This window comes from Malus sylvestris, chromosome 8 (assembly GCF_916048215.2).
Source record: "Malus sylvestris chromosome 8, drMalSylv7.2, whole genome shotgun sequence".
Taxonomy (NCBI): Eukaryota; Viridiplantae; Streptophyta; class Magnoliopsida; order Rosales; family Rosaceae; genus Malus; species Malus sylvestris.
This window is the reverse complement of record NC_062267.1, coordinates 26,067,090-26,139,178: the sequence shown is the minus strand read 5'-3', so window position 1 is coordinate 26,139,178 and position 72,089 is coordinate 26,067,090. Positions and strand designations below refer to the sequence as shown.

The 72,089-nt window shown below is 39.2% G+C and overlaps 4 protein-coding genes, 2 long non-coding RNA genes and 1 pseudogene across 7 annotated transcripts in view; 2 read left to right on the top strand and 5 right to left on the bottom strand.

Moving 5' to 3' along the window:
- Positions 1 to 1,967, bottom strand: part of LOC126632287 (uncharacterized) — a 2,350-nt gene extending 383 nt beyond the window's left edge. The window contains exons 1-2 of the mRNA XM_050302640.1: positions 1,634 to 1,967; positions 1 to 793 (exon numbers count right to left, since the gene is read on the bottom strand). The exon at positions 1 to 793 is cut by the window's left edge and continues 383 nt beyond it. Of these exons, the coding sequence (XP_050158597.1) occupies positions 1 to 789 (789 nt within the window). The 5' untranslated portion in view covers positions 790 to 793; positions 1,634 to 1,967. The remainder of the gene's footprint in view (positions 794 to 1,633) is intronic.
- Positions 1,968 to 3,551: 1,584 nt separating this feature from the next.
- Positions 3,552 to 5,836, top strand: LOC126632285 (glycine-rich domain-containing protein 2-like). The gene is made up of 5 exons (XM_050302637.1): positions 3,552 to 3,788; positions 3,950 to 4,067; positions 4,157 to 4,411; positions 4,490 to 4,951; positions 5,104 to 5,836. The coding sequence occupies exons 1-5, from the start codon at positions 3,631 to 3,633 to the stop codon at positions 5,701 to 5,703; spliced, it is 1,593 nt and encodes a 530-aa protein (XP_050158594.1). The 5' UTR covers positions 3,552 to 3,630; the 3' UTR covers positions 5,704 to 5,836.
- Positions 5,837 to 9,653: 3,817 nt separating this feature from the next.
- On the bottom strand, positions 9,654 to 11,558 carry LOC126632286 (chromatin modification-related protein eaf-1-like). Its single transcript, XM_050302638.1, has one exon. The coding sequence runs from the start codon at positions 11,385 to 11,387 to the stop codon at positions 9,837 to 9,839; it is 1,551 nt and encodes a 516-aa protein (XP_050158595.1). The 5' UTR covers positions 11,388 to 11,558; the 3' UTR covers positions 9,654 to 9,836.
- A 21,423-nt stretch (positions 11,559 to 32,981) lies between these two features.
- Positions 32,982 to 37,320, top strand: LOC126633547 (uncharacterized). The gene is made up of 11 exons (XM_050304197.1): positions 32,982 to 33,260; positions 33,332 to 33,547; positions 33,715 to 33,810; positions 34,400 to 34,488; positions 34,579 to 34,707; positions 35,118 to 35,238; positions 35,732 to 35,810; positions 35,920 to 36,029; positions 36,280 to 36,458; positions 36,552 to 36,648; positions 36,865 to 37,320. The coding sequence occupies exons 1-11, from the start codon at positions 33,180 to 33,182 to the stop codon at positions 37,159 to 37,161; spliced, it is 1,494 nt and encodes a 497-aa protein (XP_050160154.1). The 5' UTR covers positions 32,982 to 33,179; the 3' UTR covers positions 37,162 to 37,320.
- Positions 37,321 to 37,586: 266 nt separating this feature from the next.
- LOC126633476 (uncharacterized) lies at positions 37,587 to 49,260 on the bottom strand. Of its 2 annotated transcripts, XR_007627062.1 has the most exons (8): positions 49,034 to 49,260; positions 48,831 to 48,911; positions 48,658 to 48,720; positions 48,388 to 48,478; positions 48,078 to 48,179; positions 46,762 to 47,113; positions 44,821 to 45,352; positions 37,587 to 38,395 (listed from the first exon to the last, which is right to left on the bottom strand). It is a non-coding gene; the product is annotated as an uncharacterized LOC126633476 (long non-coding RNA). The 2 variants fall into 2 exon arrangements; XR_007627063.1 differs by lacking the exons at positions 48,831 to 48,911; positions 49,034 to 49,260 and having other exon boundaries at positions 48,609 to 48,671.
- A 1,354-nt stretch (positions 49,261 to 50,614) lies between these two features.
- On the bottom strand, positions 50,615 to 52,297 carry LOC126632937 (uncharacterized). Its single transcript, XR_007626884.1, has 3 exons — positions 51,384 to 52,297; positions 51,152 to 51,266; positions 50,615 to 50,793 (listed from the first exon to the last, which is right to left on the bottom strand). It is a non-coding gene; the product is annotated as an uncharacterized LOC126632937 (long non-coding RNA).
- A 2,968-nt stretch (positions 52,298 to 55,265) lies between these two features.
- Positions 55,266 to 61,990, bottom strand: LOC126632288 (protein SABRE-like; annotated as a pseudogene).
- Positions 61,991 to 72,089: the final 10,099 nt, after the last annotated feature.

The following is a 72,089-nucleotide window of genomic DNA, read 5'->3' as shown; positions in this document are numbered from 1 at the left end:
ATTCATTGTGGCAGGTGCTTTGCCCTTATTCTTGAAGTTCGGGGCCTTGGGAGCGAGGTTTGGGCACTTCTGGGCTTTGTTTCCTCCCTTGGATGGGCCTTGGCTCTGTTGACCTTGGTGGGATGGCTTCTGGCCGCCCTTACCACGCCTCTTTTGGCGTTTTGGGTGCTGATTAGTGCTATAATGTGCTTCAGGCACAGCAGTAGCCCCAGTAGGTCGAGCTTGATGATTCTTCATCAACAGCTGGTTCTGCTTTTCAGCAAGAAGTAAAACAGAGATCAAATCCGAGAACTTAGTGAACTTCTGAGCTCTATATTGTTGCTGCAGGACAATATTAGAAGCAGAGAAGGTCGAGTAGGTCTTCTCCAGGAGATCCTCTTCAGTCAAAGTTTCATTGCAAAACTTGAGAAGTGATCGGATTCGACAAACTTCATAATTATATTCATTCACAGACTTAAAGTCTTGGAAGCGCAAGTGCTGCCAGTCGTGTCTTGCTTCAGGCAAGAATATGTCCTTTTGGTGATCGAAACGATCAGCCAAAGCGACCCATAATGCACGTGGATCCTCCTCAACAAGGTACTCAGTTTGTAGAGCGTCATGGATATGTCTTCGGATGAAGATCATAGCAGTGGCTTTTTCAGCTTCGCCAACAGGTGCATCCGTTGCTTCTTCAATAGCAGGACGCAAGTTCTTTGCAGTGAGGTGGAGCTTCACATCTTGAACCCATTTGAGGTAGTTCCTTCCAGAAACCTCCAAAGCGGTGAAGTCGAGTTTGTTCAAGTTCGACATGTTCCTATCACAAAATAGATGGACAAGATGTGGTTAGTGTAATGGAGAAAAATCAATCCATTCACATAGGAGTAGAACATACAGGTTCTAATAGACATGTATTGGTTTAATTTTGCATGAAAAACTTCGGGTTTTCATGGGTGATATGTTTAAGTGAAAACTTCGGGTTTTCAAACAAGGCATGTTTAGAAGAAACTTCGGGTTTCAAAGTAATTATGAACTTCAGGTTCATATATTCCTGCAGGCAAACACAAATATATATGCAAACAAATATGCAAAGAATATATGCAGAAATATTGTATAATGATAAGTGAATTAATTTATTTTTGGTCTTCGGGGCCAAATTAAAGTGTGGGTGAAAATATAAAAACCCATATTATTTAAAAAAAAAAATTAAATAATAAAATCTCGGGGCCTAAAAATATAGGCCAAGAACCCTCGGGTGGGATTACAGGCCCACGGGGTGAGAAGAGGGGAATGGGCTGCTGTGTGCAGCCCTAAAAATTTTTTTTTTTTTTTTTTTTTCTCGGGCCGTTCCAGGCGAGCCCATAATTTTTTTTTTTTTTTTAATTCAATTATATTATATGCATGTATAATTTTAATGAATCACATATTTACGTTGATGCATATGCAAATAATAGTTTCAATGCATGTACATATGTAAGATTCAATTCATGGCAAATATCAAATTCACATAATTGTAGCAATTTTGATTATGAAGCATACACAATTTATGTAGAATCTAAAATACGTTAAACGTAAAGTTGGGTCATGCATCATGGTAAATGTTCATGCTATCAGGGCTTGCAAAATATCGAGTTAAAAGCCGTTGTTTGGAAAGAACCTGATTGCGTGATGATATGGATGAACTGGTTTGATGCAGAAAAAAAAATCTCCAACGTCAGATTCCTAAGCGCAGCGGTAGGAGCGTGCTGATAACGTGTTGTGGTCTATTTTATCTGACAGAGGGACTAGGGCCGGCGGCAGAGAGAGAGAGGAGAGAGATGTGTGTTTGTAGAATTGTAGGGGAATGTGTGTGTTGTTATCCCTCCTACATTGTGCCTTTATTTATAGTAGTAAAGGGAGAGAAAATATTCCTTCTCCTCCAAGTAATACAAGTTGTAATAGGAAAGGATAACTAGAATCAAATCTTATCTAGGATTTACACAATCATACTTAAACTAGGAATGTTTACAACACTTAGTTCTTTTTTTGAGAATCTGGGGCTCAAATTTTAGGCTAAAAGGGTTGGAGTAGAAAAGCTATTTCTGGGCTAAAACCTAAACTTTATGGGCTAAATATTTTTAGGTTTTAGGTCAGGGTTGGAGATGGTCTAAGTGTGTACACGCTGAGTTGGCTTACGTTGCATATTTTTGAATTACAAACTTTCCTTGTAGATAGGGTTTTCAATGCCCTGGTTGTAATCTGAAAGTACTATATACATATGCATCCCATCGTTGAAATGGGTATGCAATTGAAGTGAAAACCCCAAGTTCTTTAAGTTTTACACTAACTAACCGAACTCACATCTACGCATTTGATGATCATAACTGAACGAACTCACATCTATGCATTTTTTCTTACCTAAGCATAAATAAGATGAACACTTTTGGAATTTTCTTACCTCATGTATGTATTAGCTTCTCTACAAAGTAAATAAAATCTAACCTTTCAGAGAGTTAAAATTTTGCAATTTCTGAGGAGATTCTCATGCTAAATGGAAGAAGAACTAAGAGAATCTATTTGAAGAATCTGATGATGAGTCTGAGCATCTTCAGTAGCCAGAGAATGGTTCCCGGTTTAAATGTATGAATGTTGAGAGGAACTTTCCTTTTCTTTTCTTCCATTGAGACAATGTAGAGGACGATCGATCGGTTTACTATATGAAGAACAAGAAGATCCTCAAACCAAGTTTTTTGTGGAATTGTAGTATGTCATCCTTCTATTTCATAAACTAGCGTTGCTGGAAATTTTTCCTGCGTCCTTTATCATTCCTTGAATTATGTCAATGAGAGAATTCGTAGTTTGTACTGACAGAACCATTGTCCCACATCGGAAAAGGAACTGTTCATAAATTGCACCGAGATTCTTTGGGACAAAAACCCTATACTTTGAGTTTGAGAGGAAGTGAGAGATGTCTGCTCGAACAACTGGTATACGAGCTTGCGTGGTTTCATAATATGGTTGCACAAGGAATCAACTAATGAACCATGTAACTGAAATTATATCAGAATCTGATTAAAAATAACTTTGGTTAAAAAATCAAGCTTTGACACTTGACGGGGGATGTTTTGGATTAAGCCACACAATGGGTCGGTCATAATTTGGTATCGAACTTGTCATTCAAGAGGGTCAAATATAAGACCTCCCACTTACAAGTTTGTAAGATTACCACTAGACTGTAATACTAATAACATTTAGAGTTAACATAAAAGAAATATTATTTTGATGGACTTCACACACAAGTTGTGAGCACTTAAAACAATAAAATTCCCACCAAAACCGTAGATTTTAAGGAAAAATGCTATATGTATGAGTGAGTGAGTGAGGTTCAGTGATCACACAAATGACACAAGGCAGGAAGGAGGCTAAACAGCCGTTGTGCCATGCTCCCTGGTTAGTGGTCACACGTTTGAGTACGTCAGTATCTCCCTCGATGAAGAGACACCGTTCCAGAATCCAGATGGCATTCCATCGAACATTCGACCCTATAAAGGTCAACTCAAAGCAGCCCCCTAAACACATGACATTGACAAAGAGAATTCAAGAACCTTGTAGGAGCAGAGTTTAATCTGTCATTTCCAGCTAAATACCTCATTTTTCTTGTTCTTTCAGTGAGGAATGGAGAGGAAGCAAGAACGAGAGTGGGCCGAAGCACAAAAGATTGTGATAAGCAAAGACCTTGTGGCTGCAGCTAAACAGCAGCTGCAGTTTCTAGCGGTTGTTGATCAAAACCAGCATCTCTATGACGGTCCTGCTTTGTACAAGGCCATTTATCGGTATGCAGTGCAGGTTAACCAGCGATTTTTAACAGCTAGAACCTTCTTCTGGCAACATTATGTTCCAATGGAAAATCAGATTAGTAATTCAAGAAAAAGAAACTAAAATAATCAGAATGCTTAAATGTGGGTATTTTGTTTGTCAACTTTGGAAATTTCAGGTACAAATATTGTTGGCTTCCCTTACTTGCCAAGTATGCTGAATCTGAGGTTTCAGAAGGTCCTCTCGTCGTGCCTCTTGATTGCGAATGGATTTGGCATTGTCACAGGCTCAATCCGGTAGACAACTTCATGGATTAAAACTCACACATAGTTCTTCAAATTCTTTCACAATCATCCCAACCTGCATTTCTTTGTTGGTTTTTCAGGTGCGTTATGTCACTGATTGCGCAAATCTCTACGGAAGAATCCTTGTGAACCACAACATTGTATCCTCCGTTCAGGGAACCTGCAAAAAGAAAACAGAAGAAATTTGGATCAAACTATATCCTGAAGAGCCATATGAGCTCGATATGAGTAGCTGCCTGTCACATGGCAGTGCCAAAAATTATTATGCAACTTCCGAAAGCACAAAGTATAATCTAGCATCGGCTGTCAGAAGGCAGATTCCTTTCTTTTACCAGGTAACGGAACAGAGATGTCATCTGAAATTTGTTATCCTATCCAAACTTCTGCTCAATAACTGCGACATGTACAAACAGGTGTCGAGATCTTACATGAATGACAACCTCTTTCTCGAGGGAGCTGTGGACAGATACAAAGGGTTTTTGCATTTGATCAAGAGAAATAGGGAGAGGTCTATTACGCGCTTTTGTGTTCCGACTTATGACATTGACCTCATCTGGCACTCCCACCAATTGCATCCTGCTTCTTACTGTAAAGATCTTGTGGCAATAATGGGCAAGGTGTTAGAGCATGATGACACAGATTCTGACCGAACCAAGGGTCAAAAGCTAGATGTCGGTTTTTCTGAGACCGCCAAGCAATGGGAAGAGATGTTCGGTTCAAGGTACTGGAGAGCAGGAGCAATGTACAGAGGCAGTGCTCCATCTCCGCTCCCCACCTATCTCAGCCAACTACAAATACAAACAGGGAGAAAGAAGGTTGTTCAATCTGATCGGAACAAGAATATTATTCAACTTCCAAAGACAACGTTTGTAGAGGTAGATTCCAATGTCTTCATCTCCCACATTCTTTCATTACGTGAGTTGCAAGAAAGACACACTGGTTACCATCCCGGGTGGTTTTCTACCACAAGTTGTTTCCTTGTCAAACTTTAAGGTTTTACCTTTTCTGCTTCCTGATTCACATGCAGGTTATGCTGGAAATCGTGGCGGTCAAAGACTTACCAACCGGGCATAAAGGCAGCCTCTTTGTCACCTTTAGTAAGAAACAGCCAGACGTGTTCTTCAAGACTGGAAAAAGGATAAAAATTTCTTCAGAATCAGAGCAGAAAGCGGTGTCTGTTGTTCAATGCGAACCTGCGGGAGAGCTTGTATTCGAGCTTATGTCATATTCCCCTTCGACTCTGTCAATGTCAAAGACTCCTATACTGTTGGGAACTTCATCAATCACTTTAGATGACCTCCTCAACCCAGTTTCTAAACTGCAAGTGGAGAAGTGGTTTGAGTTGACACCGAATTCTGCAGGTCCGGGTTCAAAGCCCATCAGCATACGCATTGCTCTCTCTTCAACTACTCCGATTCCATCACCATATGGTGGTGAAGACAAGGCAAACAGATGTGGTGGGGGCGGTGGTAACTGTGGTAGCCAGCGTGGTGGTGAAAATATGGCAAATAGTGGTGCTTGTGGTGGATGCGGTGGTGGATGCGGTAGTGGATGCGGTGGCGGTGGTGGAGGAAATTGTGGTGGTGGTTGTGGCGGCGGCTGCAGGAGTGCCCGGTTTGGGATATAAATCAGAAAATGACTAGATATGCTATACCTATATCCAAAATAAATCAGACGCAAACCTCATCCTACAAGTCTACTTTCAGCTGTAATCAATGCAATGTATCAGAAAATAATTCAATAAAATTTTATTCTCTCTATTTGGTTTCTAGTAGTTACAAGCATGCACACGGAAGTCTTAGATATAATTTCTCCCGTCCAATATCGCTCGTATAAAATAATAATAATAATAATAATAATAATAATAATAATAATTTAGGATGAAGCTCTTTTGCATGGTAAAACATAACATGGTTGCATCAGAACTGTCTCCTCAAATTTTCGTAATTTTTTTCACTTCGGATGGATTGTCAATCAATTTTGTCTCATGGAAGTACCAAGTGACGGCCATTTTTGAAACACATAACCTCATTACAACAAAGGAACACGGAAACAACCTTCTAGATCTTCGTTTGGAGTAGCAATTTTCACACTACACTCACCCCCTTGTTTATATTCTTTGATACAAAACAAAATAATTTATGTCGTACATTTTAGCCGCTAAATTCAGCAAATCAAAGGCATCCAATTCTTAATCATATTCTGATTTGATATATTTATTTTCCATTCCGATTACCACCATTATTGTGATATATTTCTCATATTCTTTCACGTCCGTTGACCAACTTTTGGATGCAGATGCTCATAGAGGAAGAGGAGAACAACTTACATAATACACCACCACATGACGACCCGTATAAATGAAATATGGATATGTGAATAAAAGTTATACACATTTTTATTTTATTAAAATAAGACATCACCATAACGATATACCCGTATTCTCTAAATCCCGGATTAAAGAATCTAGTCTCCCGTCTAGAATAATGATAATAAACATAATAAAGTCCACTTGGATGACAGTGGCAGACAAAATCAGAAGTACAAAAGCCAAGGTGGAAAATGAGTATTCTTCCTATTATTTAAGGGAGTGTGATATCCATACATCATTTTTTACATCTTCCACATTTTTTTGATTTTCGGCCGTTGGATCGGATGAATTGAATAAAATCAACCGACAGAAATTAACAAGAAGTGTGTGAGAAGTAAAAATTGATGTGTGAATAGCACATCCATATTTAAACTCTACGTAACGTACAAGTTGCAGCTCCTGTACGTTATGCAGCTCCCTTTCTTTTTCGTTTTTTTTTCGTTTTTTTTTTTTTTGTTTTTTTTTTTTTTTGTTTTTTTTTAAAGAAAATTGCAGCTCCTTTTCATAGCAATTTTGCAATAGAATAGAACTACAGCCAATGTTCTAAAAGTCGTTAGGCGCTAGTCGGGCGGCGAGCTGGGGCCTAGCGCCTAGGCGGATTTAAGTAAATCTATCATATTTCATGTAAATAAGTGTCTGCTTCTACTTGAAATATATATAATTTCATCATAAACTACAAAATAGAATGCATAAATATCATGAAGTATTGGAACATAATGAAAACATGTGAAATAAGAATATAATGTTTGTTCATTCAAGTATGCAACAAGTCTCTTACAATTTATTGGAAAAAAACAAAATGCAAAATGAAAGTTATGTATTTTCTGTCTAAGTGAGTTGCAACCTAGGCGGGTGCTTAGGTGGGTTAGGCGGTGCCTAGGTGGTCTAGGCAGTGGGCTAGGGCCTAGCGCCTAGGCGGTGCTAGGCGGGGATTTTTAGAACAGTGACTGCATCATTCTTCCTATTACCACATCAAATCGCTCGACGGCTAAATTTGAAATAGTTATATCCATCCATGCAGATCCCACCACAGTGGCAACAACTTGTCTAGTCACGTAACGAGTGCTATACTCACAAAATAACATATATCTCACGAGTAATGTTATTCATACCATATTTTTGTACCACATTTTCATACCATCTTAGGTGTTATTTGACATGGACAGTCACATCATTTGAATTAATCAGATTTTTAAATTTAGTTTATTATTTAATAAACTAATAATTAAGAACTAATTAATTAAATGATGATTGTGATATACGATGAGTCTTTCTCTTTCATTTCCTTGGGTTTTGCAAATTTTTCAAATGATGTGATTATCCACATCAGATGCCACCTAAAGTGATACAAAAATGTGATACAAAAACATGGTATGAATAACATTCCTCATATCCCACCAGTGCTCGCAAGAATATCGCCGCCACAGTCGCTCACAATGCTTATCACAATCGAGCTACAAACATTAAACTTAACATCAATGATATTATCTTTAATCCTTGTTACTTGTCACCATTCTTGGTGACCAAATGAGCAACTCGTTTTACACGAAAAAGCTAAAGCACACAATTCGTGTATTTTTAATCTTTTACTCCACACTACTTTCAATTCAATGACCAACATTAAAAAAAACACAAACATAAACCAATAATTTACATTAAGACAGCATATAAAATACGACGCAGATACCACCAAAACAGCAGCGCACTCTATCCAACTTATCAGGACCAAGGTATTAAATATCGATGATATCGGAAATATCAGTAGTCCAAAAATACAAAAATTTCGATGAAAATATCAAAATATTATCGATGTCGATAAAAATTGAATAAAAACCACAAAAATTATAAGAAAAACTTGAAAATTTTTATTAAAACTTTGCAGGATGTTTATTTAGTCAATTATCTATTAGTTTATCACAAAAAATTAGAAGGAAATGCATTGCATGATAGATATAACTGATTTAAGTTGATTATATAGCGAGCTGGCAAACATTGTGAGTGTAGAAAATATGTAATAATTAATGAAAGAAGTTTAAACACACCATAATCATTTATATATAATGAATTAGTACAATATTTTACACTTTATACATTACATGGTAAGATACATGAGTGACTTAGCAAGGTCTAAAATATCGATGATATCGGAAATATCGGTAGTCCAAAAACACGAAAATTTTGATGGAAATATCAAGATATTATGGATATTTTAAATCATGGTCACGACACACTTATGTATTGTATATAATTGAGCTATCAAGCAGTATTCAACTACAGTCTAGACGCTAACATAAATTCCTCCAATACACATGAAAACCAGCCTGGAGAAGAACTTCATCATTGACCAAACACACAGAAAACAATTACTTCATTTGCATTAACAGAGGATTTGTAACTCATGTATAAAGATATGTGAGATAACCCACTTTGTTATGGATTTATTACTCATTATGTCCAGTCATGTCCATCTCACATTTTGACATAACAAACAAAGGACTGGAGTCAAGTCCATTTTAATTGCTCACAACCTATCTTAACCAGCCCACCAAACATATTGCGTCTAGGCGGGGTCTAGATAGGATTGCAAAATAGAACGACATATAAATTATAAAGTATTAAAACATATTGCAAGCATTGAGAACAAGCATATACTAAGCGTTCATCCAAGTCTTACAAGTCTCTTACAATTTATTGACAAAATAAAATGCAAAATGAAGATTATCTATTTTCTACCTAAGTGAGACTCGCGATCTAAACGAGTGCCTAGGCGAGTCTAGTCGGACACCGTTTCTTTTTTTTTTAAACGCCTAGAAATTAATCGTAATTGCGGCCAGCAGCCTACATACGGCACTAGGCGAAGGCTTTGAACACTAGACATTGCTGCATTTGATAACAATTTATAATAGAACAGATCCAACCACACCTGCAACACCCTTATCTAACTTGAAATGATCTACAAATATATGCATCATTCAACTTAACACCTAAAATATTTCGACCATCTTTATCCCTCTTCTTGTCACATGTGTTTGTAGTCTTTTACTACCAATCCAAAGGACAAGATAAAGAATAAGACAGTTATATCGATACACTAAACAACTTTTCAGGTAACCAAAGCAGCTACATGACGCAAAAGGCTCGAAGAAATTCAAGACCAACTAAAATCCAAGGAGACGCAATAATTTGCACCAAAACAAGTGCTCATATACACAAGAAACAATGTGAATTGTCATACCAGAACAACCCAAAAGGTTCCAATTTCAAAACCAGAGAGCCGTATCCACCACAAAGCAATACAATTAAATTCTTATTTCTTCTTATTTAAACTATAGAACCATTAGAAGACAAAACAACAAACACATTATATATGAATTTATTATTTATTTTTGTCAATTAGCAGACGCTTGGGGTGCCATGGAAACAACAACTTTACCGTCTTGAATTTGATTCAGTACACCAGTAGCAGCTTGTCTTGCATCTACAGCCACCGGAGCCACCGTCTGGTATGAAGAAACGACACCTCCAGCTGCAGTGTAGTATACCTGCCTCCCGACGGCGTCATACCCAACCGGTGCAAACCCTTCACTATAAGCTGTAATCTTTGCCTGTTGTGCCTGCTGAGCCTGTAGTGCCTGCTGAGCTTGCTGAGCTTGTAGTGCCTGCTGAGCCTGTTGCGCCTGCTGAACTTGGTGTGCCTGCAGAGCATGTTGTGCTTGCTGAGCTTGCTGACCTTGTTGTGCTTGCTGAGCTTGCTGAACTTGTTGTGCTTGCTGTGCTGCCACTGCATTATTGTACGCCTGAGCGTCCCGGTACACCTCCGGTGCCATCCTCTGCGGTACTCCATAGTATGCCTGACCAACTGGTCCAGTTGCCGGTCTAGGAGCGGGAGCCTGGTACACACCGGTCGGAGTCGAAATGAGATAAACGGGCTGCTCCGGTCCAGATGGGGTAGCCGTCACCGGATAACCCCCAGTGTTCATGTGCCTCTCTGGCATATACGCAGTTGAAAATTGCATAGGTGGTGGCATTGCCACCGGAGACGATCCTTGCGCCGGTTGAATGTTGTCTGGAAGTTTCTGTGTGTAATAATCGCCGGTGTAACCCCTAGGGTTTCCCATTTCGTCGCTTTTCCGGTGATATATGGTGGTCGGCTCGTGACTGGCAGCGATTTGCAACCTCTGCAACTCCTGAATCTGCCTCTGAATCTCCGCCGGAGATATCACCGGTTCTCCGGTGTGGCGATCCTGAGATCCAACCAGAGTGCTTTTCACAAGCGAATCGGGAACCGTCGGCGGAGTGACCGAGTCGGGAAATTTCGGAACCGGCACAGCCGTGTATCCCTTATCGAATCCGAACAAGAAATCGGGGTTCGTCGGCGAGGGCGTGACGGGAGCCGTCGGAGAGGAGCCATCGGGAGACTCGATCTGAACGGAATTCAAAGCGTCGACGAACCACTGACGCTCGGACTTGGTCTCGCTGGAACCGAAGCTAGCGGAAGGGTTGGTGCCAAGAGGGAAGAGGAAGAGTCGGAGCCTGGCGGGCTTAGCGGAAGCGCGGTAGAGCCGGTCGTACTCGATCATCATGTGGTCGAGGTCCTCATCGTTGGTGACGGAGATGAGAGCGTCGAGATCTTCGCCTGGGAGCTGGTACTTGAAGCAAACGTCGTCGTTAGAGGTGTCGCAGAGGGAGGAAAGCTTGGAGATGAAAGCGGAGAGCTTGATGTTGCGGTCGACGGCGAGGATTTTGGTGTCGCCGCCGACGTAGGCGAGCTGGTGGTCGTGGGGGCGGGGCTGGATTTTGCCACCGTAGCTGCACATGAACTTGACTTTGTAGGAGGAGGCGGAGGAAGGGGGTTGGTCGTCCCATGAGGGGGTGTCGCAGTCGATTTCGCGGGAGCGAGGGGAGGAGTCGCGGGAGTCCGGGTAGGGGTAGTTCTCCATCGGAAATTGAGAAATGCGGGAGGACCCGGGGAAGTGATGAAATCAAATTAGGGTTGGGGATTTGGGAGTCATTGGAAATGAAAAGGAATTGGGATTTCCGTTGGGAAATGACGAAAAAACAATGGAAAGAATTTTCTTTTGGGGCGTGATTTGGTTTACTGGAAGTGTGTAAAAAAATGGAAAGAAATCACAGTGCAGTTCTTGGATTACGACAGTACATTTTTTTAATATGAAAAAAGGCTGGTATTATTCACAAATTTTTTTTTTATATACTCTTGTTAATTTTTATCTATTAAAATTTTCAATTAGATCTGACAGCACGTTAATTTTTTTTATGCAATTCTGATGAATGAAAAAAAAAATCTTATGTTCATAGGGAATAATATCCCTTCGCACTCTGCAAATCATGAAAAAGGTTCTTTCAATTATTCTTTTGCATGATAGAGAAAAGAAAATTTATAAACACACAATTTGTTTGGCTTCTTACACAACCATGTTTACTCACATTGTGTATGTTTAATTTATTAAATTCGTTGATAAAAAATAAAATAAAAAGTGTGAGGGAAATTAAAAAGAGTGAAAACCATTAGAATAAAAGACACTCATCCCTTCAAACCCTTAAACATTAAGGCGTCTTTTGGGGATCTCTGGACGAGGTATGTCAACGACTTTTTTGAGCGTTACATGTAACAACCCGTCCCGATTTTGATGAATCCAAAAAGGGTAACATCGTAATTTCACTTTGGGTGGGATTTGTTATTGTTGGTTTTGCTTTTTGGGCCTTAATTGGTGAGCCACGTAGGGCCCACCCTATTATATTGTTCCCCGGCCTCTCTCTTCTTGGGCTGCCACGTGGCATTTCCCCCTCGCTTCCTCTTCTTCTCTCTCACTCTCTCACTCCTCTTTCCTTCCCGACGACCCACACTCACGCACCCATTCACACACACACACACCCATTAGCGACCTCACCACCACCACCAATGACACACCCCGACCCTGATATTCCCCGAATACTAGGATAGACATGTGCAGGTCGACACCGAAGGGTGACGAAAACCATTAATTGATACAAAAGCTAAGAATAAGAAATAAATAAGGGTTATGAATTTAAAATACAATGAATTAATAATTTAGGAACGTGTTCAGAGCATACATGACACGCATCGACCCTGATATTCCCCGAATACCAGGATAGACACGTGCTGGCCGACACCCGAGGGTAACGAAAGTCATTAATTGATACAAAAGCTAAGAATAAGAAATAAATAAGGGTTAGAAATTTAAAATAAAATGAAATAATAATTTAGGAATGTGCTCAGAGCATACAACTAAACATAATCACTAAAAAGAATTAAGATAGAATTTAATGAATAAAGAAGTGGGTCCTACATTCGAGAGGATCCGAAGATGCTGTTGCGGAAGTGTCTTGACGGCGGGATTAGGTGCCTTGATTCTAAGTCCTGAATGGGGGCGCAAAACAAAGGTGAGTGGACCAAGTTTATATATATAATAATAATAAAAAAAGTTATCAACATACTAACCCCCAAAGTTTAATAGTGAAAACTACTAGCATAGTAAGTGATGGATTTAATAAAAATCCTAGCATGCCAAAATATCTCAAAAGTCACATCGCGGAAACGCATCGCGGAAATCAAAACGGTAAACATATAATATATCGTCTCGTAAACGTGGTGTGCTGCTAGGAAGATCATCGAATAAATATAACTTCCGGCCCAATGCCTGCACCTCAATCTCTGTGCCCGTAGCCAGAGATAACTCCCTCCCGGCCCAATGCCTGTCTCCGTGTCCCTCAGCCTTTCGCTATGGATTATTTCTCCCGGCCTACATGCCAACACCAGATCCTCGCCCCAGGCGACATAGTGTCTACTAGGTACGCACAAATATTTACGCCTCTCATAAATAACCACTTCATAGTATAAAGTCATCCATCGTCTATAATATAAAGAAGGGTTTCTAAAACATGTTCTAGCATCCTATCGTCATCCATCGGATAGTCTACCAGTTCATGGTTTTTATAGAAAATACGATATATTAAAATATAGATCAAAATAGGCTAACAATTTATTCCTCACAAAAACACAAGACGAAAATCAATATATTCAATAAACAGGCTTCACATAAATCAAATCATAAACTCGTAGGCATGCTAATCATTTATGCAATTAAACTATAAAATCATGTAATTTTAGAAGGGGTCCACTCACAGTACTTAGCCGCCAAAAGCTGCGCCACTAGCGAAGACGGAAACGTCACAATAATTGCCCCTAAGCACATAAAGAGTCTAATAAATAAAACTATATAATAGCAATTGAATTTGGGAAAACGGACATTGGAAACGGATTCAGAATGTCAAATTACCCTAAGAAGCGTCCCAGACAAAAACCCGAAAAGTCAACCCTAAAGTCAACGTTGACCGGGGGTCAACGGTCAAATTAGGTCTAACGAGTTTTGGAATTCTAAGGTTTTTGGGTTAAAAGGGGTTTAGGATGAAGGAAATAGGGTTTGGGCTTAAGCCCAAACATACACACACACATGCACGGCATGCACATGCATGCATAGCATGCATATACACACACGTACATATGCACTTAAACACACACACACACCTAAACACACACACCCACAGCACCAAGGCCCTAAGGCCTCACAAAAACCAACAAGGCTTTAAGCCCTTTAAGTCAAAACCGGCCCAGGCCCTAAGAGTTTTAAAAACCAAATAACAAAACTTAAAAAAAACTAAAAGGGTTAGAGTTTTGGGCTTAAGACAACACGGGCCTAAGGCCCGAGGGGAGGAAATGGGAAAGGCCGGATGGCCTGGTGCCGAGGAAGAAGAAGGTCGGAGCTGCTACAGCTCCGGTCACCTGAAAACGGGGGCTTCAAGCTCCAATCTAAGTACAAACATGAAGAACAAAGAGAGAGGGAGAGGTTTCTACCTTCCAAACACCGTAACTCGGTCGGACTAAAGTCCACGGGTTCGCCGGAAAACAGGTGTGCTCACCCCAAAAAATTTCCAAGGTAAAACCTACGTAAAAAAAGAAGGTTCAAGCTTCTAAATCATAACCAAGCATCAAGCTAGGTACGAGAATGAGAGATTCAAGACTTACCCGACGGGAAAAAGAAAGAAAGCTTGCCGGAGATTTGCTCCGTGCCGTCGAGTTCACAGGGCAGGGATCCTGGGTTCGTTGAGAGCCTCTTCTGTGGTAGACACTGTCCTAGTGAGTCCAGGGGAGAGAGATGCAAGAGGTTGAGGGAGAGAGAGATACACGGGAGAGCTAAGAGGGAAAGAGCTACGGGAAAGAAAGACAAAGAAGAAGGGAGTCACGGGGGTGGGGGATAGAGAAAAGGAAAAGAAAGGGGGTTTGATGATTGACACATGGCAGATGGGGGTGGTAATAACAAATAATGAAATTATTTGGGGGTGGTTGTAACAATAAAACTAACTAGAGTTCTAAAAGAATTAATGTAAAATTTAATAAATAAAAGGATGTGGGTCCTACACCGAGAGGACTCGAATATGGCAATGCGAAAGCATTGACGTCGGGATCGTATGTCTCGATTCTAAATCCTAAAAGGGGGCGCAAAACAAGGGTGAGTGGACATTATACGAAAACAGTTATGAACATACTAACCCCCATATTTATATATAATGAAAACTACTAGCATAATAAGTGATAGGTTTTCTGAAACTCTAGCAGGCCATAAAACATCTCAACAGGTATAACGCGGAGAAACATCATATACATCATCGCGTGTATCGTATCGTAGATCGTCTCGTAAGCGCGGTGTTTTGCTAGTAGGATCACTGAATAATAATACTCCCGGCCCAATGCTTGCACCTAAGTCTCTATGACCATGGCTAGAGATAACTCCCTCCCGGCCCAATGCTTGTCACCGTGTCCCTCAGCCTTTCGCTAAGGATTATTTCTCCCGGCCTAAATGCCAACACCAGATCCTCGCCCCAGGCGGCATAGTGTCCACTAGGTACGTACAAATAGTTACGCCTCTAAAAAATAACCACTTCATAGTATAAAGTCATCCATCATCTATACTATAAAGAGGGGTTTCGAAAACATGTTCTAGCATCTTATCGTCATCCATCAAATAGTCTACTAGTTCATGGGTTTTATAGAAAATACGATATATTAAAATATAGCTAATATAGGCCAACCGTTAATTCCTCACCAAGAATATGAGACGAAAATCAACATATTTAATAAACATGCTTAACATAAAATCAAATCATAAACTCATAAGGCATGCTATTCATTTATGAAATTGAACTATAAAATCATGAAATTTTAGAAGGGGTCCACTCACAGTACTTAGCCGCCAAAAACTGCCCTACTAGCGAAGACGGAAACGTCACAATGATTGCCCCTAAGCACATAAATAGCACATTTAGTCAAACTCTACTCAAACGATTTAATTTGGGAAAACGGACATCTGAAACGGATTCAGGATGTCGAAAATAGCTTAGGAGGGGTCTCGAATGAAATCTCGAAAAGTCAACTCTAAAAGTCAACGCTGACAGCTGACAAGTCAAAGTCAAAGTCAAAGTCAACGCTAACCGTTGATCGAGTCAACGGTTAGAGTCAACGATCAAAGGTTAACTGGGTCTGGGCTGAGGGTTTGGATCAGGATTAGGGTTTAGGTTTAGGTTAAATAAGGTTAGGACCTATTGGGTTTTGGTTTTTGGATAGGTTTAGGAATAAAAAGGGTGGTTTGGGCTTGAGCCTAAACCCATACACAATACATATACACACACGCCAGCATACACACATGCATGCACAACACACATGCACACTTACACACGCACACACATAACATACCACACACGTACACAACATATGCACACACACATGGGCACAAGACACACATACACTCACATGAGCACACACACACACACCACACACACACACGTACGGACACGCACACACACCACACACATGCACGGCCCAAAACATACACTCAGTCCATGCATGACATGGCCCGCAAGCCAAATAACCAAAAGGGAAATTGGGCTGGTCCAAGTATGGGCTAAGGCCCGTGGGTGTTAGAAACGGCCTGAAAGGCCTTGAGTGTACCGAAGATGAACGCCGGAGCTTTCCCAGCTCCGGCCGATTGCAAACAACAACCCTAAACTCTGATCTAGGTACCAAACAAGAGCATAAGGTGAGAGGAGAAGTTTACTACCTTTGGTTCGCCGTGAAACGGCCGGTAGTGGTCGAAAAATCCCTCGACACCCACGGCTCGCCGGATACGGGTTTCATTTTCCCCCGAGTCAATCTTGTGTTAAACCTTGTCAATAACAAGTATAACATTCAAAAATCTCATCCTAGCATTCAATCTAAGACAAAGAGAGAAAATCCCAAGGCTTACCTAGCCGGGAATACGATGAAATCTCGCCGGAGGGTTTTTCTGGGCTTCTCTGCGCCTCGCAGCGACAAGAGAGAGAGGCAGCAGGATGATGATGACACCGTTGACGTCGGGGAGGGTGGTGTGGTGCTCTCGAGTATGGGTCGAGGGGTAAGAGATCGAGGAGTGAGGAAAGGAGAAACAGGAATGAAAGCAGAAAGGGAGATAGGTCCGAAAGAAAGAGAGAGAAAATGGAAGTGAGATGCTGGGGGAACAGAGAGAGAGAGGGTTTGTTAGGGTGCTGCCACGTGGCAGTTTGAGGGAGTTTAGGAATCTAGACAAATGGTCCAGATTTAGTCAAGCTAAGGGATCAAAATGAAGTTTTCATTAAAACTTTGGGAAATTATAAAATTACATATAAATTCAAGGGTGGGGTTTAACAACCAACATTTTGTGGACTCTCTTTCTCACTCTCCCTAGTCTTTGTGAAACATGGTGAAGCACATAGAATTTCCAGCGAATCCTTGAGACTTTTGCCGGCCACCTCCGACCACTTCACGACGAATCGAAGGTACGAAATTATCCATCTCACCTCTGTCTTCATTTTTATAGTTAGATCGTAGGTTGATTTGGTCAAATCACCATCAACCAGAGCTTAGGAGGCTCCGACCTTCGTCCCGACCAGAACCGGGTCGTTCGACCCACACCTAGAGCCCAAGCTCTTTAGCCTAGAGCCTTGGGTCGGGCCTTCAAGCCCAAGTCCATTATAAATCCAACCCAATTACCCCCAAGTCCAAAACCCTTTAACCATGGGCCAGGCTTCCAAGCCTAGGCCCGGTTGTACAAAACCTAGGGCATTCAGCCAGTTTAGCTTAAACCCAAAACCCAGAGGTAGACATTTTTTGGGCCGTCCAACTCGGGCTTTAGGCCCATTAAACCAAACTTAAAACCCTATTGGACCCCAGGCCTTTGGGCCATGGAACCGGCCCACTAACATTCAGCTTAGCTTATTGAACCGATATGACCCAAACCCCAGGCTCGTAGACCGGCCTTTGACCTGGCCCGTTGACCAGTCTATGACCCGACCCGGTTGACCAACCCGCTGACTTGCACCCATTGACCGTTCACTTCTAGTCAATGCTGACTGTTGATCGTTGACTTTCGAAATTCAATCTAAATTTTACGTTCTGGATCCATTTTTTTACGTTCGTTTTTCGACGTCCTGGATCCGTTTTTTACGTCTGTTTTCTGAAATTCAACCGTTTGAGTATATTTTTAATAATTGGACCCCTTATGTGCTTAGGTGCACTAATTACCGGTGATTTCGTCCTTCATATTTCTTATGGCTCTTCAACGACATAGTATCTGTGAGTGGACCCCTTCTAAAATGTATGTTTTAATAGTAGAAATGCATACATAAAAAGCATGATTTAATGGTTACGTTTTACAAAACGTTTTATGAATAAATTAGATTTACACTTTATGATTATCATGCTTTATTGAGAATATTTTGGAATACCATACTTTATCGAACTTATGTTCTTTGTAGTATATATGATGGATGACTATATGCTATGAAGATGTTTTTGAGATATATGTACGTATGTTTAGAAAGTTTATATTCAATGTTTTGTGCGCATTTAGTGGTCACTGTTCTGTCTACGGGCAACGATACTTATATTGGCCTACGGGTCGGGTGATGTAGGGGCCTACGGGTCGATTACCATACCACTATTTAGCACAATATATATACGAGATAGGTTTTATGAAAGGTTTTATGGCATGTTAGGGTTTTCAGAAAACCTATTACATAGTATACTATTAAATTTCCATAAAACTTTAGGGGTTAGTACATTATTGAATAGTTGTTTCAGTATTATATATATATCAACTTGGTCCACTCATGTTTGTTTTGCACCCTCTCAGGACTGAAATTTGAGGCGTACATTCCCAGCGTCAAGGCACTCCCGCATTGGCATATTCAAGTCCTCTCGATGTAGGACACATCTCTTTGTTCATTCAATTTTGTGTTATTCCTTTTTAGTATATAAGATTAGTTGTATGATCTAAACACGTTCCTTAATTGCATAATCATTGTTTATATTTATTATATTGGTTAATTCTTTTAGTTCTCATGCATCCTAACATGGCTTCGTCACCTTCGGGTGTCGGCCAACACTTGTCTACCATGGTGTTTGGTGAATATCAGGGTCACGCGTGTCAGTTTGGTATCAGAGCATGGTTTATGTAGAGCATACTTAAGATCACATCGTACTCTAGTAGTGTGTTGGTCATGACATCATTTGGATGTCACGACTTTCGAATTTGTTGTCTTTCGACACGGTTTGCAACCTTCATTTTGCATGAATAGTCACATCTTATGGAAGAATAAGAAACTCATGTCGAGATTATGCCTCATCGGTGACGAATTAGTTTTTTGGATAACTTTCAACATTAGATCGATACTCTGTAACTTGCATTCCCTAGGAATTGCGGGCAGAGTCGGTTGTACATTGAAGCGACGTGAATTAGGAATCTCAGTGAGATGAAGTCTGGTTAAGACCAGCTATAGATCCGAAAGGGCGACGCCACTCTGCAGCATGCGTTCCTTAGGAATAGGGAACGGAGTTAGATCTAAATAAGAGTGTTGGGAAACGAAAAAAAAAATCTTAGTGGTACGAGTCGGTTAAGACCAACTAGAGATCTAAAACGGTGTTGTATTCTGCGACATACGTTCCCCAGGAATGGCGAGCAAAGTCATGTCTTAGTGGTAATTACTCAAAACTTTTGAAGTGCATGTTGGAGAAAGTGAGTAAGCGCTAGTTGTGACGACAGTTAGTAAGTGGTAGTTGGTGAGAGCGAATCAATGATCTCAGACTCATTCCCGTTAAGGAATTTGTGTGGAACTTTAGAATAATCCTCCGTGATTGTTCTATCAACGACCTTCTTGCTTACTTCAACGACGAAGTCAAGTTCCCTAACCATCGACTATTAGCTTGACACCAAATTCTTTAAACGTTGACTACTTTTAAATTAAATACTTTTCTTAGGAGACTCCTCGGTAGCAAACGTTATTCTTGTCAATTTCCAAAAGGGGTTGCGACTGTTGGAAATTGAAAATCCTCACAAGGAGTTATGAAATACGAAATATCTCTGGACTTGTTTTGACCCTCAAATTCTTGAGTGTTCTTTTAGCATTCTTGACATGATTTCTTTCTTAATCCGTAAGGAATTCATGAGGGATCGACTCGGTTGAAGTGTGCGCCCAGTTCATATCGATTCGGACATGAACGTTAAGAGCATAATCTTTTCACAAGCTTACCAGATTTACCAGGAAAAGTTCCATATGGGTGTAAGGTTTGAGCCGTCTTTTAGTAAGAGGTTGATGAAGGTTGTAGTGTAGGTGGTCACCGGATTGCATCACCAATCACTATCGTCACGCAGCAATGAATAGTCCCATCATATTATCTTGCTACAATTCATAGGCATCATATCGTACTCTAGTAATTCCTTTCCAACGTTATATGTTCATCTCAACGCATCTTTCCACGGTTTCACTTCTGGACCTTATTGTTCGCTAGTACATGGATGTCGAAACACTTCTAACAGATCTGATTAGTGCGCTCTAGAAATGTACGACAGCTCGGTCGAGGCGAGAATCAGATTATCTATGCACACTCTCATGCTGCAGGGCAAAATGGTATTTTGGCATCCTTGGGAAATTGCTACTTATTTATCGAAACAACAATATGTGGTTGATATCGCGGGCGGCCGACTGTGATATCGATAGCTTATTCGTTTGGTTCGTTAAACAAGTGGACAAGTAGACCTGTCTACGGTAGATGTTACTGGGTAGTCATTGTTGGGGCTCGACCTAAAGATAACTTTTCTCTTAATACGTGACATTACGTATGTTTAGGCAAGACCCACTTTTGTTTTTCGATTTTGACTTTTAGTACGAGTTTTTCAACCTATATGATAGTACATATCTATTTTGACGTGAATGTATTCTACGTACATACTTTCGACCTTACGTGGTTTTACGTTTTCGACCTTATATCTTTATAAAGTATGTTTTCTACTTTTACACTGATGGGGGAAGAAAGTATGGGCATGGAGGCATAAAAGATGGAATCATTGCAACCCGATCGCGACGGGGTGTCATTTTCCCTTTTGTACAACCGCTCTGACTAGATTTCTTCATTTCGTATGTGTGTGTGTGTGTATTTTCTTCTTCTTCCTATCTTTGAGTATTTCAGTGTAGCAAGTCATTTCAAATTTTAGGGACAAAATTTATTTAACGAGGGTAGATTGTAACAACCCATCCCGGTTTTGACGAATCGATAAAAGGTAACATCGTAATTTCACTTCGGGTGGGATTTGTTATTGTTGGTTTTGCTTTTTGGTCCTTAATTGGTGAGCCATGTAGGGCCCATCCTATTATTTTGTCCCCCGGCCTCTCTCTTCTTGGGCTACCACGTGGTAGTTTTCCCTCACTTCCCCTCATTCTCTCTCACTCCTACAAATATCTCACTCTTTCACTTTTCTCTCATTCCTGACGACCCACACTCACACACCCACACCCACACCCATCAGTGACCTCACTACAACCACCAACATTCCGTGGACTCTCTTTCACTCTCCCTAGTCTCTGTGAAACATGGTGAAGCACAAAGAACCTCCGGCAAATCCCCGAGACATTCGAGCAAGAATCTGACCACCTCCGGCCACTTCACGACGAATCAAAGGTATGAAATCTTCCATCTCTCATCTGTCTTCATTTTTATGGTTAGATCATAGGTTGATTTGGTAAAATTACCATCAACCGAAGCTCGGGAGGCTCCGGCATTCGTCCTGACGAGAATCGGGTTGTTCGACCAACACCCGGAGTCCAATCCCTTTAGCCCAGAGCCTTGGGTCGGGCCTTCAAGCCCAAGTCCATTATAAATCCAACTCAATTACCCCCAAGTCCAAAACCCTTTAACCTTGGGTTGGGCTTCCAAGCCTAGGCCCGGTTGTACAAAACCCAGAGCCCTCGGCCCGCTTAGCTTAAACCCAAAACCCATAGCCCTCGGCCCACTTAGCTTAAACCCAAAACCCATAGAAAGACAAGCCCTTAGGACGTCCAACTAGGGCTTTAGACCCGTTAAACCCAAACTCAAAACCCTATTGAACCCTAAGCCTTTGGGCTATGGAACCCGGCCTACTAACCTTCATCCTAGCTCATTGAACCGGTTTGACCCAAACCCTAAGCCCGTTGACTGAACTTTGACCTGGCTCGTGACTCGACCGACTGACCTAAACTCGTTGACCGTTGACCGTTGACTTTTGTTGACTTTTTTGGGTTTCGGTTTTGACCCCTCCTAGGCTAATTTCATCGTCCTGGATTCGTTTTTTATGTCCGTTTTCTAAAATTCAATCGTTTGATTATAGTTTTATTAATTGGACCCTTTATGTGCTTAGGTGCACTTATTAGTGGCGATTCCATCCTTCCTATTTCGTACAGCTCTTCTATGACGGAGTATCTGTGAGTAGACCCCTTCTAAAATGCATGTTTTAATAGTAGAAATGCATACATGAAAAACATGATTTAATGGTTGCATTTTACAAAATGTTTTATGAGTAAATTAGATTTACACTTTATGATTATCATGCTTTATTGAGAATATTTTGGAATACCATACTTTATCGAACTTATGTTCTTTGTAGTATACATGATGGATGACTATATACTGTTTATGAACATGTTTTTATACTTCTTTGTAGTATATATGATGGATGACTATATGCTATTTAGATATTTTTTAGATATATGTACGTATGTTTGGAAAGTTTATATTCAATGTTTTGTGCGCATCTAGTGGTCACTGTTCTACTTACATGCGACAATACTTATATTGGCCTACGGGTCAGGTGATGTAGGGGTTTACGAGTCAGAAAATATTATATTTGGCCTACGGGTCGAGTGATGTAGGGGCCTACCGGTCGAGTGATGTAGGGGCCTACAGGTCGATTGTGATACCACTATTTAGCACAATATATATACGAGGCAGGTTTTATGAAAGGTCTTATGGCATGCTAGGGTTTTCGAAACAACCTATTACATATTATACTATGGAATTTCCATAAAACTTTGGGGGTTAGTACGTTATTGAATAACTGTTTCAGTATTATATACATATATATATATATATATCAACTTGGTACACTTATGTTTATTTTGCGCCCCCTCAGGACTTAGATTTGAGAGGTACAATCCGGTGTCAAGGCACTTCCGCATCGGCATCTTCAATTTCTCTCAGTGTAGGACCCATCTCTTTATTCATTCAATTTTGTGTTATTCCTTTTTAGTATGTAGGATTAGTTGTATGCTCTGAACACTTTCCTTAATTGCATAATTATTGTTTATATTTATTATATTTATTATATCAGGTGTGTCATTACGTGTCATTGTCAAGTACAAGGTTGAATGCTTTGGCCGACTATTCATAGTTTCTCATCCAAAACTCAAAACAATTTTCAAAATTTTTAACCTCAAACGTTACATTATCATTTAATTTTAGTAAATGTAACGACCCGTCTCCAAATATTACAGTTTTTATAATTTTAACCTGTGAATTTACAAAAACGTTGAATTTTGTTGACTGCCTTGTCGTGTCACATAAGATTCATTTCATTGATGTATCATTGTAGTACTCATCGCTACAAACACGTGTACGCAAGCGAAATTGAATTTGGAGCTAGAATGAAGTATTTACGGAATTCGGAACATTATGAGCATTTCGATAATTTTACATTTCGCGAGATATTTTCTCATTTCGTCTTTTCTTACTTGTTTGGTATGCCAGTAGGGTCCACCTCTGTCCTCTTTGTCTCCCGGCCCTCTCTCTTTCGTCCTTCCCTTTTTCTTTCTTTTTTCTTCTTATTCTCATGACATCTGGCACCCTTCTCACTTATAACTTTCATTTTCTCCTTTTCATATCTCTCTGCACTTTCTCTTTCACTCCAAGCACACACACACACACACCACAACAACCACCAGGATTGCCTCCTCATGACATCTAGGAGTCCACGAACCATAAATCATGGAGAAAAACCCCTCTAATATTCTTCCCCGGGCTGCATTGTAACAGCCACCATGCTTGTGTCCTTCAACGAGTTCCACCGTCTACAGCGAAGGTACACCCCTTTGAACCTTTTAAATCATGTTTTAGTGTTATATGAGGCTAGTGTTAAGTGTTAATCATGTGTGGATGCAGAGAAATCCCAAGGAAGACACTATGCAATTTTCTGGAATTTGAAACCGTGGCCATATGGCCACTTTCAGACACATTTTTCGCCCAACTCCGGCCATGTCACGGCCTCAAATGGGTATATACCTATTCCCTACACTTCTAGCTTCACCTAGGTTTTATATCATTGATTATGGTTGAGATTTGAGCTTTGGAAGTTGGCCCTTCCACCTGCAAAATCTGTAGATTTTGTGGAGAAGGCGAGTACTTTACCCAATCCGGATCCCCTTATTAGATTCTCTTCTCATTTTCCTCCTTTCTCTGCTTACCACGTGGCACCTTCACCTTATCTCTCATTCTCTCTTTTCTCCCCCCGAGTCAACACTATATCTCCCCTTCTCAGCTCACTCACTCACTCATTTTCTCTCACGAACCCTCTCTCCCTCTCTCGGAAAATCTATCTCTCCCCGATCGACACACACATACCAACCTTCAAACCCACACCTTACAGATACCAACCCTCAAACCCAGGATCTCTCTCTCTTTCTCACCTCCATGGAGCATCGGAACACCCAGAGACCACTCAAGCCCGGCAAAAGCATGGTGTTCGAGCTCGAAGTCCAGTTACCTCTGGCCATTTCATGGCATATCAAAGGTAAGGGACCATCTTTCTCGTCTCTATCTTCATTTTTATAGTTAAATCGTAGGTTGACTTGGTCAAATCGTTGTCGATCGGAGCTCTGGAGGCTCCGGCCTTCCCTTCCGTCGAAATCGAGTCAAATGATCTAAACCTGACGACCCAAGTCCCTTGGTCCAAATTCTTTGGGTTAGGCTTTCAGGCCCGCACCTTTTAGCCTAAGACCTAAGGGCTTTGACCTACTGAGCAACCTAAATCCAAATTCTTTAGGGCTAGGCTTACAAACCTAAGGCCCGTGAAACCCCAACCCAAGACCCTGAAACCAGGCCTTTCAGGCCACGTCAACCCGGGCCTCCAGCCCGTTAGAACCCAACCCACTAAACCCTTGGGCCGAGCTATCAAGCCTAGGTTCAATGACCCCAGGGCTTCAAGCCATGTATAACTCGGGCCTTCGACCCAATGAACCTAAGCCCAGGATCCTAGGCCCAGGCCCAGGCCAAAACCCTGTCCAAACCCAAGCCCAGACCCAGACCCGAATCCGACCTAACCCAACTGAATCCTAGGAACCCAGGCTGCACGTTGGCACCCGTAAGGCCGAGCTAGTGCTGGCGCGTGGAGCACACGAGCCGTCAACGATTTTTCGAGTGACCCACAAAAGCGTATGGGAGTACCTGAGGTCCTCCTTTATGTTTTTCGATGTCCTGAATCCGTTTATGACGTACGTTTTCTGAAATTTAATCCTTTGAGTATAGTTTTATTAATTGGACCCTTTATGTGCTTAGATGCAATTATTAGCTGCATTTATGTCCCGCCTATTTCGCACAACTCTTCGACGACGAAGTATCTGTGAGTGGACCATTTCTAAAATGCATGTTTTAATAGTAGAAATGCATATATGAAAATCATGATTTAATGGTTAGTTTTACGAAACGCTTTATGAGTAAATTAGATTTACACTTTATGATTATCATGCTTTACTGAGAATATTTTAGAATACCATACTTTATCAAACTTATGTTCTATGTAGATGGATGACTATATACTATTTATGAACATGTTTTTACACTCTTTGTAGTATATATGATGGATGACTATATACTACGAAGTGGTTTTGAGATATATGCATATGTGTTGGAAAGATTATATACAATGTTTTGAGGTTATCTTGTGGTCACTGTTCTGCCTACGAGCGATAATACTTATTGGCCTACGGGTCAGGTGATGTAGGGGTCTACGGGTCTGAATATATTATATTGGCTTACAGGTCGGGTGATGTAAGGGCTTACGGGTCGGAAGATACTATATTGGCCTACGGGTCGGATGATGTAGGGGCCTATGGGTCGGAAGATATATTATATCTGGCCTACGGGTCGGGTGATGTAGGGGCCTATGGGTCGGTTAAGATACCACTATTTAGCGCACTATATATACAAGACGGGTTTTATGAAGGGTTTTATAGCATGCTAGGGTTTTCGGAAAAACCTATTACATATTATACTATTGAATTTCCATAAAACTTTGGGGGTTAGTACATTATTGAATACCTGTTTCAATATTATATATATATATATATATATATATATATATATATATATATCAACTTGGTCCACTCATTTTTGTTTTGTGCTCCCTCAGGACATAGGAACGAGGCGTACGATCCGAGTTAGGTGGCGTTCCCCTACCAGTGATATCATATCATCCTTTATGCTTTGACATTATTGTAATAGCACCTTTTGCTTGTATTCTGAATTAGATGTATGCTTTGAACATGTCATGCATTATCACTATGTTTTCATTGTTTGTAGTTGAATATTATTATAGTATTTTATAAGGTTTGTGTTGGAATATTACATTGTGTAGTTCACGCGAAATTTATATGCATGTTTCACATGTTCTCGGCATATGCATTCATTAAATGACTTTCATCACCCTCGGATGTCGACCAGAACGCAACCATCTCGATGTCTCCCAGACATCGGAGACATCGGGATCGGGGCGTGTCATCAATCATTTTAATAGGGTTTTATTAATTGGTCCTTTTATGCCCTTAAGTGCATTTGTTAGTGGTAATCCCGTCCTCCCTAGTTCAAACAGCTCTTTAGTGACCCAATATATGTGAGTAGACTCCTTCTCAAATTACATGTTTTTATAAAATATATAAGCTTGCATGTATTTCATATTTCATGAATTGAGTATGTTTTATGTTAAGTTTTTACAGATTTCTATATTTATGCTTTACGGAGAATTTATGATTTATTTAAAATTGCTTTTACAAAATATTTATGGTTTATTTATTTACGGTTTATAGAATGGCATGTTTGTAGAAATCACGTTTATGGAATTTTTTAAGATTTCGGATGATGAAGTTTTGGTATTCTACACTTGGTATAAGATTTTGGTTATGTTTTTCGGTGCTTATCTAGTGGGTAATCATACAACACATCCACACAACAAGAGTATGTATACGTCTATGGGCATAGGACATAGTTGAGGATATTTATGACATACTCCTAGTTTCATTGGCGAAACCCAGTGTTAGACAACTTCACTAGCCATGACTAGTGTTGATGTGTTATGTACATTTCTTCTCTGGCGTAACCTAGAGTCGTACAACTTCACCTTTGGGCAATGGGACCTACCATATATTTCTTCACTAACGTAACCCAGTGTCATACAACTTCACCTTCGGGCGATGGGACCTACCATATATTTCTTCACTAGCGTAACCTAGTGTCGTACAGCTTCACCTTCGGGTGATGGTTATGCCTTCAGGCGATTATGATGCCCCTAGTTAAGTACATCATTGATGTGATTTACGGATATTTTACGGATTTGCCTTCGGGCCACTATACTACCATTAATAAGCATTGGTTTATACATACATGTTTTATAAATGTTTTCATTGCATGCTAAAGTTTTCAGAAAACCTATTAAGTAGTACTATAGTATGTTCAGGAAGAAAATGGTTTTCTTATTATTAGTATTATTATTATTATAAACTTTGATCCACTCTCCCTTTGTTTTGCGCCTCTTTCAGGATTTAGAATCGAAGTGTACGATTCTGACGTCAGGGCACTTCCGCTTAGGTATCTTCAAGTCTTCTCAGTGTAGGACCCATTTATTTGTTTGTACCTTTTTATAGTAATTCTTAATTAGTTGTATGCTTTAAACACGTTTCCGCGATTGCGTATCTCTTTATATTTACATATTTTATTACTTTCTTTTACCGATACCACTTGCATGCATGTTAGAATGACTTCGTTACCCTTAAGTGTCAGCCAGCACGTGCCTATCTTGGTATTTGGAGATATCGAGGTCGGGGTGTGTCAGTAAGAGCAACTCCACCCATGGAACCCTCCCCCTGGCAATCCACTATTGAATTCACCATATTGAACAGTAACTGCCTTTAATGAATAGTAACTACCCTTAATGAACAGTAATTGTCATTTGCATCTCCACCCTTGGAGCCCTCCCCCTGGCAATAGGCAATAAAATATTAGTTTTTTTGTTTGTTTAAATAATACAAAATAAAATTATTTGTAATTTCGGATAAGATTTTTTAAATCGTTCTTGTTGCGCCACATGTCATTTTATAAAAAAAAAACAATTATTTAGCGATGGATTTCGATAAGATTTTTATCCAATGTCATCGTGCCACGTGTCGTTATCTTTTGAGAATCTTTGACGATAGATTTCGATCAGATTTTAACTCGTTTAAAATTACACCACGTGTCATTATCCGAAAAGATAATTATTGGAGATCGATTTCGATAAGATTTTATCCAATACGATCGTGCCACGTGTCATTATCTTTTCAGAATCTTTAAGGATAGATTTCGATTAGATTTTTAACAAATGACGTCATGCCACGTGGCCTTATCTACAATCCAATCATTTCTGAATCGTCCATATAATCCACCATCCATCCTCACAAATCTCACACCAATTTTCTTAACATCTCTATCTCATTATTCATAGTTTCTGCTTCTTCTTCACCATCCATCCTTACAATGTCTTCTTCTTCATCAAGGATGATGTGGGAAATCGATCAGCAAGAGGAAGAATTGTTTAACCAATATGAAGGAATGTTCAGCCTTCAGATAGTCAAAAATGAGATGGAAGAGGATGAGGAGCGTACAAGGAGAGATGATGAAACAAGAATGGCCAAAGCCTCACATTCTCGTCGAGTCATCCAGACTGTTGCTCAGATATGCAGACCCAGCCGTTCAAGAAACCTTGATAGAAGCAAGCAACGACGGGGTGAATAGCTGTTGGACGATTACTTTGTCCATAACAGTGCATTTCCTGATACATACTTCAGACGTCGTTTTAGAATGGAACGACATTTGTTCAACAGAATCATGATTGATGTTTGCAACCATGATTCTTACTTTGTGCAAAAGAATGATGCTTGTGGTGTTATGGGTCTCCTGCCTGAGCAAAAAATCACTGCTGCGTTACGGATGCTTGCGTATGGAGCATCTGCAGATCAAGTGGATGAGATAACGAGGATGGGGAAATCAACCATTCTTGAGGCCCTGCAGTCGAATCTTTGTACACCGCAGAGTACCTCTGAAAACCTACTCACATGGACTTGCAAAGGCTTCTGAAGAAGGGCGAGATGCGAGGTTTTCCTAGGATGATAGGAAGCATCGATTGTATGCACTGGACGTGGAAAAACTGTCCAAGTGCATGGCAAGATGCATATGAGGACAGAAAATGAGCAAAATCTATCATTTTGAAGGCAGTGGCATCTTTTGATACATGGATATGGCACGCCTTTTTCGGGGTTCCGGGGGCTCAAAATGATCTCAACGTCCTTGCCCAATCCCTAGTGTTCAACGACGTCCTACAAGGAAAGGCACCAAAAGTCACGTACGTCGTCAACGGACGTAGGTACGACGGGTCATACTACCTAGCTGACGGCATTTACCCACGGTGGGAAACATTTGTCAAAACAGTGCCACGTCCATGAAGTGCAAAAGAAAAACACTTTGCAAGCAGTCAAGAGGGGTGCAGGAAGGATATGGAGCGTTATTTTAGTATCCTTCAAGCTCGTTGGGCGATCGTCAGGGGTGCTGCCAGAATGTTCGATGTAGAGTCACTTCGATCCATGATGATGATGTGCGTCATTCTTCACAACATGATTGTGGAAGATAAGTTTGATTATGATGCGGTTGATGAATATGAGCCAGAGCCAGACACGATGAACAATTTAAGAACACAGATATATTGTGCGCATGATGCCACTGAAGAACCCGTGCAACACGATCCATTAGAAAGGGATGGACGTTACAATGAAAGGGTCATTCAACGATATACTGCACTTCAAAGGTCATCTATGCACAATGATCGGCAAATTGACTTGATAGAGTACCAGTGGGCATTGAAACAAGCTGAAGATACTTAAGTTTATTTAGTATGTTTGTTTGTATTTGGTGTGTTTATTTAATTTTATTTGGTGTGTTTTTTGTAGTGAGTTTTTTATTATTTGTTATGTTTATGTAATTTTATTTGGTGTGAATTATTTGGTATGTTTATGTAATTTTATTTGGTGTGTTTTTTGTAGTGAGTTTTTTATAATTTGGTATGTATATGTAATTTTATTTGATGTGTTTATGTAATTCCATTTGGTGAGTTTTTTAGTTTTATTTGGTGTGTTTTATAATTTCATTATACGTGAACAATTTGATGAATAAAGATTCTATTATTAGGATAAATATATTACAAAATTGAATAAATGTACTCTCACTTTAAATAAAGTACTAACTTCAATAAATTGGAAACAACATAAATAATAAATTACAACTCAAAGTGATTGGAAAACTATGGGCACGGATTACAAAAAGTACCCTATTCATCATCACTTAACCAATATGTGGTGCTAGGATCATTTTGTCTTGTTGTGCTAGGACCATCTTGTCTTGATCTCGCTTCTCTTGCACGCCTCCTTTGCACCACATCCGCTTTCTCCGACTGCCAAAAATATTTAGAATTTGGAGACATCCTTTCTAAACGCGTGTTCATAATGTCACGATCTCGTTGTGCAATTCTTTCCTCTCTAAGCAACTCCCTTTCTTGCCTAAGTAACTCTCTTTCCCTCTGTTCAGCTTGAAATGCTTGTTAAATAGCTGTAGCTTTTGCCTCATCTCTAGCATTTTCAGCCTTATATTTCGCCAATTCCCGCGCCAACGTCAATTCACCTTGACGAGCAAGTTCTTGCATGTACTTTCCATAATTATTCTTGAAAGCACTCCCTTTCCTCTTTGAAGTCTTCTTACCTTGAGGTCTAATTGGATAACGGGTCGACCCCGACGCTTGTTCAAGAATGGGCGTTTCAGGCACTTCTTCTCCATCTTCTTCATCAACATGGGAGCCATGATCGGGTGTAGAGTGTGAAGGGGTGCTGTGTAGAGGGGTGCTGTTCATGCATACTTCTAGACCAACAGGCACAACTTTGAATTTAGAACAATCTTTAACAATATTCCAACATTCCCACCGGTTGAATGTTTTGTTTCTTGATTTGATTTTGGCAGCATACCATGCTTGTGCTTGAAGTTGCTACAAATGAATAATAATGAAATTATTAGGTAACAAATAAATAATACAAACAAATAATAATAATGAAATTAGGTCACAAATAAATAATACAAACAAATAATAATAATGAAATTATTAGGTAACAAATAAATAATATAAACAAATAATAATAATAAAATTATTAGGTAACAAATAAATAATGGGAGTTTTAACGAAAAGCCCACGGTACTGTTCACTTTAACGAAAAACCACATTCTTACACTAAAAAGTCAAACCTGGTACTATTCACTTTACCCTTTATTTTGTCCTTATCATTAAAACTCAAAGTTTTCAAGCTTTTTTCATTAGTTTTCCTATAAATAATACAAACAAATAATAATAAACAAATTATTAGGTAACAAATAAATAACACAAACAAATAATAATAATGAAATTAGGTCACAAATAAATAATACAAACAAATAATAATAATGAAATTATTAGGTAACAAATAAATAATACAAACAAATAATAATAATGAAATTAGGTCACAAATAAATAATACAAACAAATAATAATAATGAAATTAGGTAACAAATAAATAATACAAACAAATAATTATAATCAAATTAGGTAACAAAATAATAATACAAACATATAATTATAATATATTCTTACCTCATCCGCGTAATTTGCCCCACTTCAAACATTACTACTAGCTTGTGTCAAGGCATCTCTCCATGTACTAAACGAATGGCTAAGTATTTTCCAACGACTGGACATCGATTCTTTGGTTCTTTTCCCACCCATTTGCTCAAGAAATTTGGTATGAATTAAACTCCATATTTCTCGCAACTGCATCTCATTACCCGTAAGGGAATTATGAGTAACTTCAACCCAACTAGTGCACAACGCAACATTTTCAAGAAGCGGCCAATTCGTACCTGCATCAGTAGTCATTTTATGGAAAAAAAAATTGGATTGAAACTTTGAGAGAAAGATAGGAATTTGATTGAAAGTAGTTGAGAAAATATGAAATTGTGGTGTAAGGTAGATGGAGAAGAAGTGGTATTTATAGAAAAGTAAAAACAATTTTTTACATTTTTTTCCAGATTTTTTACAATTTTTTCGGATTTTTTACAATTTTTTTTAATTTTTATTCAAATAATTAATCTTTGCCGTTGGATTTTAAAAATTTTGAATTCCAACACTCCAGATTGTGCCACGTGTCACAATGGTAACTTTTCTTAATTTTAAAACTATTTTTTTTATTTATAAAGCAGATTAATATCAACCGTTGATCTCAGATCGAACGGTTGATATAAAATCAGCTTTTTTTATTATTACCGTTGCAAATCGGACGGCTCGTATTAAAGAGTCGTTGGGATCGAACGGACCGTGGGAAGCCACGTGGCTTCCCAACGATCACTGGGTTTTTTAAGGCGCACGGGGCCATGCCCTGAATTCCGGTCGAGCCACACGCCCCCACTCGCGAGTGAGGGGCACGCGCCTGACACAAAAAAAATTAAAAAAAAAAGGTCGGACGTAGGCCTTGCGTCAGCCTGACGTTACAGGCCTCGGGCAGCAGGCCTGTCAATCCCCCACGGGCCTAGCCCTCAGGCTCCCACCCTCACTCGGGCTCTCCAAAGCTGGAGGCCTACCCACCGGCCCTCGAGCCCTTTCCTGGAGCCTGTCCCCCGAGCAACCACCATGGGTGGAGTTGCTCTAAATGTTAGTCACAAATTCATATTAAAACCTAAGAGTAAGAATTTATATCAATAATTTAAACACGAGTACGAATGAACTCCTCAAACCCAAACTCGAATTAATTCCGACTGGGTTGACCTTCCAACCCGCCAAAATTGCATACCCATATCACCACTTGATTTTGATTTAATGGGCTGACCCGTGATCATGCACGACTCGCAAGCCCGGCCCGGAAATTAACAAACCGGAGTTATGGTCAGTCAACTGACTGCGAAGAAAGGTCGCTGATCCAACCAGAAAAATCACAGCTTCCGTACAACAATGGTGAAAGCCGTCGTCGGAGAGGAAACCCAGCTCAAATTAGCCGAGGATCGCCTCGAGCAATCCTCCACCCCCGTGCAGGTCCTCTCTCTCTCTAAAGATTGATGCTTCTGAGTTTTACGGTTTTTGATTTGTTTCTTATGAAAATTCAGGTGGGGCTCCTCGTAGGCAAACTCAGCTCGTCTCTAGACCGAGGTTTCGTCTTCGATTTGGTCCCAACGCCACCGAACGACGCCGGAGCGCCTGCTTGCTCCGTCGTGGAGCCCGCCAGGGACGACAAGAGAAAGGGGTCTAAACCCAAATCTCAGCCCTCCGATTCCTCCTCACTCTCCATTGACAAGGACTGGGTCGCCGAACATGCCCGTCAGGTCAGTTACATATACAAAAAATGTTCCTCTATATATATATGTATGCTTGTATATTTACATTCCTATTTGTATATATGCATACAATTAAAGTCTAATATGTGATCTGGTTTCTGGGTTTTTCTCATTGTGCTTGAGTAGTTGTAATAGGAATTTGTTTCATGTTTCAGGTGTCTAGAATGTTAGTGGGTGGCATGAAGGTGGTTGGCATGTACATTTGGGCTAGCGATAGCGCTTTTAAGAATTCGAACGTCATGCTTTGCCAGGTATTCTTTTCGCCCGGATTGGATTTGATATGTGGATGTTTCTTTGTAGAGCTTAATTCTGATTGCTAAAATGTTTTTATCAAACGTTACTCAGTGGCACTGTTACTCTATGAGCTTGGTTTTGTGGTGGCTTTTACTGTGCTTAATGCCCTGCTTAGTCACAGAGAAAATGTGTAGGAAGGATTATACGGGATTGATTGTTGAATGTTGGGTTTCCATTTTCAGCTTTTGACTGTTGATTTTTTTTTTCCGGTCTGAAAGGCCTGTCAAGTAAAGTTCAAATTCATGAAATTAGGCCTAATACAACCATTCATTTTAGTGGATGCACCCCTTTCATTTTCTGAGAACTAATACAATATAAGGGTTCGCAACAAACTCTCATGGTTATCTCAATAATGTTTTATAGATACCAACTTACCATAAATCTAAAAGAAAACAAAGAGGTTATTTCACTTTAAACTCTCTTGGTTGGTTTACTTCCAAATAATGGGTTAGCTAGACTGCCTATATTCACTTTAGACTTTGAGTTATCGTATGCATATTCTGTGAAAAATGATTTTTTATTTATTAATGGAAAAGGCCCTTGCAGACTGTAATGGGAGTTGCCAAAGCAGCACCCCTCACAGAGAGTGATTGGGATGAGAGACTGCTCATTCACATTTGTTATAGTCCAAGGAGGTGTGCTCCCAACCTGAACTGTCCCACTTTATTCTCTCTTAATTATTGTCAAATGTTATTTCATGCTGATTGAAGAGGTTATTTCCGTAGGTGGACATGTCGAAATTGTGCAGTAGCTTCAAATATTACGTCAAGCAGCCTAAGACCTTGTGACTTCAAAATGGGAAGGGTCCTAAATTCCCTTCAAAGATTTAGGTGCATGTACAACTTTGATATGAGGTACTGTCTGCTTTTCTTATTAATAAGCCTTATTTAACTGAAGGTAGAGGATTCTTTTATTTATGGCTTCTGAAACTGCAGGAATTTGTTTTTCCTCTCAGTGGTCCAGGCTGTTGTAAGTCCTGCCTACCAGAGTGCTCTTGTGCTCTATTAATATATATTCTTAGAACTTATAAATATACTTTTCCTGTTATTTTCACACGCACCAAAGCCAACACTGAAGTTGAACCTTAAATCTAAACCCTTTGCATATATTGAGCTTCTACCTCCCCAACGTGATAGATATTGAGCTCTCATAGTACCAAGGGTCATATCCAATTTACTAATAGTATTTTTGTTATTGATGCTTCATTACAATACTGGTGCTATAATGGCGTTTAGGTTTTCTCATGGTAGTTATTCTTTCCCAGATTGCCCATATTTCACAAGAATTCATCAAATCTCCAAACTTTTACTGAAGCTCTACGTCATGGTATTTCAGTTCATGGGAAAGATTTAAAAAGTGCAAAAGCCATGATTGACGGAAATTTGGTAAGTTACTCATTGACTTGTTCGGTTGTTCCTTTGAAAATTACTGTACACCTTTTTGTTAATATGCAAAAGTGTGACACCTGCTCATGCCTGTCAATTTGCTGGATACTTGTGTGTATGTTAGTGCTCTGGGTGGTGTCTACTTTAATGCTCTGGATGACCTTGAATTGGTTCCATCGAATTCTTATGTTGATATCTGTTGTGATGTAATAGTTTACCAATCAACAGAAAAAAAAAATAAATAAATAAAACCTTGAGTTAAGCTTGCTTGCGTGCAATTTTCTCTGAGTTTCTGCTTTTTCACTTGTGCCTGCATTACTGACCAATTCCAATACCCACATCACATGTGTAATCAATCATCTTACAGCATAAAGCAGAGTGTTTGAATTGTGCTTTCCCCTTTTATTTGCCAGAATCAATAAGCATGGTTTCTAGCTTGCTACTTTTAACCTCAAGTTCTCATCTAGATTTTTCTATCTGGCATAAACTTTAGGTTGTTAACAATGATCTATGCACATCAGATGGTCTGCATGAAGTTGAGTTGCTTCTACCTTTTATGAAAGATACTGAAGGTGTGTTTATGCATTATTTAATTTTTCTCTTCATTTGTTAATTTTTTTTTCTTGAATTTCGTTTTCCATTTTGAGATTCTATCCTAATATTCATCTATATTGTGTAAAGCCTGCAGCCAAAAAGATACTGCTGGTATTCTTGATTTTAGCGGTTCGGTGTGTTCCTTTGCATACTTAAATCCTAAAGAACCAATTTCACAAGCTGTTGCTGATATAAAGGTATACAAGAGACGATCATTTTTAATTATCCGTTCATGATGTTAGACTGAAAATTAATTATCGGTTTTAGTTTCTAAAAGCCATTTGGAATTCACACTTTATCATTAATTGACTGTACTACCTTTTTAGAGAATTCAGATAAGAATTGATTATAGGGATTCTGTATCGACAATGTAGTTTTCGCTAGTTTAATTCGCATAGTGCTCATATCCTGTAAAATCATGGATTGTTTTTATGTTTGTACTTGTAGGATGACATTATCACGAGTCTGCAGAGTAGACTAGATATTATCTGTGATGAAGCAGATGGCGAGGCAGTTACAACTGAAACTAGCGGCCAGCAAGCAAAAGATGGTGCTGATACTCAGGAAGCAAGAGATGGGATATCCAGTGAAACACCTGCTTCTCATATTGTTCTTCAATCATTCAGGTCCGTTAGGGATGTTATGTTTTAATCAAATGAGATTTTCACATTGCTGACCGAGGTCACTACTGACCACATTTGTTTTGCATTTTAAAACAGAAAAACATGCAGTCTTTCACTTCCCCGAAGAGTCCTTGTTCCTTGGTTAGCGGGTACATTTGTGTGTGACTACCTACAACCATCTGAGACTTTTGAGGTTTGTACTTGTAGACTAAAGACATGAAATTGGAAATTTTTTTGAGGTTTGTACTTATAAACTAAAGACATAAAATTGGAGATGATGCACCCTTTCCGTCTTTGGTTCTGAAGAGCTCTATTTGGACCAAATGTTGAGCAAATGAGCTTTTTAGTTATTCTCTTTATAGCTCCATGTCTTGATAGCTCTGACATTTTGCTTTCCATGCTCGCTTAGGTTCTGAAAGATCGATGTGTCGAATTGCTGTCTATGGAAGCTCCAACAGATAACGCAACAATCTTGGAACCAGAAATAGATGCCCCATCTGCAGTGACCAAATCTTTTTGGGATGTGGCGGTGCCACTTCCCTCGGCATCTAACTCCCGTTCAGAGAAGAGCGGACTTAACAAATTGAGGGGAGAAAGTGGCCAAAAATCTTCACAGTCGTCTAATGTCAACATCATGGCTGCTGTTATATTCCTTCTTCTCTCTATAACTGTAGGATACATTCTCGTATTCGTCAAGAGATCATAGTTAAAGCAAGCCTCACTTGTTCACACTGGTTAACTTTTTTTTGTCCTATAAAATCAAGTGACTTCGTCCTTTGAATTTCCTTTTACTTTTAGGGTAAAAATATGCAGCTGAATTATTGAACATTTATATGATAAATCCATGGAATTCCTTTTGTTTTAATGTATCTTTCCACACTTATAAAATCAAGCGAAAAATTCGCAGATCAAAGTTCGACATACTTTTAGCTTTTCGTTTGATAACCATTTTGTTTTTAGCTTTTCGTTCCACTTGGTCTGCCTGAGGCAGATATAGAAAATAAAACCCACTTGAGATTGTTTTCTGCTTTTAGTTTATTTTGTGTACCAATCCGTGCATTTATCTTCTGCGTCTTTCTCACCACCATGCTTTTAGCGAAAAATTGAAAATTAAAAACTAAAAACTAAATGGACTATTCGAAATGGTATCAATAAAAGAACATCTTTATACTCCTTCACATACAAAATTACAAATACAACAAGAAGGGAAAACCTCAGAACAATCGTATTGACTGTGTAACACTTTCCATAACCATGGCCTCTAATTAATTGCAAGCAAGCACCCTTCTCCAGATGCTTCTTGCAGTTCTGCAACGTCAGCAGGAGGGTCAAGCTCGTGAGGAATTTTTCCAGGATAGACTCCATCAACCTGCCAAGACAAGACCAAAACTTACAGGTCTGCAGAGGTTTTCCAACGACAAGCTCACCTCTTATCAACAACTAGCAATGAACGAGTTTCACAATTAGCGAAGCTGCATAGAAACAACAAAAAAGACAACAAGAAAGGTAATCTCCATCGTCTGGACTTTAAAGATGAAAATTACATATGGAAAATAACATAAAAAACAACTTGTAAAACAATTAGCAATATTCAGTTGGAAAAAGAATATATTCAGTTAGACAAGCAATCAAAAAGAGGTCGCACTTGGTGCGATGGCAAGTGCCTTCGCCCATGAGCGGTAGGTCTCGGGTTCGAGACTTGGGAGCAGCCTCTCCATAAATGGGGGTAAGGCTAGCCGACATTCACCTCTCCCAGACCCTGCGTAAAGAGGGAGCCTTGTGCACTGGGTACGACCTTTTTTAGACAAGCAATCAAAACCAGAGCTTTCTCCGATATATAATCACACTAAATCACTTGTCAATAAAAGATCATTTGCAGGAAAAAGAGGCCGATACTCAGTAGTGTTTCTTCTCTGCTCACATGGATGATCACCCTGCAGCTGCAGTGCCAGAGGAAACACACATTTAAGTGCAATACAACAACAACAACAACAACAAAGCCTTTTCCCACTAAGTGGGGTCGGCTATATGAATCCTAGAACGCCATTGCGCTCGGTTTTGTGTCATGTCCTCCGTTAGATCCAAGTACTCTAAGCCTTTTCTTAGAGTCTCTGTCAAAGTTTTCCTAGGTCTTCCTCTACCCCTTCGGCCCTGAACCTCTGTCCCGTAGTCACATCTTCGAACCGGAGCGTCAGTCGGCCTTCTTTGCACATGTCCAAATCACCGGAACCGATTTTCTCTCATCTTTCCTTCAATTTCAGCTACTCCTACTTTACCTCGGATATCCTCATTCTCAATCTTATCCTTTCTCGTGTGCCCACACATCCCACGAAGCATCCTCATCTCCGCTACACCCATTTTGTGTACGTGTTGATGTTTCACCGCCTAAACATTCTGTGCCATACAACATCGCTGGCCTTATTGCCGTCCTATAAAATTTTCCCTTGAGCTTCAGTGGCCTACGACGGTCACACAACACGCCGGATGCACTCTTACACTTCATCCATCCAGCTCGTATTCTATGGTTGAGATCTCCATCTAATTCTCCGTTCTCTTGCAAGATAGATCCTAGGTAGCGAAAACGGTCGCTTTTTGTGATCTTCGCTAGATTGCTCCGGTCATTAGTGTGGATAAGTATATAAATGGATAGAGATAGGAAAGCAAACACAGGATGTACGTGGTTCACCCAGATTGGCTACGTCCACGGAATAGAAGAGTTCTCATTAATTGTGAAGGGTTTACACAAGTACATAGGTTCAAGCTCTCCTTTAGTGAGTACAAGTGAATGATTTAGTACAAATGACATTAGAGTACAAATGACATTAGGAAATATTGTGGGAGAATGATCTCGTAATCATGAAACTTCTAAGTATCGGAGTGTGGTATCATCTTGACTTGCCTTATCTGTCTCATAGGTAGATGTGGCAGCTTCTCTGGAAGTACTCTTCCTCCATCCAGGGGTGGTATCTTTAACTGGTGGAGATGCACAAGGTAATGTATCAATTTCACTTGAAGCTGACTTGTAGTTTCAGGCTTGGTCAAGCGCGATACAAACCATATAGTAGGAGTCCCCCAAGTCGCCGAGCTAGGGGATCTGCTGAAAGAGGTGACAGACAAGGTAAGCAAACAGATCTCCGGCTGATTGTTCACCTTCTCCCCATCTTGCAGCAGCATGAAGGATAAAGAGAAGAAAAATGAGATGAGATGATATGGGATACTTTTACTTTTGAAGAAGTAACTTTCCACAGGCTTATTCTTGAACTGAGCTGGAGGGTTTTCTGGTTTCCTCCAGAGTATAAGGCCGACTGAAGAATTTGAGGGTCAAAACAAGTCCATCAAATCTAGAGTACGTTCGACCCTGCTGATATGGGATACTTTTGCTTTTGACAGAGTAATGGATGTATCGGCACGTGTGCTGTTACGCTTGTCTCCACATGCTTCCTTGTATCCTTCGCACTTGCCCTATCTGTTCCTCAAGCATGCGGTATCTTCCTTGGAAACATAAGATGTTGAAGATGAGTACTCGAGAGCAATGCCAGGTAAGTAATCAGGTAAGGGGTTCCAGGCAGTCAGTTCCTGGCTGGGAGCTTGATTTCAAGTGCTGACTGATTGCTCTCTTTCTCCTTGTCTTGCAGGTAAAAACAAGGCCAAAGGAAAAGACAGGGAAAAAGCATGATATGGGATACTCTTGCTTTTAACCCTGATGATATAAGATATTCTTGCTCTAGTATAGCTTGTTTGCAGAGATATTATCGGGGGGAAAGAAAGCTGAATATTTCGAAAGGCTTCGTTGGGAGTGCCCTCTCAGATATGAGGAAGGGTTGAGCATTTTTGCAGGTCTGCCTGTCCGTTGGGGATGGAGGTCGACATATATAGGAGTCTCCCTAACAACAAGTAGTAATGCTATTCCTTTACCCTGCTTGGTCATAGCACGGTAGTGGGAGCTGCCAGCTTCACATGTTTTAACTCTGTCAGAGCACTTTGAAAAAGTGGTATGTGGTATCTGGCTCTCGAGATTCGGAGAACGATGCTTCTTCGATTTTTGAGAAAGCAATCATGCTGAGGGTCTGGCTCTCGAGATTCGGGGAGCAGTGTCTCTTCGATTTTTGAGAAAGTAATCATGTTGGGAGTCTGGCTCTCGAGATTCGGAGGGCGGTGCCTCTTCGATTTTGGAATAAGCAATCTTGTTGGGAGTGTTTTCTCGGATGTGAGTAAAGGTTGGGCATGTTTGCTAGTCTACCTTGCCACGAAGCACGGAGGTTGACACACAGGGACTTTCCAATTATCCAGCAGTGGTACTGTTCCTTTACCCTTGTGGGTAATAATATGGTAGCTAGACCTTCAAAATTTATGTGTCTAAACTTTGTTAGTGCTGTTTCTTTGCTATTCTTTTACCTTTCTTGGTCAGAGCGATGTAGTGGGAGCTGCAAGCTTCACGTGCTTAACTTTGGCAGAGACTTTGGCAAAGTTATCTGTGGTACCCATAAGCTATTGTTGCGTGTGGGAAGTGGGTGATTGAACAGTAAGATTCATGTGCTTTCTACTTCACCAGAAGTCTTCGACAGAATGCCCATAATTTCCGCAAAGCTGAGTGTGCGTGTGACAGGTGCTGGCAAGGCTAGAAAAGTAGGTGCCTCTTCGATTTCTGAGATCGGCCCTCGTGGTCTCTGAGCAGCCCAGCTTTTGAGAAAGCGAGCGCCTCTTCGATTGATTCGGAGAACGATGCCTCTTCGATTTTTGAGAAAGCAATCATGCTGGGGGTCTGGCTCTCGAGATTCGGGGAGCAGTGTCTCTTCGATTTTTGAGAAAGTAATCATGTTGGGAGTCTGGCTCTCGAGATTCGGAGGGCGGTGCCTCTTCGATTTTGGAGCAAGCAATCTTGTTGGGAGTGTTTTCTCGCATGTGAGTAAAGGTTGGGCATGTTTGCTAGTCTACCTTGCCACGAAGCACAGAGGTTGACACACAGGGACTTTCCAAATATCCAGCAATGGTACTGTTCCTTTACCCTCTCTTCGATTTTTGAGAAAGTAGTCATGTTGGGAGTCTGGCTCTCGAGATTCGGAGGACGGTGCCTCTTCGATTTTGGAGCAAGCAATCTTATTGGGAGTGTTTTCTCGAATGTGAGTAAAGGTTGGGCATGTTTGCTAGTCTACCTTGCCACGAGGCACAGAGGTTGACACACAGGGACTTTCCAATTATCCAGCAGTGGTACTGTTCCTTTACCCTTGTGGGTAATAATATGGTAGCTAGACCTTCAAAATTTATGGGTCTAAACTTTGTTAGTGCTGTTTCTTTACTATTCTTTTACCCTTCTTGGTCAGAGCGATGTAGTGGGAGCTGCAAGCTTCACGTGCTCAACTTTGGCAGAGAACTTTGGCAAAGTTATCTGTGGTACCCATGAGCTATTGTTGCGTGTGGGAAGTGGGTGATTGGACAGTAAGATTCATGTGTTTTCTACTTCCCCAGAAGTCTTCGACAGAATACCCATAATTTCCGTAAAGCTGAGTGTGCGTGTGACAGGTGCTGACAAGGCTGGAAAAGTAGGTGCCTCTTCAATTTCTGAGATCGGCCCTCGTGGTCTCTGAGGAGCCCAGCTTTTGAGAAAGCGAACGCCTCTTCGATTTCTGAGATCGGCTTTCGTGATCTTTGAGCAGCCCAACTTTTGAGAAAGCAAACACCTCTTCGATTTATGAGATCAACCCTCGTGGTCTCTAAGCAGCCCAGCTTTTGAGAAAGCAAATGCCTCTTCGATTTTTGAGCAGGCGCCTCTTCGATGTCTGAGGCTCCGTCGAGTGCAGCTTTTTATAGGGGCTGGCATTAAGTTTCAAAACACACTTGAATCTCCACCAGTAGAAGCTCCATTCTTGCACTTCTAAGATCTTGATTTGTCCGACCTCTTCTCTCTTCAACACCTTTGAAAATGTCTGGCCCCTCCGACCGTCGTTTTGACTTGAACCTTGTTGAAGAGGCAGCCCGGCCTTCTCCAGACAACATATGGCGCCCATCCTTCGTCTCCCCTACTGGTCCTCTTACCGTTGGGGATTCCGTGATGAAGAATGATATGACCGCTGCGGTGGTGGCCAGGAACCTTCTCACTCCCAAAGATAACAGACTACTTTCCAAACGGTCTGATGAGTTAGCTGTTAAGGATTCGCTGGCTCTCAGTGTTCAGTGTGCAGGTTCTGTGTCTAATATGGCCCAACGCCCATTTGCTCGAACCCGCCAAGTTGAATCATTGGCGGCCGAAGTGATGAGTCTCAAACAGGAGATTAGAGGGCTCAAGCATGAGAATAAACAGTTGCACCGGCTCGCACATGACTATGCTACAAACATGAAGAGGAAGCTTGACCAGATGAAGGAAACTGTTGGTCAGGTTTTACTTGATCATCAGAGATTTGTGGGTTTGTTCCAAAGGCATTTATTGCCTTCGTCTTCTGGGGCTGTACCGCGTAATGGAGCTCCAAATGATCAACCTCTGATGCCTTCTCCTTCTAGGGTTCTGTCCAGTACTGAGGCTCCGAATGATCCCCCTCCGATGCCTTCTCTTTCTGGGGCTCTACCGACTGCTGAGACTTCTCCTAAGCAACCTTTGTGAAGGCTCCATCTTGTTTGTTTATTTTGACTCATGTATATGTACATATTTGTAGCTTATCGGGGATATCAATAAATAAGCTTTCCTTCATTTCAACGTATTGTGTTAAATACACCAAAGCCTTCTTCACTAAGTTCTTTGAATTTTCTTTTGTTGAAGCTTGTATGTTGAAGCTTTCTGAGTGGAGCATGTAGGTTGGGGTAGTGTTCCCTTAATTTTCCGAGTGAGAAAAACTTCTCGGTTGGAGACTTGGAAAATCCAAGTCACTGAGTGGGATCGGCTATATGAATCTTAGAACGCCATTGTGCTCGGTCCTGTGTCATGTCCTTCGTTAGATCCAAGTACTCTAAGTCTTTTCTTAGAGTCTCTTCCAAAGTTTTCCTAGGTCTTCCTCTACCCCTTCGGCCCTGAACCTCTGTCCCATAGTCGCATCTTCTAATCGGAGCGTCAGTGGGCCTTCTTTGCACATGTCCAAACCACCGTAACCGATTTTCTCTCATCTTTCCTTCAATTTCGGCTACTCCTACTTTACCCCGGATATCCTCATTCCTAATCTTATCCTTTCTCGTGTGCCCACACATCCAACGAAGCATCCTCATCTCCGCTACACCCATTTTGTGTACGTGTTGATGCTTCACCGCCCAACATTCTGTGCCATACAGCATCGCCGGCCTTATTGCCGTCCTATAAAATTTTCCCTTGAGCTTCAGTGGCATACGGCAGTCACACAACACGCCAGATGCACTCTTCCACTTCATCCATCCAGCTTGTATTCTATGGTTGAGATCTCCATCTAATTCTCCGTTCTTTTGCAAGATAGATCCTAGGTAACGAAAACGGTCGCTCTTTGGTATTTCTTAATCTCCGATTCTCACCCCTAACTCGTTTTGGCCTCCATTTGCACTGAACTTGCACTCCATATATTCTGTCTTTGATCGGCTTAGGCGAAGACCTTTAGATTCCAACACTTCTCTCCAAAGGTTAAGCTTTGCATTTACCCCTTCCTGAGTTTCATCTATCAACACTATATCGTCTGCGAAAAGCATACACCAAGGAAGATCATCTTGAATATGTCCTGTTAACTCATCCATTACCAACGCAAAAAGGTAAGGACTTAAGGATGAGCCTTGATGTAAACCTACAGTTATGGGAAAGCTTTCGGTTTGTCCTTCATGAGTTCTTACGGCAGTCTTTGCTCCTTCATACATATCCTTTATAGCTTGAATATATGCTACTCGTACTCCTTTCTTCTCTAAAATCCTCCACAGAATGTCTCTTGGGACCTTATCATACGCTTTTTCCAAATCTATAAAGACCATGTGTAAATCCTTTTTCCCATCTCTATATCTTTCCATCAATCTTCGTAAGAGATAGATTGCCTCCATGGTTGAGCGCCCTGGCATGAACCCGAATTGGTTGTCCGAAACCCGTGTCTCTTGCCTCAATCTATGCTCAATGACTCTCTCCCAAAGCTTCATTGTATGACTCATTAACTTAATACCCCTATAGTTCATGCAATTTTGTACGTCGCCCTTATTCTTGTAGATAGGCACCAAAGTGCTCGTTCGCCACTCATTTGGCATCTTCTTCGTTTTCCAAATCCTATTGAAAAGGTCAGTGAGCCATGTTATACCTGTCTCTCCCAAAACTTTCCACACTTCGACACATTTAAGTGCAATGTTCAATTAAAATGCAGTGGTTATGTGAAGCGTGCGGAGGAATTTTGAAATAAACCTCTGTCACAGTAGTGTGGATATAGGTACCACAATTTACATGTTGGTGACATCTCACTGGCATGGAACAGCTTCAAAGTAAATTTGATCTTCACCCAGTTGAAATGTTAAACCATTTGCAAAGGAAAAATAACTACTGAAATAAGGATTCTCAATTTCTCTCTCCTCACCTTGGGCACAAAATTTTGCACAGCTGCTATTAGTTTTAACATAAAATGACGTACCAGATGGTTCCGGCAAAGCTCAACACCTATAAATGGTGGGTGTTTAGACTTCAAATTTTTGGAGGGTCACAGTTCCCTACAATGCTACCACTAATCAAAACAGGTTGCTTTCTCTTTTCTCAACTTCCACCAAATGTAACATCATGACTCTTATTCGTTTCAAAGAACGTAGACTCACCCAATCAAGTATTCAATCAATTAATCAAGTACATAACTGAAACAATTAAGAGCTAACACCTTTCCACATTGCCAAAAGAGCTGAATGTTCCCGGCAAAGCTCAACCACTGTACATCGTGGGCTGATTGCACTTAAAACTGAATGATGGTTACTGTTCCCATCATTGCAATCTGTAGAGGACAAGTGAAACGTTCCGACTCTTATTTCTTTGGTAGGCCTAATCGGATAAATGGTCCTCGTGATCATAAGGTATTCGGATGATAGCTCCTGGTAAAAAAATTCGGATTTAAACCCTTGTGGTCACAGTCGGTTAGGATTTAAACCTCTGTGGTCTAAGTTTGTTAGGATTTATGCCCTTCTGTCATTCCTCCATTAGGTTTAGGTTGGCCAAATCGGATAAATGGTCTCCGTGGTCATAAGGAATTCGGAAGATAGCCCATGTGGTAGAAAAAATTCGGATTTAAACCCCTGTGGTCTAAGTTTATTATGATTTATGCCTGAAATTAGAGGTTATGTCATTCCTTCGTTAAGCTTACAGGTGGAGCAGAGTTTCTCTGAGTATCTATCAATAAAAAATATCTTACAATAAGAAGGGGGGAGAGAAGATTTCAGTTTATGGTAAAAAAATTTATTCATCTTAGTTATTTCACAAGAAGAAAAAGACGAAAACAGAGGATCTGTTGAATTTCAAATAGTTAGTTTCACCAATAAGATACGAAGACTTACTTCACATTTACAATTACACAAAAAAACTATTTATCTCAAAGAGGTTTACGTAAAATTCTGGGAAAACGCCAACGATTACTGTCTTATTTGTCAAAGAAAAATACAATATATATAAATAATTAATTAATCGGTTGGACATTCGGGAGTCAAAAACTCGTTAATTTTATGAAGGCATTTTGAATTATTTGATTTATTAGATCTTTAATTTTAATGAATTATGTGATTTATTAGTTCCACCTGTAAGCTTAGCAGAGAAATGACAAAACCTCTAGTTTCAGGCATAAATCCTAACAAACTTAGACCACAGGGGTTTAAATCCAAATTTTTTTTACCACAGGGACTATCTTCCGAATACTTTATGATCACGGTGATCATTTATTCAATTTTGCCAACCTAAATCTAATGGAGGAATGACAGAAGGGCATAAATCCTAACAGACTTAGACCACAGGGGTTTAAATCCTAACAGACTATGACCACAGGGGTTTAAATTCGAATTTTTTTATCACAGGGGCTATCATCCGAATACCTTATGACCATGGGGACCATTTATCCGCCTTGTTTGGTATGTAGGATACTGTCTCTTGAAGAGTTCCAACATAACAGTGCCTTAACAAACAGCAGCTACATGTTTCGAGAATCATAGGCTCGTACACAACTGAAACAATAATTCCTAAACGAAACATAAGATTCACCCTATATACTTAAAAGTCGAGAATCATAGACTTCACTGCCGGATCCTTGACCACTTACGAAAACTTGGAGAAATTAGGATTTCATTTCTAATAAGTGAAGTTGAAACTTGAATTCTACCAAAAATAAAGCTATAAAATTGACCGAACCAACACGCAAACCTGTCTCGTTGTGGTAAATTAAGGGTCGTCAGTGCTCAACTACCACGGATCGGATCAACGAACTTCTGTTTCTTCTGAAGAAGAAACCCTTCATCCCTATCGTTGTTTGTAGAAGATTCACACCCAGAAAGCCGCTTCCTTTTCAGATTTTTCAACGTCATATCCAGAGATGGGGCTGCCCTCCTTCTCAGCGACCTCTTCTTCTTGGGAAGGATAATGGGGACTGACGAAAACCCGGAACATGTTTTCTTGTTGGGCCTCCTTCTCGGAGACGACCGTTTCTTTGTCGGAATGATCGGGAAGGAATCACGACCAGATTTCGATTTCTTGGCAGCACAGAAGCGGATGAAATCTGCAACAACATTGGAATCTGACGGATCTTCCCGAATTGAATTTTTAAGATTGTAAAATCAAAGGTGACAGCCATTTGATTTTGTAATTGGCGGATATTCGAACATCGGATCGGGATGAAATTTTAATATCTCGTTCTATGAGTATAATGACGACCTTAGGAAGTTACGGATCTGAAATCCGATGTATGGATCTGAAATCCGATGTGCTGATCTTCCGGATCAAATTACGTAAGGTTGTGGATCCTGCCATTGACTGAAAGTTGACTTTTGGTCAACATGTCTCGAAACGTTTGAAATACTAAAATTAGTACTACTAGAGACTCAGTGAAGTCTAGTGGGCCTATATCGGACTAGCCTCCCTGTACGCGCTCACGCTCGTGTAAAAGACATTTTTTAATCACAGCACGCTACGCGCAATTTACACATTTTAGATGCATTTATATGCGAGGATTGATTCAATGTATAGAAATATAAAATAAAGACGATTATCATCTCTAATAATACATGCATGAATTTAAAGTATTTTGTCTAGAATATGTAAAATAAAATAAAAGTAACAGAGAAGATCCTTATAATTTAGTAGCAATTAAAAGCTAAATAAAAAGTATAAAACAATCCAAGAACTTCAATTGACCTTGATACACTTGACAACAAAACATATCATGAACTCATATCGTTCCGTCATGTTGAAAATTTAATGAGTTTGGTTAAAATCAAATATTAGCATTATTTGTAATTGAATTAGTGAATTAGTTGATTATGAACTAAAACCATAAAATGAAATGAGGAGGCAACGGTCACATTTGAAACATGGCCGACAATTCAAACATGGTGTTCAAGAAATTCTAGAGAAAGTTAATTTGTTGCAGTCCATAAAATTATATTAAAAAAATAAAATTAATAGAGTGCAAATATGCGATCAAAACTGAGAGAGAACGAAAATTGAAAACATGAATTACTAACCTAATGAAAATCTATTTGACAACGGTAGCTTATGCAGATGGAAATGGCTTCGACAATCACAGGAATCTTGCTCAGGCACCTCTTAATCTTTTCAATCTCTTCCTGAAAAACAATCACATTAGAGGTTCAAAATGTATTATGTTTACAGAAGTCAATAGCTCTTAAAGAAAGGAAAAAGAACCTCGAGGGCCACATAAACGAACTCGAGCAAACACTGAAAAAAGAGCCAACAGTAGCACAAAGCTAGCTCCGATAACATACTATCAAGTTCAATGAAAAAGAGAGATCTGATGAATTCTACCTCCCTTACCTCTTTGGAGACCAAATGGAGTTCCTGGAGTTCTCCACTGCTTCCCCTAGCAGCACGATGTTGACGTGGGTTGTAGTGGGAGAGAAGGATGCTGTGATTTAGATAACCAACAACATAAATTGAGTAGGATTAAAAGCTACCTTTTTTTTAGGCTACTTGATGTACAAAAGGAAGAAATTTAATTAGAAAATTGGGATCAAAATTAAACAAAGTAGCAAAACCTGTGAGAATTTAAAATTCCAATCACATGGTGCGGCAGAAATTTCATACATGGCTCTAATTAATTCTGCAGATGAAGGTATCCCGGCAACCTATGCAACCAGCTCTCCCGGCCTGCTAAAAAACAATAACAAAACGAAAGAATTTTTTGAGAGAAATTGAAGTTAAAACTTCATAAATATTGGGAATTTGCATGATTTCGATTAATTTGGAAAATTCCATACCTTTCAATTGCATTGTCGACGAAAGGTTGAAAGCCTTTGATTTGTGGAGAAAGGAAACAAAATTAAAGATACTTTGCGATGCTGCACATAGAATGCTATTGGAGTAAAGCCAAGCCAAATCGATAGAACACCAACGAAAATATAATAACGCTGGAAATTTCAAGGAGGGCTATCAATATTAGAGGAAAAAAGAAAAAACTTACCATACATTTCTCCACCAATTAAACATTCAAAGCATCCAACCTTTTGCCCCTTCGCAAATTCTTCTTTAGCTGTGGATATGAAGGGTGATGGAGTGATATCATAATTTTGTAACTAAACAAATGCAACGGAGAAGTTATGATAAAAGGCTGTGTGAGTTTGAAAACTGAACGGAAACTGCTATGCAATTTGAATACTAAACGTGCTAATTCTGATAATTTTTCTCCCCACCTTGGTTGTTATTTTTATTTTTTTTTATATTTTTGTGAGATATTAACATCTCTCTCCTAAAATGGAGGAGGAGTTATCTGTTTCTTTTTTTGTTAATAAAACATATTTTATATTTCTGTATTCTGACAAAATTATCCCTGTTATTTTGTTTCTATTATTTTCAGCTAGTTGTGGATTTTTTTTTGTTTGAGGGGCTTTATAGTCCAATTATTTTTTTATGAAGCCTTGAGACACCAAAGAAGTTTCCCAATGTGGGCTGATCCAAAAAGGAGGAAAAACATACAAAGCAATAACATTTCTACTCTTTTAGTCTTCATATTTGAGAATTTCTTTAAAATATTTGACAAATCCTTATATATTAAGATACTTTGAGAACTTCAAATCCGGCCCATTAAAAGTCATTTGTCCATATATTTAGTGACCATATAGTTGTAGACATTCTATTGGAAATGCTCAAGTCTTTCATTTTATTTATTTATTTATTTCTAGGTGCATATTTCCTTTGTTACCCACTTATTTCAAAAAAAAATTAAAATAGAAACTCTAAAAATAAAAAATAAGTATATATGTGTGTGTGTGTGTGTGTGTGTGTGTGTGTTTGTTTTATTTACTAATTAGCTTTAATTTAAATTCTCTGTTTTCACATTCCGTGTTTCAACATCAAAAACATTTGTTTCAAAACTTGTGTGTGTGTGTTACAATTTGTGTTGTGTAAGCTTGGGGTGATAAAAACAGTATATTAATTGAAGAACATTGGATTTTTGCAGGGAGCAAACCGGAATAGCAAGACGAGCCTATTTTCCAACTATAGTGGTCAAATGCGCACACAAAAAAGTAAAACTGGATCCTGCATCCAGCAGCAAGTCTAGTTTACCATGAACCACAGCAGTTCTAGTGCTATCAAATTGCAAAATTTAATGAAGCTTAAAGCAGTTAGACAAACATGCAAGCACAGTCACAGCAAACAAGCAGTTATGGGGCCTAGAAATGCGTTGCTTAACTTGCAGAGATACGTCCCAAGTAATTTTTCTAATCACCTTCACCGCAAACAGCAGTTATTTTGGGAGGGTTTTCAGAAAGCGCACGGGCAATTTTGATGAGGCTTCTGTATTGGACCCAACTAATTCACTCATGTCACTCGACTCACTCCTACCCCACAGATTTACATCATTTTTAAAGTCCTAGATCCACATTCTAGTATTCTACAATTCGGAGGTCAAATACAGAAGGGTCCACTATGCTAGTCCAGTTTGTTCATAATTTTGTCCGGTGTTTACTCCGGTCAAGCATATTGGGTCCAGGTTTTAATAGCAAGCGTGCTCGCGCGGTACTGCAGGTTTTGAAACTGTATAAAACATGTAGAAAGTTTTAAATATATATGATTAGCATTACTACTTGTATACATGGGGAAATCTATTTACAACCCTATCTACAATAAGAACCAAGGAGTAGTGTTGAATTTCCAGAATCTAATGGTTTGTTTCTTCACTTTGTTCCTCCTTTCTTCTGATATGTTGCTGTTTTCATTTATCTGTTAGAAATTGGAAAAATTGATGTTAATATGAACAAATGACAAGTGGATTTGTTAAGGGATGCTTTTGCTAAAGATTAGAAACAAATGCATAAATGGACAGATGGTTGTTTATAGAAAAGTTTCTCTATCTTGACATTCAACACACAAAGTTTCAAATCTAAAGTATTTAGCATATTTAAACATGAAAGATCGCTGATTGCATGAACTAATTAGGCTTAGAAAAATGGATTTAAGTAGATAACCGATTAAAATTGAGAACGAAATTCATCAACAAAGTTGAAGCCAGCTTTCAAAGTAGAAAAGTCGTTTTGAAAGAGAAACATTGCAGATCCACACAAGGATTACCAAGTTTTACCTTTACATCAGACGGAATCTGTCATTTCCGAGAGGATTCCTCATTTTTCTGTTTGCAGATCCATCGGATTGACCATTTCCTTGGCAAAGCACACACATGCATCGGCTTCAGGGACCTGCAAAGAGCATACAAGCATCAGACACATAATCGGACACATGCATGAAGGCAAGGTTGATTTCATATGACCTCAGAGGTCATGAAATCAGATGACAGAGAAAGGAAGGATTTTTACCTCGCTGGATTTGCAGCCATTTTCATGGTTGCCGTTCGAATGGAGTAAGGAGAGTGATATTTCTCCAACCTTGTCGTCGCCGGTTTCGGATCCAAATTCCAGCCATCTGTAGAACCAAGGAGAAAGAAACAAAATCGCATCTTCGCCAGTGTGGCCGTGCACCAAACAAGAATTTACATACTAACAAAAATTTCAGCAGCAATAAAAACAATAAAATTATTCATTATTCATCATTCATGACCTCAGACATTTTTTCCTCTCAAACCAACAAATAAGTAAGATTCAACAATCCATTGTTGATTCCATTTTTTCCTCTCAAGCCATGTATAACCTGTGTGAAAACAGGTCAAACTCCAAGCAATGATCACAACCAAACCCTATGATTTTAACCATCATAGGGTCGATAGACTTGCCGAAAACCCAAAACTGGCCAGATAGCTACTGATCTTTGAACAAGACCAAACTCACAAAATTAGGTGCAGTCAAGAACATTTGTCCTCTCTACAACATCATTCCCTCGGGTGAAATCATCCAGTGCAACACCTGACATCTCACAATGGATGATTTCACCTGAGGGAATGATGTTTGAGAGGAGGACAAATTTGTTCTTTGCAAGTAATTTTGAAAGTTTGGTCTTTTTCAAAGATCAACAGCGGTCTAGTCAGTTTTGGGTTTTCGGCAAGTCAATTGACCCTAAGATGGTTAAAATTACAGGATTTGGTACTAATCATTGCATGGAGTATGACCCATTTTCACACGGATTATCCATTGCTCCGTGCAAAAATATTGAAACTCAATATTATGCTGATCATAAAAGTTCCTTTCTTTTTTTACCATTTCAACACTGCACAATGGTGATGAAACTGGCCCTCTTTTTTGTTTGAGCATTCTTGATGCCGATACAATATTCCTGCTTCTACACTGCACAGTGTGGAAACAGGAATATTGTATCGGCATCAAGAATGCTCAAACGAAAAAGAGGGCCAGTTTATATACCAATAAACAACCTATTTATATACCAAGTCGTTGTTTTCATAAGTCTCTTTCTTCCGTGAGCTACCTAATTTCCATAATAGTCTCTTTCTTCCCATGAGCTACCTAATTTCCATACAAGTCTCCTTCTTCCCGTGAGCCACCTAAACCCTAATCAACCATGCATAAATCATTCTTTTTACACCATCTTTACATGTTACGTGCTTCTGCAAATTAAGATTTAAAACCTTCTTCTCGTGGACCAGTGGTTATTATTATTCTTTATACCCACAAGCTTCGTAAACTTCTTGTTCCTCTCTGATATATTTATGGGATTTTTTAACTCTAATCCTTCAAGAAGATTAAAATTTAATAAAAATCTGGTGTTAGATTGGATATTGATTTTTATCCCTAATGTGTACTCAATTCAAATTTATATTATATTTTTGTTTTAATATTTAATAGATATCTTATTTAATGTCATTGCATTAAATTTTAAATTTATTATTATACACATTTTAATTCATTAATTTTCTTTAACTTCCTCTAATTAGTGTACTTAAATGTCCGTATCATAATATATTTTACTAATTTAGTGTACCGAAATGTCCGTACCTAAATATATTGTAGTAAATTAGTAGCACATAAGAAAATATGCAAAAATATAAGTGTACTGAAAATTCCGTATCTAACTATATGATACTAAACTAGTGTACCGAAATGTCGATGCCTAAATATATTAGACTAAACTAGTGTACCTAAATGTCAACACCTAAACATATTATATTAACCCAGTGTACCAAAATGTTCGTACATAAATATATTGTAATGAATTAGTAGCACATAAGAAAATATGCAAAAATATAAGTGTACTGAAAAATCTATACGAAAATATTTTCTTATATAAGATACTCACCATAATGAGAATTAAAATTTATAATATTTTCATAAAATTTAATTTATGAACACCATAAAATTATAAATAAAAAAGAGAGACATTGAATACATATGCTGGCATATAATAGAGTATAGGGACTAAAATCAATTTTTAATCTTGTATAAGACATTTTTCTAAACTTCATCTTATTTAGGGATTAAAATCTAGTTTTCTATAAAATTAATACATTAAAAATTAGGAAGAAAAAGAGAAATAATTAATAAATAAAAATATAATTAATAAATGAGGTTATTAATGTATCAAGGGACTAAAATTAGATTTTGATCGTACTCATGATTTTAATCTAAAAGTCATCTATGTCAAGGATTAAAATGAAGTTTTCTAATTTTTTTATTAGATTTGTACATCTAACATAGTTAAGAAGTAGTTTAAGATGCAGTCATTAGGGAATTTCTGTAACTGAATGTAGTTGTTTTCATGAGGTCGATAAATACAATGAGGTGCTTCTATATCAAGAAGTGATTTTATACGGACACATTGTGTGATGTGTAAAATGTTAAAAAGGAATACTCGATCCCATCCAGCCTTCCGTTTTCTGAGTCTTATTTTTCATTAGTCATATGAAAGATACTGCAATACCTTGGGATCAAAATAGCTAAGAAACTGGACTTGGACATCTTTATTCTATAGAGCGTTTGTAAAAGTAATTTAGACCTTATTAGTTTATATTAATCCTTCACTTCTGTTCATTCATTGTAATTTCTATATGGTTTGTCCACTTTTGTCATCTATAATATCTGCTCGTATTGTAGGTCCTAGCTATTTTCTTTGAATGCATATATACTTCTCTGTGTTGTATCACAGTGAGATTACTCTTGAAGGAAGAAGTACGACCAAGCTTGATCAAAATTTACTCAAACGGAAACAATATAGCCATTGTACATCGTTAGGCCATCTTCAATCGAAAGGATTTAGTATTGCCCCGTCTAGAATTATAGTCCTGTAAAAAATTATTTTTAAATGAACAGTGCCAGGAAAATCGACTCATTGGGTTGTCAATGGATACCCATTGAGATCCATTTAGTTTGATTTCACCTTGTACTATCACCACCACCACCGTTCTCACCTCTATATTATGGTGATATCAAATTAAACGGGTCTTAACGGGTACCTATTAACAACCCAATTAGTTGATTTGCCAACTCTAAACGGTACAAGATCAAGGTTTCCATGTGGGCAGGAAGTCATCCTTGTCAAAAAAAAAAAAAAAAAGTCCAAACTACACTTTACACCCTATATATTTGAGTTGGTTTTCAAAAATGAGTCTCGAGGTTTCAATTTGTTCAAATTACACACCTTGAGGTTTTAGAATTATATCGATTTACACATTTTGTTTATTTGAACATGTAGTTATCTGTTAAATTGATGAGTTTTTAATTAATGTGGTGTATAGTTTGCATTTTTTTTAAAAACAATTATTATTAATAGAAGAGAGTTTGAAACTATTATAACAATTTAGGAGAGAGAGTTTCAATCCTGGAATTCAATAGGTTGAAACTCAAGACCCTATCCAATAGGAAAGTGGACCGCATGCAATGTAGCTTGCATATCAATCTTATTACGAGTTCTATGCTCATCATGCCATCAATTTAATGAATATTCAAATACAAATGCATAAATTACAACAATTTCAAAACTTCATATTGCAATTTGAGAAAATTAAAACTGCATGACACATTTTAAAAATGAGAGTTTTAACGAAAAATCTGTGGTACTGTTCACTTTAACGAAAAACCACATTTTTACACTAAAAAATCAAATCTAGTAATATTCACTTTATCCTTTATTTTGTTCTTATCGTTAAAACTCAAAGTTTTCAAGCCATTTTAATTAGTTTTCCTTTTAAAAACCACCCCAAACTTAAAAGGATATAAATTTAGTTTAGAGATAACATAGAATTAAGGGAAAGACTGCCGACGGATAACGTTGGCTTAGTCAAGGGAAGGCAATGGTTTAGGAGGGAGAGATGCTACATTCATTTATTTCAAAATTTATATTTGAATCTATGTACAGATTTAGGGAAATTAACCGAGAGCTCTTCAAATTTAGGACCCTCTGTTTTCTTCAGCTCAACTTACAAAACTATACAACCAGCCTCTTGTGGCAAATAGAATTACATCCCGAGGCCGAAGACCATCAAGGCGTGAGAGATGGCTTCAACTCGCATTGCTCGAAGTTAGTCTGTCTTCTGCTGCACAAATGCACGGTCTCGAAGCGATACCAAGGGATGCATCAATCTTCCTCGTGCGTCCTTGGATGATGAACATGGCACCTGAAATCCTTCTTTCTGTAGTGGCCACCCGACTAGAACAAATAATATTGTCTCATTATACTCCCCTTCTCGACTGGGGTTTCTTAAAGCTGCCTTCAAGGAACCTCTCTGGAGGACAAAATGTTTCCCTCATTAAAATCTTCGTAGGGCGAGGATTCACTCAAAGAATGGCTATCGAATGCAGTGGTCTCCCTTGGCGAGGATGCGAGTGAATCTCTCTGTTGTGAGGATGAACCTTACAAAGACGAGAAAAAGTAGAAGTGATTTCAGTTTCAATGATAAAAAATCATCAATGCAGGCATCCAACATTGCCAGAAAAAGGGAGGTCGGACGGACAGACAGTTTCTATAGGATCACCTAGTACCTACTTATCGTCTAACTAAATGGCATCCCTAAGAATGAACAGGCCATGCTCTATGTTATTTTCTACGTCCTTGGGGGAGAATAAAAAGGACAAGTGGACAAAAGAAGGCGATGAGGTGATTGATCATTTTATGAAAGTGAACAATTTGACAAACCTTTTCTTGAACGGAATTTTTTAGTGTGCCGCCGGATAAGTCTCTTAGCTTTCGTTATTGTGAGCTGCCTAGCAAATGGAGAGAACTCTGCATCACTTTCACTCCAATCTCCTTGGAAATCATTCTCTGCTTCACCCCTCATGGTTCGCAGTACGAATGCCTTGGCCTTGCGACGTTGAGTATTGAAAAGGCCTCTGATGGAGGTGACAAATCCATCACCTGCTCCGTCACTTGGACAGTTGAGAAACGGTATAGGATTCTGGTCAGGTTGTTCTGGCTGACCTTCATTGTCACTGAAATTAAGGTCACTATCGGGAACACCCGATCCACTGGGTTCCCTCTGACTATTAGCCTTATCCTTGAACTTCTTACCCTGAAAAATTTGACGGTGATAATTTAAAGCAGGTTAGAGATCGATGTTTTCATAACAATTTTCCTGCCGTTAATTATAATAGTAGGGAAAATTCAACTAAACTGTGGTGTTAAAGAGGGAAGAAAGAGCCCTAGTTCATTGGATTTTTGTACGGATAATAAGCAGGGGTAAATATTAAAAGGAAAACTAACGAAAAATCCAAAAAAAACTTCTCTTTTAACGAAAGGCCCTTTTTAAAGGTATAGTGAATAGTGCCAGTTAAAGGTAAAAATGTGGTTTTTCGTTAAAAGTGAACAGTACCAGAAGTGTTTTGTTAAAACTCCCAATATTAAAAGGTATAAATGCAGACCTGCATTCCCATCAGACTTCAAGACTCCCCAAATGATATGCTTCTTAACCCGCGAAAAGAGTCTCCGCCAAGTGCCGGTGAACTCAACACGGTGAAATGTATCCATCAGCAACTTAAGATCATTTACAACAAATCTAGATCCTTCGTAAGTAACACATAGCTCAACCTGTGAAAATACGATATTAGGCATTTGAGTAAAAATGGAAAATTAGCGGAATTTGGAATTGTAGATAATGAAACTGAACCTGGCTTATCTTAATATTGTGAAACTGCATCTTTCGTGGCCTAAATCTTTTCTCTTCTTGTGATTTTGTTACCTTCTTTTCTTCATGGGATGACCTACCAGATTTGACAGCTTTGGGGTCTTTCAATTTATTCTTCGAGGACTCATCTAGTTCAATAGAACCAAGTGGCCCAGTAATGCTCTGTAAGACAAGTTCTGTAGCAACTGATTCTGCCAGTGTCTTCCCATGATCTGTCAAAGAAAAACGTTCTTCTTAACTCTCTGGTTGGACTACCACCAACTGTTGTCTTTAGGTTTTGCAATTTTGATTCCTGGACAGATGAATCAGGTCAAACAACAAGATCAACAAAAGTGCAGTGTAGCTTTAAGATCACATGGAAGAAAATAAACGAACACAATAATTTCTCTATATCCATTCTAGTATAGCATCAAATGTTGATTTAAAGTAACCGTGCAATAAAAAAAAAAATAAAATAAAATAAAAGGCATCCATTAATCTGTTATAATAATAATCTAGAAAATAAGGAAGCGGTAATCATATTGTTTCATAAAAAAACTAGCCCAAAAAATTAAAGGAAAGAAGAGAAGGAATCTCACTTGCACAGGATCTGCATGAACGGAGGATTGACTGGTAGCAGGGGCAGAGGCACTTGCTTTGGATGAGGCCTCAGACTCTTTATTTGTTTGACCGCTTAATGCAGAAATCTCTGGGACTAATGAGCCTTTCTTCACACGTTTTGCACCAGCAGTTGTTGAAACCTTCCAAACTTCCTGCATGTGACCAATTGGACAACCATTTATACCTCTGAAAAGTTCTAGCAGTCACAAATTTCAAATCAGTAACATTTCCAATATACCTGCCGTCATTGTGAATCTTGTTCTTCTTCTGGGAATAAATATCCCCACATCATTCTGTACATTGCCTCGGTTAAAAGAATCTTGAGAGGATAGATCTCTACCTACAGTATTAAAAATAAATGTTGAGCAAGCAAATATTGGTTTGCCAAGGCAACATACACAAACCCAAGCCTCTTTATTACCAAACAAACGGTTGATATAAGGCAAGCTAGATTCCATGCACTGCATACATGTTCTTTTATGATAGTATTACTGGTCAAACACTCTAGGTTATGAAAGGAATTTGGGTGCCCATAACCCGACCTTCTCCCAAGGAACTCTCCTCCGCATATCTCTCTATCCAACCAAATTACCCAAAAGAAACATATACAACAGCACAATTATACAAAAGTCTTGCCCTACTTCTGCCTCTGAAAGAAGGATTACAGAAACGAAGAGTTTGTGTGGGTACATTCGTCCGTCAAAAGAGAGCTTTTATAAATTGAGTATCTAAAACAATGTGTGGTTGTTATTACATCCGCCAAAATGCTCACTCCACCCTCTCTTAAAAAAAATTAAAATACAGTTTTATCCTCTTGCAAAGGAGAGGTTTGAGATTTAAAAGAAAACAAAACTACGGATTCTGTGAGAGCATCTGTGGCAGTCACCGACTCACCATACAGATCAAACCCAAAATAATCAAAAGCAAATGGATTAGTATTTATAGTTATTTGACAATGACAGTGGATGTGAGAGAAAGAGAACCTATTACCTGAAAACGTTCAAGAGAAGAATTTCCATCCTTGGGAGCTCCTTGCTTTGCATCCACGCGAAGCAAAACTTTCCTGTAGCCAAAATCGTATATCTTTAATTTGTGAACAATTATAGAAAACATTTAAGGAACTACCAAATTCTTCATATTTAAATGATGTGATTCAGAGGGTGGACAATTTTTATTTACGCAATGCCTAACTAAGCAAAATGTTACCCAACAGGTTAATTACCATCATGTTATCACACCATATGTATACCTAGTTTCTTCCTAAGCATATCAGTCCACTGCTTTTGTATCATAAGAATGGCTGCATGTATTAATATATGACAACTCCCAGTACAAACTACACATTTTTCATCAGGAAACATAAACGTTTAATAAGCATATAAACAAGGTCACAACTATGAACTACACATATGCAAGGTATTGTTCTCATGAGTGACATATGTTTGCCAGATTGTGGATTTGGAACACGTATTCAAGCAGGAATCCCTCTGATGAAAGGTCCAGATTCACATCCTGGAAAGATAATATTTACGCATACTTTTTATATTGACATGAACGTGAAAAACATATGTATATTCAAAATTGTACCCGTTGACAGCAAAACTTCTCATACTAACCTATAAAGCTTGTAACCGTTTATGGGACAATCATGAAGTCATCAACATGGGTTTATGCCTTAAAAATATGAATCCAGATTCCAAACATACAATTTTACTAACTAGTAGAAAAGATAAATACGGGATCGTTAGGTAAAGCTTTGTTTTCTTTCATCCTTAAGATAATGATTTGCAAACAGTAGTTGGATCTCCTAAGGGGAGAGGGAGAAGGGGGGGGTTGGCTTAGGATTAATATAAGTCTTGAGTTGGATTACCTCCAATGGAACCAGAAAAATAAGGTAGAGAGAAAGAAACATTGAGCACTTCTCATGATAAAGAAAACAGAAGAAATGGTGAAAAGAAAGTGATAATGGTGCAAAATATAACGCAAGGGTAACAAGCTAGTAAAAAATTTAAACAGGTTTTTTTATCCAGTTTTATTTTATGTTTAGTCATTCATTTCTTCTTCACCTCATTTATTTCTCATTTCCTTCCTTTCTCCCTCCTACTCTTTATCCCAACAGCAGCATTGAACCCAAAATCAAACTGCTGCCAAATGAAATTATTATTTAAGTTGAAATATAGTCTTCAGGGAGAATACCCACAAACACACACAAAAAAAAAAAAAAAAAAAAAAAAAAACCAAGAAAAAAGGCCCTGGAATGTTAAATGTCATAACACTCAAAAACCAAACATCCTGAAATGTTATGAATGACATCCAGGATAGAATATTGAGAAAGCAATAAAGGACATTTTTGTATAAACGAGTATTCTTGAAATTTTCATGATTAAATCAAACAGTGGCTTAAAGTTTCCCTTTCCTACGTGGAAACAGAAACCAAAGGTTGTGACAATTACAGCTAGTCTTTGGGGACCATTATAGTCCTCTCCTTGCACTAAACTATGATGAGTGAAGGCAAAGGAAAAAAATTCATCTAAAACAGAATAAGCATCCATGTTGGGTGTATAAAGTAAGAAATATCAATTGTTACTCATAAACAATATTCAGGCAAATTTATTCAACTGAACCAAACAGAATCAAAATTAAAGATGGAGACATGAAAAATTTTTCCAGAACGAGAGCCAAAGAGAGTGCCTTAGGGCAGCTAACCAACTAAAACGTAAAACCCAAATTTTAAAATCACTAAAATTTATTTGCATGATCTAATCTGAGTAACAACTTCTGAAACATTTTATTCAACTGTGTAACACAGGTGAAAGGAGGAACACAAGAATACTATATGGTGGTTCACACTGTACACAGAAAAGAGAGCAGATATTAATGTGTGGAAAGAATAAGTGTGATAAAAGCAGAGTAGATTAATAGAACAAGCTATGCTTTAGGCAGGGAAAATGTGCATACTTTTCCCATTCAGTAGGAGGATTCCATGCTGATAGCATATCTGACTTGGCATTTGGCAGGCAGTTTCTGACAACAAAATTTTTTGTTGTAAACTGAGCAACACCAACATCCTTGTAATCCCGGTCAAAGTCATAAATCTAAGAGGAGGAAAAAGAAAATCGCATAAGCCTTCTTCTTGCAAATATAATGCTTAGAAAAACTCATAAATATATCATACATAGCATACATTTATGAAAGTTAACTGACATGAACAAGCAACGACAGACGAAGAATGGCATCAGATGAAAACAATGTGGGCAAGGAGCATCTTTACTTAATTTCTTAAAGAAACAATATGTCAAAATGGATACAAAGAAAAACAAAGACCAACCAATTACAAGAGAACTACAACCAAAAACTATAGCAACCAAAGTTATCCTATAGCAGCCTTCCTATAAGCAAACCAGAAGAGAATACTAGATCCCTAAACTCTGAAGCCCAGAGAGAACAAAAACATCATCTCTGCCAAACTACTTCTAAACAGCCCCCCCCCTTCAACCACTTCATCGATAACACAGACAAAACAGCCTTCTTACCCCTCCCAAAAGCAACAAGTTTCAGTGAACAACTCGCCAACCCCATCAAACCTCTTTGAATAATACAAATCATAAAGACATTATGCACACACCTGTAAACAGTACCTTGGAGTTTTAACATTTTGTTTAGTGCCATTTCAGTTGCCAAATATAAGTAACATGATCAATAGGAACCAGTGGCATGATAGTCCTCAAGCAAGTACACCAAACAAAGGAAGAAGAAAAGAACAAACTGGATATTTGTCCTAGCCTAGCATCCTTCATAAACAACACACCATACTACAAGGTTCCAATAATAAATTGTGAAACCGTTCATTAATGCCAAGAAAAACAAGGCAAGCTTATCCCCCCGCAACCCCAGTACCGAAATAATTTCTGTCATGACTCACCTACCTAGTTCCTCCCTGTATTAATGTTATTTATCTTCCTGCTACTGAAGGCTTACTTGTCCACTTTACTGTACAGTGTTTGTTATTAAAAAAAAAAAAAAAAAAAAAGGTTCCTAAACAAGAACAATAAGCTCTCTATGTTTCTACAACCATAGAATACGATGATGCTCAGTTCTCACCATGTCATTGATCTCAGCCTCGGCAAAAGATTTACCATCAACAATCATGCTCCAAACCACTTAGTTAATATGCAAAGAAATGCGCATAGCATAGGATGGACGTTTGTTCTTCTCTTTTTCCATCAGGCGTAGCTGGGCAGCCTTATGTAGAGCCATTCTTAATGATGTATATGATGCTTTCCTTGACTTTTTGGAATTCAAAAGCTCTCTTTTAAGTCCTTGCACCTGGAAAGAGAAAACCATGGTTTTTTAAATCTCTAATTATGTAATGAAGAACCAAAAACTAAAACAGCCATACAAGTACAATAATAAACAATATAAAAGAGATGTTAAGACAGATTCTTTGCCAAAAAAGACCATATTCTAGTGATGAAAGAAAATCAATTCAAAGTTGCAAGATCTTTATAGGGAAAAGGCCACTGTAGCTGACTAACAAAGTACCAGCACTGAAACAAATCGTACTTATTAAAAATTCAGCCAACAACATTTCATTTGCTAACCAACGATGAGATCATAAAAAAGTGGACAAGAAGTAAACCACAAAGAAAACAGTGAAAATTAAAATGTGAGGGGAAAAGCACAAGAACTAACTAACTTCAACTCATGAAAATTAAATGAAGAGATCCTATACAATTTTCCATAATTATTGTCCATCTTTGTTTGCATAGTTTTCTAAATTTTTATGTCTATTGTTTATCCCAAAAAATATATAATATGACACAATTTCAAAAGGAGAGAAATCAAATTAAAAATAAAAAGGATGCAAATCCTCACTTGGGAAGCCGTGCAAAGAGAAGATTTCTTAACACATCCAGCTTAACCTGAAACTGGCGAGAAGTCATAGTTGCCATAATATTACGGGAATTGAAAGTCAGCTCTTTCAAGGGCTTAACCTGCAAGAAAAAGATTCAAATGCGAGGGAAGTGCTTAATAAATGTGAACATTCACACACCAGGCTGGGATAACAGCATCAATATTGAAAGATGATCACTTGGATATGTATGTTATACCATACATACACACCTCAATTTATGCAAATAAATATGCATTCAAGCATACTTTTACCAAAGATATATATATAAAAGGTGACCAACTTATGCGCATAATGAAGGGCCAAATCACCTTTAACTCTGGAGTTCCACCTTTGTGCCTTGTGTACCAGAAGTACATATCGCAGGGCATAAAAACTCTCTCAAGTAATGCACCAGTACGTTTAACTTTTGGAGAACTTCTACGAATCTTTGGAAGCCACTGCAATCCAGCACCTGGATCAACATCTGTTGGAGCAACATAAGCTTGAACATGTTCCAACATAACAGAAAACTCCATGCGTTTCCATGTCATTTCAGGTTCACATTCTGGAATATTTACATTCCCAGTACCAAGTGCTTGCTCGAGCATCTCAGAGTCAACCTGAAGGACTGAATGAAAAGACCTAGCCAAGACCCGGCCACTAACAGCAGCAAGCAGAAATCTTCCCTGTTTAGCAAAAAGGCAGTCATCCTTGGATGGAAATAACATTTTTTTTATTTCTTGCATAGTTCAAACAATTGAAGAGTGCATAATGCATGAGCACATATTTCTCTCATGGCCTGGACCTCCCAAAAATTTAATGTTTTTCCAGTGAACTTTACAGACAACAATTTCTGATAATGTAATGACATACTGAAAATGACAAGGTACTAACAATCTGACTTGTAACATTTTCTTATTAAATTTAATAAAGAAAGATCTTTCTATATAAAACATTATTTGATAAATATAGAAAGTAATAAGAATACCAAAACATAAGCGACGAAAATTCTAAACAACTCACATTTGCATCTTCTGAGTGAAGATTAAATTGGGGCTCAATAACATTCACCATGAAATGACGAGTCCCGTCCTCCTCAGAATCACTTGTGTCTCTATTCTTTGCTACAATCATGGGAAACAAATGCCACTTAGCAGAAATTTTGGTTTAGCCTTTGCCGTACTTCTACTCGAAGGCCTCATCACAACTTCTAAGTCACATATTAACACTTTCAGCTTAGGGTCTTTAGAAATAAAACCAAACAGTTTGACCAAGGACTGACGTAAGCTGAGTTTAATTTCACCAACAGAAACAGATTCAACAGCACCCTGCAAAATTACCATAGTCGTAAATAGAAGAATGTCAATATCTAATGGGCACTAATCTGCTGACCAAACAAAAATTCCCTAAAGCATTGACAATCATCCAACAAAATTCCAAACAGCATATGGAGGGCCCAGGGAGGGTTAGAGTAATCCTTCATTTTCTTTTAGGTAGACTATGATCCACTATAGATGAGTGTAGTAATCAAATTTGTAGACATAACTAAGAACTAGATCTACCACTCGGAGCACTCCAGAGAGATAAAATCACAAAACCCCAATTAAACACATCTACAAACAACATACACACTTGTTTTGTAAACAGCTGCTTAGTTCTATATAAAAACCTCAAAACCATCCAGGAAAGGAAAAAGATCATAAAGAACTTCCCATTGGACCGAGAGCCTCAATTAGCAACTCCATTTTGCAGAACAACCACTGAGTTATATCACATGAGAAATATGAACAGAAATTTTCTGGCATGACTTATTAATGAGACTAGATTTATATGGAATTACTAATTAAAAGATGCATTCCATTTTTCATTAGTAATTATTGTGAAGTCATGCTAACATAGGTCTCATAATACTTTTATTAGCTTTCAACTTTGTTGATGCACAAAACCGGAGGTCTTGGAACAACGTAAATCCAACCGTGAATCTGCATGAAATGTAAATGACACAAGATGTATCGTGGTTCACCCCAAGGTTTGGGCTACGTCCACATTGATTGTATTATATTTCTCTGAGAAGTGAGGGAGAGAGAGAGCTCTAAGAGAGGGTGAGAGAGGCTTCAGAAATGGCATCTGAGGGTGAGAATGAGCCTCCTCCCAATTGTGAGGGTGAGGGGTCCTTTTATAGAATAAGGACTCCTCACTTATTACATATTTGCCCCTTCCTTTATCCCATAATTACATTTAAGTCCCCTGAGTATTTGTACGAGATCTAAATACGAGGCCCTAAATATGGTATAAACAGTAGTCCCCCAAGTCTTCAGTCAAGAGAGTCTTTTGGCTGGAGACTTGAAATTCAGTCCATGTGTGGGCCGAAGTAACTAGATGTCGTCTAGAACTAATGCTTGATATGAGGCGGTGCCCAATCTGAAATGATGCTCAACTAGAAGTAGCACATGTTGCGAGGCCGCTCTGCTTGTAGCTTGTGTTGCCTTGGTTGGCTCGGCTTGTGGCGTTTGAAGGTGAGGGAGTCCCTTTTATAGAATAAGGGCTCTCTCCTCAATACATAAGTGATGGGTTAGAGTTGATGCTCGCAGTGAGACGGTTGCTCAGTAGGCGGCGATGCTCTCTAATGGTGGTGAGGGAGTCCCTTTTATAGAATAAGGGCTCGCTCCTCAATACATAAATCATGGGTGATCTTTCAATGAAAGTGAGGGAGTCCCTTTTATAGAATAAGGGTTCACTCCTTAATACATAAATAATGGGCTAGAGTCCCCCAAATATTTTTCATGAGGCCCAGTTGAGGCCCAATATATGGTACATAATGTAGTCCCCCAAGTCTTCGGTCAATAGAGTCTGTTGGCTGGAGACTTCAAATTGAATCCATGTATGGGCCGAAGTGGCGGTTGTTCGGAGGCGGTATTTGTATACCCTGCACTGAAGCTTTGTAGGTGAAGCTTTGTAGGTGAAGCTTTGCAGGTGAAGCTTTGAAGCTAGAGCTCTGTAAATGAAGCTTTTAAAGCTAGAGCTTTTGTAAATGAAGCTTTTGAAGCTAGAGCTCTGTAAATGAAGTCTTTGAAGCTAGAGCTCTTGTAAATGAAGCTTTTGAAGCTAGAGCTCTGTAAATGAAGTCTTTGAAAGCTAGAGCTTTTGTAAATGAAGCTTTTGAAGCTAGAGCTCTGTAAATGAAGTCTTTGAAGCTAGAGCTCTGTAAATGAAGCTTTTAAAGCTAGAGCTTTTGTAAATGAAGCTTTTGAAGCTAGAGCTCTGTAAATGAAGTCTTTGAAAGCTAGAGCTTTTGTAAATGAAGCTTTTGAAGCTAGAGCTCTTGTAAATGAAGCTTTTGAAGCTAGAGTTCTGTAAATGAAGCTTTCGAAACTGATTGACATGAGTGATGCTCATGAATGTTTATGTTGATTGACATGAGTGATGCTCATGGATGTTGACATGAGTGATGCTCATGAATGTTTATGTATGATTGGATGAGTGATGCTCATGAATGTTTATTTATGGTTGACATGAGTAATGCTCATGAATGTTTATGTATGATAAATATGATTAATGCTCATGTATGATTTGAAGTATTGGGGGTACTTTTGGTGACCTGGCTGGTGCTATTTTGGGCTTATGGACCTTCGCCCTCTACACAACATTACAGCCCATTTACTTTGGGCTTTGCCATTTTTTTTTTTTTTTTTTTTTTTTTTTAACCCTCTGATGGGGTTTATACAAATGTTTCCGAAAGATAAGGAAAATAAATTACATCATTCTGATGGGATATTGATTCCTCATTTTTGCAGTGTCTCCATGTCATGATAAATAAATAAGTAAACTGAACCACTGAAGAAAAAGTGAAAACCTTTTTGAACTCCACCATGAGATCCCTTATACACTTCCATCCGCCAAACCGGAATCTGATAGATGCTCCCACTACGCGGCTCAAAATCCAAGCCAGCAACCTTGAATAAAATCTGCCAAAGATGCTTAGTGCAAAAACTCACTTCAAGCCTGGAGAAAGATTGAAAAAGTTTATCAAAGTAATAATGAAAGAGTCCTATTTTGAACCCATAAAATAACTCATCTTAATAACTGATGCAATTATCATCACCCTGGTCAGTCCTTTGTTTCTTTATTTCAATTTTCAACTAAGTTCCAGAATGGTTCCTTTCTGTATACTGTTCAAAACTTCAAACTAATACACCTACACTACATATACGCAGACACCTACCCACTTTCACACACACATTGTCTTCACTGGTTTCCAGGGCTGCTAAAATTGTCCCAACATTGCAAATTCGATATCTCAAGCACGCCTGTATGACGAATTTCGTTCCCAAAACTAGCAAATTTATCCCATTTCTAATTCCACAGGCATTGCAATTGGCATCAAAAACTGAATTGCACCCAACAAAATTCATAAAAATAAAATCCAAATAAAACCCGAGTTTGAAGCATTCACATACCATACATACATACATACACGTATCCATATATCTTATATGAATGGGTTGTGGAGATGGGGAAAAGAGGGACGTACATGAAGAGGAGCCATAAGGTGATGCAAATGACCAAGAAACTAAAGATGAAGATGTCACATTATAACTAGAATTGATTCTATTAGTTTAATATAAGTTTGTTACACATGTAATTAGTGAGTGAGTTTGTTAGGAGTGAATAGCCAAAGGCTATATATATGTAACTGTTTATTCTACTGGAGTAATGTGAAATATAACAGTTTTCTTAATCTCTAAGAAATACTCTTTCTCTCTCTTCCTCAAGAACTCTGATATTCTATATGGTATCCATCGCCGTTTGCCTCACGGCCGCTTAGATCCTCATCGTCTTCGCTTCGCATCTCTGATTCTTCGCTTCGCATCTCTGATTCCGTGACTGTTCTTCACGAATTTCACCTCTGTTGTCATGGCTTCTCCCTCTGATTCATCATCTCCGTCTGAACCAGTCCCAAATTTCTCTTCTCAAAACCCTAATTTCTCAAATTCGTTGAATTCGTATGCTTCTCTGACCATTCAGAACATTGGAAGCATGGTTCCTATCAAGTTGAAGCGATCCAATTATCTGTCATGGCGTGCATTGTTTGCACCAATCTTGCGTCGTTACAAACTTCTTGGCATCATTGATGGCACAGAGTTGTGTCCACCGCCTCTACTCTCGGATCGATCTGTTAATCCTGCCTTTGAGATCTGGTATGAGAAAGATCAGAATCTTCTGATCTGGTTGAATTCCACATTATCTGAAGATGTGATTCCCTTTACAGTCGGTGTCTCTTCTTCTCGCGATCTATGGCTCAAGCTTGAACACCGTTTTGGTGGTGTTTCTGATGCTCACATCCACCAGCTCCGATCTCGTCTTCAGGCCATACAGAAAGGATCTCAATCTATGTCCGATTATCTGCAACAAGTGAAAGAAATCTCTGATTCTCTCTCGGCTGCTGGTGCACCGATTTCTGATCGAGATCTCATAGCGGCAACACTGGCTGGGCTTCCCGACGAGTTCGAATCGTTCATTGATTCACTCATGCTTCGTCTTTCGTCTACTTCCTTGGATGAATTACATGGCCTTCTTCTTACCAAAGAACTCTCTATGTCTCGTCGCAAGAAGCTCTCTTCCACTACTGAACCGTTTCAAGCCTTTTCAGTGCAGTCCCAAGCACCACTACTTCCCACTCCACCGACTCTTGCTTTTGCTGCTCAGAATTATCAATCACAGCCAAATTCCTCTCGATTCTACTTGAATCGTGGCCGTAACAACAATCGTGGATCTCAATTTAACAACAATCGCTTCCATTCCAATCGTGGTTCTCGGGGCAATTCTCGTGGCAACTCGTCACATCGCGGTCCCATTCAAGGTTCTCGTGGCTCGTCTTTTTCTGGTCATTCCATTGGTTGTCAAATTTGTGGCTCCTCCAGTCATGAAGCTCTTGACTGCTTTGATCGCATGAATCCTGAACTTTCTGGTAGAATTCCTCCTGCAAAACTTGCGGCTATGTGTGCTCATTACAGCTCCAAACCATTGCCTTCCTGGCTTATTGATTCTGGCGCTACTTCTCACATCACAAATGATATTGCCACCATCAACTCCCCTACACCATACACTGGAGAGGACAAAGTATATATTGGTGATGGTAAAGGTCTGTCCATTCACCATACTGGCTCTTCTTCCTTGCACACTGCACATGCTGATTTTACATTGCGCAATGTTCTTCATGTTCCTTCTATGAAGCATAATCTGTTGTCTGCTTATCAGTTTGTTAAGGATAATCATTGTGCATTGACTCTTGATTCTGATGGGTCTATGGTAAAGGATCGTTCTACGGGGAAGATGCTTTTGCAGGGTCCCGTTAAGGATGGATTCTACTCTTTGCAAAGCTCCTCTTCCAATGGTCTATCACCTTCCAGCTCATCTCATGCTTTTGTCAGTATTCAAGCTCCTCTTCGGCTCTGGCATAGTCGCCTTGGTCATCCTTCTTCGGCTATATTTCGCAGATTAGTCACTACCAATACACTGGCCATCAAAGGATCATCAACTGTGGATTTCTTTTGCTCTGACTGTGCCATAGCAAAGAATCACAAGTTACCTTTTAGTTCTTCTCTTTCTTCCAGTACTCATAGCCTAGAATTGTTACATTGTGACTTGTGGGGTCCTGCTCCGGTAACCTCTGTCAGTGGTTTTAGATACTATCTCCTTATTGTTGATGACTTTAGCAAGTATAGTTGGCTTTTTCCTTTGAAAGTCAAATCTCAAGTGTATTCTACATTTGTACTCTTCAAAAACTATGTAGAAAACTTGACTGGCAATAAAATCAAAACTGTTTGTTCTGATTCAGGGGGTGAGTTTGTTAGTTCTTCCTTTACATCTTATCTGCATACTCATGGTATTCTTCATCAATTGAGTTGTCCACATACACCGGAGCAGAATGGTTGTGTTGAACGCAAACATCGTCATCTAGTTGAGACAGCTAGAACTCTTCTAGTGCAATCCCATGTCCCTCATCAATACTGGGTTGAAGCTTTCACTACTGCCTTATATCTTATCAACAGATTACCCATTTCTAAGCTTTCCCAATCCCCTTGGGAGTTATTATTCCACACTGTTCCCGATTACTCGAGACTCAAGGTTTTTGGTTGCTTATGCTTTCCTTGGTTAAAGCCTTATGTGTCATCGAAACTTGATGGCAAAAGTACCAAATGTGTCTTTTTGGGATACAGTCTTCAACATAAGGGATATCGGTGTTTGGATCCTCAAACTCAACGGGTTTACATTTCCAGACATGTCATCTTTCTTGAAACTTCATTTCCCTTTTCTGATCATTCACATTCTGTGATCTCCGATCCTTCTTCTTCTTCTCCGCCTTTTGATTTAGTCTTTTCTAAATTCTTACCAACTCCAACCTGTCATTCCACCACCACTCCCATTTGTTCTGCATCGTCCTCCTCTATTTCAATCCCACCCCCCTCGACCCAACAACCTTCTCCCTCTCTGCACCCACCATCCCCTCTGCAGCAACCATCCACCCTGCAGCAACCATCCACCCTGCAGCAAGTTACCAATGTCCATCCCATGCTCACACGGTCCAAAAATGGTATTTCTAAACCTAAGGCTTTCAATGTCACTAATCATCCTCTTCCTTCTTCCATTGAAGTGATTCCCACTACATATTTGCAAGCTTCCAAATCTGCAGATTGGAGACTGGCAATGCAAAATGAATTTAATGCTCTTCAGTCCACAGGCACTTGGGTTCTTGTGCCTCCAACCTCTTCTCAGAATGTTGTTGGTTGTAAATGGGTCTTTCGTCTTAAAACGAATCCTGATGGCTCTATTGAACGGTACAAAGCCCGGCTTGTAGCCAAAGGCTTTCACTAACAGGAAGGCTTGGATTATCACGAAACCTTCAGTCCAGTTGCTAAACCTGTTACCATCCGCATCTTACTGACCTTTGCTGTTCAATTCAACTGGTTTCTGCATCAGTTAGATATTAGCAATGCTTTTCTTCATGGGGATTTGAAAGAAGATGTGTTTATGGTTCAACCTCCCGGTTTTCAAGATCCGTCTCTTCCTCATCATGTCTGTAAGCTCAAGAAATCTTTATATGGGCTCAAGCAAGCACCCCGGGCCTGGTTTGACAAGTTGTTTCAGGCTCTTCACTCTCTTGGATTTACTCAATCTTCTTCCGATGCATCTCTGTTTGTTCTTCAAGTTCCATCCTTGGTTATTGTGCTTGTTTATGTTGATGATATACTCATCAGTGGTCCTAATGTTTCTCTCTGCCAACGTGTTATTCAACAGCTCAGCACGTTATTTCCAGTCAAAGACTTAGGACCCCTGCACTATTTTTTGGGTTTGGAAGTACACCGAACTACCACCAGTCTCTTTTTGCATCAAGGCAAGTATCTCATTGATCTGTTGCACAAGACCAACATGGCTGGAGCTAAACCCTGTTCCACTCCCCTCCGTTCCTCCAAATTAGATCACAGTGGTGTCTTGTTACCAAATCCTACTGAATATCGATCTATTGTGGGTGCCTTACAATATCTCACCTGGACTCGACCCGATATTTCCTTTGCTGTCAACCAAGTGTGTCAGTTTATGCATGCTCCCACAGTCACTCATATGCAGGCAGCAAAGCGGATTCTTAGATTTCTCAAAGGTACTGTTTCTCACGGTCTTTTGTTCAACCAGGGTCCTTTACATCTCTCTGCCTACTCGGATGCAGATTGGGCAGGCTGCCCCTTTGATCGACGGTCCACTAGTGGTTTCTGTGTATTTTTGGGTTCTAACTTGATTAGCTGGTGTGCTAAGAAACAAACCACAGTGGCTCGTTCATCTACTGAGGCAGAATATAGGTCTTTGGCTCACACAGCAGCCGAACTTACTTGGGTCTGCAAGGTGTTGAACGATTTTGGCTTCTCCTTATCTGCCACCCCAACTCTCTGGTGTGATAACATCTCTGCTATATCTCTTGCCTCTAATCCTATCTTCCATGCTCGCACCAAACATGTGGAGATCGATTACCATTACATTCGGGAATTGGTTCTTGCCAATTTAGTCAGAGTGCAGTATGTGTGTAGTCAAGACCAAATTGCAGACATTCACACCAAATCCTTATCTAAATCTCGGTTTCAATTTCTGCAGTCCAAGCTCTCTCTTGGTACTCTTTCTCGTTCCAAGTTTGGCTTGAGGGGGTGTAAAGATGAAGATGTCACATTATAACTAGAATTGATTCTATTAGTTTAATATAAGTTTGTTACACATGTAATTAGTGAGTGAGTTTGTTAGGAGTGAATAGCCAAAGGCTATATATATGTAACTGTTTATTCTACTGGAGTAATGTGAAATATAACAGTTTTCTTAATCTCTAAGAAATACTCTTTCTCTCTCTTCCTCAAGAACTCTGATATTCTATAGAAACAGAAGAGGAAATTGACGGGCGAAGCTGCCATTGTCGTCTGCCGGCGACGAGATTGATGATGCGATGAATTTCAGTAAATTGCTGCA

Bases quoted from the DNA above. Each gene is read 5' to 3' on its own strand.
- LOC126632285 (XM_050302637.1), top strand. From the start codon at position 3,631: ATGGAGAGGAAGCAAGAACGAGAGTGGGCCGAAGCACAAAAGATTGTG. The intron at 3,789-3,949 runs GTATGCAGTGCA...TGGAAATTTCAG, and splicing joins TTGTACAAGGCCATTTATCG to GTACAAATATTGTTGGCTTC. The intron at 4,952-5,103 runs GTAGATTCCAAT...ATTCACATGCAG, and splicing joins CAAAGACAACGTTTGTAGAG to GTTATGCTGGAAATCGTGGC.
- LOC126632286 (XM_050302638.1), bottom strand. From the start codon at position 11,387: ATGGAGAACTACCCCTACCCGGACTCCCGCGACTCCTCCCCTCGCTCC.
- LOC126633547 (XM_050304197.1), top strand. From the start codon at position 33,180: ATGGTGAAAGCCGTCGTCGGAGAGGAAACCCAGCTCAAATTAGCCGAG. The intron at 33,548-33,714 runs GTCAGTTACATA...TTCATGTTTCAG, and splicing joins TCGCCGAACATGCCCGTCAG to GTGTCTAGAATGTTAGTGGG. The intron at 35,811-35,919 runs GTGTGTTTATGC...TATTGTGTAAAG, and splicing joins TTTTATGAAAGATACTGAAG to CCTGCAGCCAAAAAGATACT.